Raw genomic sequence first — 72,089 nt, 5'->3', positions numbered from 1 at the left:
TTTCCATAGTTTTGAGTTTTCCATCAAGGTATTAGTCACTCATGGTCGATATTCAGTTTGAATTACGTACACATAGGCACTATGTAACTAGCCGTGCTTTTTGGCTTCCAAAGCTTAACTTTCACTCCTACTTACAGTATGTGGAGTATTTAACAAACAACTACTACTGTCAACCAGCCCTAGGAAGAAACAATTGTACAAAAAATAGCAAAAACATACCCAAAATTTCTTTATCCGCACCTAGAAACTACTACTAGTGCCGATTAGGCTCGTTTAAACCCGTTTATGACAGAGTTGGCCCACACGTCCGCGCTGACAAGGTACCTTAAACCAACACCTTTTGTTTGACCGTTGACACGAGGGACCCACATATGATCTTCTATCCTCTTAGTACTCCTCCAATCATTATTTTCCTGAACATTACTTCAAACAGTTCTTATGCGTGTTCGTCGGTGGCTTCGGTGATGAGCGAGTTGGCCGCCGCTCCGCCGGACGGGCCGGACGCCGCGCTGGCCTCCGCACGGGTTGGCTGGCCAGCCCGAGCATGGCTCATGCGCAGGCAAGCGGCCGCACTGGCCTTCGCTCGAGCCAGATGGCTGGCCTTAGCGCGGTGCGTGCGAGCAAGCCGCTGCACCGCCGTGCCAAACTAGCTAGCAAACCTTGCAGACAAGTAGCTGGATGCATCTAGCAGGGTGTGTGCTAGCTTCGCTAGCTAGTGGTCGTGAGCGCCGAACGGAGCTGGCATCCGGGCTGCCGCAAGATGGGCTCCGCGCCGCCGGTGCTTTTGACCTCGCCTTCTGCTGGCGACGGTAGCTGCGTCCCATGGCCGAGGATGACTAGGTGGATGGCCGGAGGTAGGAGGTCACTCGGGGATTTTTGTCCAGACTGACATGTTGGTCCCACAAGTCATAACGCCCAACTTTCCGGTCAAATAGAAGGCGTTGACATAAGGGGTGAGATGGGTTGAAACGTGCCTATAACAGCACTTGGTAGTTTATTGCGATGGATTAAGTAAATTTCGGTATGTTTTTGCTAATTTTTGTAGAGTAGTGGTTTCTTGGTAGGGCTGGTTGGAAAGTGGTAGTTTCTTGGTAGTGGTTCCTTGTAAGGAACAATGTACTAGTGACAAAAGGCGATTCTAGGATGCGTTGTAGTCCAACAAGTACTACTAGTGGTCGCGAGAGTGTATAGCTCTTTTTGTGAGTTCGATCCCGGCCGAACGCACGACGGCCTTTTTTTAAAATAGTAACCTTGTTGCGAGCCAAATTGTACACTGGTTGTTTGACTCTTGGAGTCGAACGGACGTGTCACACGACAATCTGGGTGCACTGGATAGCCCAGCCACGTGAACAAGTTTTCCCTCTCATCATCCCGTGGCTCGCGTACTAGAGTAGTACTATATATCAATTCCCACCGTGCAGAGTTTCTCGCACTCCCTGCATGCTCGCCCTAACCGCACCTCGCTTACAGCTACCATATTTAAACTAGCACCTCCTAATTAAGCCGGAGGAGCCGGAAAAGCCTGGCGCGGTATTGGGAACTGTGCATATGGCTCTATACGTAAAGTGCTACTACTCTGTAGCTTGTGGCGTTGCACACATGGACTTCGCTCCATTATCGGCTCTAAACTCTATAAAAGAAATTCCTCTTGACGTGATTTTTTTTGTTTTGAAATGGAGGCAAAAGCTTTGCCTCATCTCATTCATAAATAAGGAATTAACAAAGTTCAACGAGATCCATTACACCTCCACAAATGGAAGCGAAAAGCCTAGTCTTGATGTATCAAAGAACTCAAATGTTCTGCCCCTGCAGTAATCGTCACTGATAAACAGGATGCTTGTGTGTGCATGAGAGCAGTGGCTGAGTAGGCCAGCTACGCGTTTGAATAGAGCAAGGAGAGTACGCACTACGCAGATGTACTTTCCCTGCTTTGATAGTACAACGATGGTACTAGAGAACAGTAGCACCCTCCACTTGCAACTATAGCTCATTAGCCTTGAGATTCAAGAGTTCAAAACTGGTGCACTATAGAAGTACATTACATCGCACTACTCTTTGAGAAAGTAGTACTGCTACTGCCATAGTACTACGTAGTACTAAATAATAGCCGCACCATCGCGGGGCTCTAGGCACTACCACTATGCGTGCCGACATAACTTCCTTAACGAAGGGACGAGGCCCTGCGATTATGCTCTTATCTCCTCCTCGCCAGTTCCCCTTCCCCCGAAGAGACCAAGGCAGTTCATCGCTGCTCCCATGGATTCGCCAAGCGGTTCTCCTCCTCGTTGGGGCTAGGAGATGTTGGACGACGATCCACTGGGAGAAATCGCACGCTGCTCCGACGTCCTCACCGCCGCAAGACTCGGTGCTTCCTGCACCAACTATTTTAAGACGGTGCTTCAACAGGCTTGGGAAAAGGCCATGCTTGTTGGTATTCCGTGTGTTCTCGAGCAGAAGGTTATTCTATGGGACAATCCATCGAACAGTCCACTGCTACCTGGCCGTGGTTGCACGTTGACTCCTCTAGAGTTCCCGACGTTGAGAGGTAGTCGGATTTTGTCCGGTGAGCAGGTCAGTCATGGAGTTTGATCATGTAGTGTATATTCTAAATATAGTACTTAGTTATTCCATCCCGTAATTTCTCCGCTGCCCACCATATTATATATAGGTCTGGGTTGGTGCCAATGAAGATTGGCTTGCATACCTCCGGTCGGATACCACCATCATTTTGCACAACATCCACATCAGTGCACCATCCCCGTAGACCCCTTCTCCACCATTGGGATCGGACTTCCGGACTGGCTTGGCTTGAATACGTATGATGATGCCTACATGAGATTGAAGAAGATAGCAATTGCGGACACGCTGAAAAAGCGATGTGGCTACGATGATTACTATCCCATCGCGGTGTTCGACATAAGGATTGTGATCGATACAAAAGGCACTAACGGTAGAGGCTGGCACATGTTGGTCGCGGTAGATTTTTACCCCTATACGTTCGAAGACGCCGTTTGCAATATAGGCCGCATCTTCGCGGTGACAAGCCATGGGACTTGTTTCATCAGGTTGCCATCCTACGGTATGGGAGATTACAAACGGAATGCACAAACCATCATTTGCATCCCTAACGGTACTCCATTATTTTGCAGGGAACAGTCATCCCACGATAAAAATAAGATCGCCGATCCTGGATCTCCATTTGCATCCGTGATTCAGTTTAACCTGGAACCTTGTAGCTGACTTTGGCATATTGGGATCAACTATCTTAGCAGTCGTTACCCATGGTACCACTGATGTGCAACATGGTCACACGATCTACCACGATCGGACCGTCACCATCTACCCAGGTATTCCATTTTCTCATTGCTTTGTGTTAGAGTAGTAGTACTTGTTAGTTATTTTCTTTTCTTGACTAGGACATGTTTACTATACTAGTACTACAATTTAGTAATAGATTTTTTAACCCCCTCGCCTTCTGTTTCATTGTAGTACTACTTACTAGTACTAGTACTTTTTACCTTGGAGGACGCGTATAGCTAGCTAGGCCCTTGAAGACTTGAACTCACTAGCTCCCACCATTTTTGTTTTTCCATGTCTTACTATCTCAACCATGTAGCCAGGAGTGGCTATATATAATAAGCCGGTTATTTTACCTCCTCTATACTGGAGTAGCACTATTTGTTGCACAATATTACTGACCACCATATTTGAGCACAGCATTATTATGCATGGATCTTGACCATGTACGTCACCATGTGTCCAGATCTAAGATGCCGCGTGTACCAGATGAACAATGCCAAGTTCGACCGCCGTGATTCTATGTGGGTGCCGAGGAACACTCTTGGAGACTCCTCGCTTTTCATTGGGGACAGCTACCCCATTGTGAAGCGGATGCCACCTTCCGTGCACGACACTGAAGGCTTGTCGTTCATGAAGCATGGTTGTGTCTTCAGTGCGCACCGTCGGATGAACGACATACTGGGACACGCTATTCCTGATTTATGCCGCTTCAGCTTGGATGAGTCTCCATCGTGTGGAACCGGACTAGAAAGCTGCGACAATGATTCCCGTTACCCATCGCTATGGATCGTGCCATCTATGAATAACACCTGGGATTGGAACCTAGAGGATGACATGGAGCCCATCTATAATGTGTAAGTGGAGTATGGTAAATTGTGAAAGGTAGCGCTGTAAATATATGTAGACTAGTCGTGCACAAATTTATCCCATGAAGTGGAGATGAACTTGTGTGGCATACTGGCATTTGTCCTTCAGAATTTATTACTACTAAATGTGTTATGTGTACGTACAACTTGTGTGGCTGTTGCACGGGCTCCAACACGCTCTGTGAGAAAAAAGGTGGCACAACTTTGGCTATAGGTGACGTGGCGGTATCATACAGTAGCGATCGTTCACTATAGTTGTAGTACTAGGACGACAAATCCTATAAACCTTGCGCTTGGCTCTTTGCCTCTTCGGGAGGTTCAACAGTTCGTACTTCTCTGAACCTTGCACTTGGCTCTTCGCCTCTTCGAAAAGTCCAACAATGATGATACTATAGTACAATATGCTTCTGGCAATATGACACCGAATGAACTGCTACACGTCCACCGCGAGGGCGAGGGCGAGGAAGAGGGAGAGGAATAGGGCGCTATAGTCAAAACCCTCTCCTCGTCCTACGAGCCACCGCACGTGTGGGCGAGGGAGAGGGCGTAGGCGTACGTAGTAAGCAAGCTTCTCCTCGTCCTATGAGCCACCACGCGTGGGCGCGGGAGAGGGTGTAGTAAGCAAGCTTCTCCTTGTTCGGCGAGTTGACGGGACACATCAATGTAGTACTAGTCCATATTGTGTCCTTTCTGGTTAATATGGCTTAATTTGAAATGAGAAAAATACACTCGCGGTCAACGTATTTAACAATACGCTTATTACGATCACTATATAATGTTGCGGTGATTATACAGTGACTAGCTCACTGTAGAGCACCATATTGCACCTTGCTGACCAGCCACATAGTTGACGTGGCACTTTGTTGACTGGTTAAATTAACACCTGGTTTCTGGGTCCCACCTGTCCATTGGCAGAGCAAATAAATTAGATAAACAAAACTTTACGCAGGCTCGACAGTACTCCAACCCTTGCGCGCGAACCACCCTGGCTGTGCATGCGAGTGCATGCACGTGTACTCCCTCGGTCTGTGAAAAAACGTACATCTAACGTTAGAAAATTTTCCAACAAAGAGTGTACGTCTACACTTCCTATGCATTTAGCCTTTAATCTAATAGGCATTGATTGACTAATGCACCAACTTGTGCTCTAGCTATAGGCTGCATGTCTATCCTTAATTACGGCATGCAATAACATTCATTTAGTCTTCTTCTCTCAACACATAAGTCAACTCGCCGAATGAGGAGAAGCTTGAGCGTGAGCGTGTGTGTGGAGTCGTGTGCTGTGTGCCGCATATATCCGTGAGTGTTGCGTGTGTGCATGTGTACATGTGAGTGTTGCATGCATGCATGAAGCTTCATTAAAACATTGCATGCAAGAATTAAGAGAAAACTCACTAATGCGTGTAGGTCTTTTGTTCCTCACGCATGCATTCTAATTACCTTGGTTGATGATTTTCTTGAGGAAAACGAGCCCATTATCGAGTACTACTTTTGGAAAAAAATCTTCGGGCACTCATCATTTACTACTACCTTGGTTGATGATTTTTTTATTGACCTGTATATAAACCTCCGTCCTAGTTTATTGGTCCGCTTCGTACTAAGTGTAAAATTTTGACCATAAATTTAACTAACAGTGTCAATGCATGTCATAAAAAACTATACCATGAAAAACTATGTTCAAATACGGATCCAGTGATCTGATTTTTGGTGACATGCATTAAAATTTTATTAGTTAAATAGGTGGTCCAAGTTTGTCACAAAATACTAGTAGTACTCCTACATTATTGGCACCGGGTGCCTTGGCCAATGTTTCTTGTTGTCGACTGGATGAGAGTAGAGGCATAGGGATACTGTCGATAGGAAGTCTTGGCGATCCATTATTCCCCATCTTGGTGAGAGAGAACTATTCAACTAGTCTTCACAATGAAGTGACAATACACGCTGCAATAGATGGGACACTTAATTAATAAGCTGAGCCAGTATGTTGGTGTTACTAAATCAGCCTTACCCTATACCGCCATCATGTTTTCTAGTGGAGCACGCTTCCGCAAATACGTCGACGCACCTCCCTCTTCCATTAACTGACATATGGGCCCTCTTGAGGTAGACCCAGATGTCATCGGCTTAACTATTTAAATTCTGAAGGACGGTATATCCTGGTAGTAGTACTAGTAGAATTGAGATTTAATGCACTTTCATGCCCATCTTTCCCTCTTCTTCCTCCTCTCTTCTTCTTCCTCCTCTCTTCCCCATCGTCAGCCGCACACCATTTCCCCCCGCTCACTGCTTGCCCGCCCGCGCCATCTTCCTGGGTAGCTCGCGTGTACCATATCCCCCCACTCACTGCTCGGCCACACACGCCATCTTCTTCACTCGCACGCCCGAATCCACTTCCCCGCTCGCTCACAGGCGCCGAAAACCCCAATCACTCAGCGCCCTAAAACAACATATGGCAGAACCGACTGACACGCAGAGCCGCGATTGGAATTCCCTCCCCAATGTTCTCTTGGAGCAGATCTGTAATCGTATGGACATGCTCAGCACCGTGCATCTGGCCGCACATGCTCGGTATCTATGTACCGTCTACTCGTCTGCAACTGGCCGACCCTTTTCAAGACACCCTGCTTGCTGATGCCCGATCGTCGCAGGTGGCCCATACACCAACTTGATGATCCTAGGGGGGTTGCCATGGTATCCCTCGACATGCTACCACTACCCGTCCACCCGTCCTTCATGCGCGACCACTACTGGGCGGGCATGAAGGCCAACTGGATCATCCTCATCCACCAATCCGGTAGTCCGTGGTGTCTCGTGGATACCTACACCTAGCGAGAGATCACCCTTCCATCATTGGATACTGCCGGCATCGAGCATCGAGGCCCGCCGGACACTCCTGCCTTCTACGCCAGAGATGCGTCGAGCTTTTGGTGCGACCTCCGTTTGCTGAAGGTTGTAATCTGCGAAGTGCCCACACCATCAAAAGACTACATGGATTACAAGCTTATTGCCTTGTTCGACATGGGACTAGTCTATCTGGAGTCCGGTCTCCATACTTGGTTATGTCTCAGCATCAATCCTGTTGACCCTCCATTTTTGTCTAATGCTATAGTGCATGATGGCATCGTTTATGCGGTTGATGCACAGATTGGCTGCATATACTGGTGGAATCTATCGTCGTGTAACTGTTCTATCTCATCTCATCTTTACCTTATGAATACGACTGCCTGTTGATTGTTAGAAATTTAGAATACATAGTACGTCTATCACTACATCATTGCTATATGTTCCTCTCATTTCCTAGATTTTTATGACCACGCATGTTATTGTTAGAGTTGATATGAGAACAATTGTCATCTAATGATTGTTACAATAGGTATTATGAGTATAACCTCATGATTGCTATATGTTACTCTCATTTCCAGGTTTTTTATAACCACGCATGTTATTGTTAGAGTTCATATGCGAACAGTAGTAAATGCTATGGTAGAATATGAGTAGGGCCTGGTATAGCTGTTTTCCTCTCATTTTTACATGATGTTTGAACCATGACATATTGCTAGAATATGAAAGCCATTGGCTTATTTTTTTAACTTGGGGTATGATTATGACCACGGCATTGCAATTCTCTGGCAATGATTTGTGTCACTGCTATAGTAATCTTCAAAAAATACTCTGAACATGATTTTATATTTTTGTCCTTTTGGTCTCCAATTTGATTTGTTGCAGCAGACGCAAATGCCCTAGCCTTCCTGATTCCAGGACCTGGAAATATATGAGTCAATGGGTGGTGGTTTGTCGCTCGTTCAACTGGCGGTGGTCGATTGATGCTCATTCTCACGTACCAAATTGACCAAACCATTTCATCAAACCACATGCAGTACAATGCCTGGGGCGTTCGTGACTGTGATGGCTATGGCTGCTTCGTGTTCAAGAAAGATCCCAGCTCCGTTGGGCCAAGCGTATTCAACTAGTGGCGGGTTTACAGCCTCGGCAACCACTCCATGTTCCTCGGGCTCAATTATCTGATCATCCAACCAATCATCGATCATATCACTGGCAATGATTACCGTGCTATGCAACTTCCATTTTCCAGGTGGAACTGTGTTTACACATCGTACCTGTGTTTCATGAATCACCATATCCATAGATTCGTCGAGATAGCTTGTTGCCAGATGATCTTCAGTGTGTGAAAGGCATCAAGCTTCCAAGCGATGAATGGCTTTTGCAAACCCGACATGCGGTGATGTGGTTCATGCCAACAGCAAATATGCACAACTTGATTCGTAGTGATATCTAGACAGAGCCATGTATCCAGCTGCTGTACCATGACCCTCTTTTGTTTGATATTATGTACTGTAGTTAGTTTGAAGGATAGATACCTTTTTGGGATCAAGTTCATCCTAACTCACCTGCGTAGCATGTACTGATAACTCACCTGCGTATATCAATTAGGCTTCAAGTGTGTACTTGTTGGTGAAAGTGTTTTTTATGGGGAAGACAGTAGGAGAGGCTCCTACTGTCTATATTTATTTATATAGAGGTGTTACATGGTTACAATATTGTACATCCCCTACCTCACAGGCAACTTGCGGGTGGGGTCAGAGAATGCTTACAAAAGTCAAGGGAGGGGGTTAAACAAGATCGTTACAGAGTGTGGTAATAGTGGTCTTATGGACCTCACGCACCCTATATTGCAGTAGGTTGAAATCTTCCTTGAACCTTGCTTCCAAGTCGCTTGGGTGGGTCTCACACCTCTGAAGTGCTTGTTGTTTCTTTCTTTCCATAAACTCCAGGATGCAGTGAGGAAGATTTCAATGAAGAGGGGCCTGTGCGAGGCATCTCGGGCTCTTTGGACCATGTCAAGGTGCGAGGGGGATGTAGGCCAGGTGATGTCAAGTCTCCTCCAGCAGGTCAGGCTGAACTCGCAGGTGAATATCATGCTGTCCACAATTTTCCTCAATGTTTGGCCACAAAGGAGGCAGTTAAAATAATTCCCAATGTTGTAGTTCCTGCATTTTAGCATGTTACGTGTGTTTAGCCTGTCATGCAGGAGTAGCCAACCGAATACCTTGATCTTCATAGTGCACCTTGAGCTCCAGAGGGGGCGAAACGAAGGGTGGGCCTGGACATTTCTGAAGCAGAATTTGTAGTAGTCAGCTACCTTGAGTTCAGTTTTCCCCCATTCATAGTGACATATGTCGTTATTTGTTGAGGAGGGTCTCAGCTTGGAGATGGATTGAATGTCTCGGACTTCATCGAGCGCCTCACGCGAGAGTGGGAGATGGAAGGTTGCATGCAGAGATGTGCTTTCCAAGAAATCCTTAACAAAGGCATCTCCCTACAAGGCATATGAGAACGCGCGAGGACGAGAGTTCTCCAGGGTGTCGCCTAGCCACAAATCTTTCCATGCAAGGGTCGTCGTGCCATCGACCACTTGGACGCGACTCATCCCTCTATACTTAGGGGTTAGTTTGAGCACATCTCGCCACCAGAAGGACCCCACCGCGTCCGATGCATGCGGGATCTTGTCAGTGTAGTAGGTTTCCCAGAGGAATTATACCCAGGGGACATCTTTTTTGTTGTAAAACTTGTGCAGGAACTTCAAGAGCAATGCTTCATTTTGGACTGCGAGGTTGAGCACTCCAAGGCCGCCATGCTTTTTCGGTCTGCATACCATATCCCTAGCTGCCAATGAGCTACATTTATCTCCTTTTTCTGTTTTCTTCATCCAGAGGCATCTGCACCTGATCTTGTCCAGCATTTCCAAGATTTTTGGGTGTATTTTGAGAGTACACAAGGCGTATATGAGCAGAGAAGTGACTATTGCGTTCAACCAGGAGAGTTTACATCCGTAAGACATCATGGATAGAGTAGACGTGAGGCGACGTTCTGCGCTGCAAACCAGTGGCATGAGGTCTTGAACCGTGGGTTTTGAAGTGCCCATGGGGAGGCCTAGGTACGTGGATGGCATAGTGCCAATGGTGCAGCCAAAGATATTTGCCACATCAGTCGCCGAGGCTGAGTCAAGGTTGATTGGGATCAATGTGGAGTTGTGAAAGTTGATGTTAAAGCCGATGGAGGATGCATAGTCAGATAGGATCTGTTTGACGAGGGTAGCTTGCCTCGAACATGCGGGCAAGGCTAGGATCATGTCGTCTGCGTATTGGATGACTGGATAATCAGTTTGTCCTGGGCATGGGAACGGCAGGTCAATCTTCCCTTGTCTAAAGGCACCATTGATTGCAGCTTGTAATAGATCAGCCGCCAAAACAAATAGCAAGGGGGAGAGGGGATCACCCTGCCTGACCCCACTCTTGCATAGAAATTGTCGGCCAGGGACACCATTGAGGAGGACCGAGGAGCGTCCAGAGGAGAATATGCATTCAATCCATTTGATCAATTTATCATTGAAGCCCATGTGTTTCATTATGTTGATCATAGGTCTGTGCCCTATAGTGTCAAAGGCTTTGGCAAAATCAATTTTCAGTAAGACAATCTTTTTCTTTGAAGCGTGGCACTGATGAATATACTGGAAGGCCCAAGCCATGCAGTCCTGGATGGTTCTACGCTTAAGGAAACCGTACTGGTTACGGTGGATGAGCTGTAGGATGACCTTCTGTAGCCGATTGGCCAAGAGCTTGGTAATTAGCTTGAGACAACAGTTGAGGAGGGTGATTGGATGATAATCATTGACAGTCTCAGGCGAGTTGATCATAGGGATGAGCGTGACTAGGCCATCATTAATGCTTGTAAGGTCTAGATCACCAGCGTGGAATTGGTCACATAGGGAATAGAAGTCCTGCTTAATCAAGGGCCAGCATGCCTTGAGGAAGGCCCCACTTAAACCATCTGGGCCAGGAGCCCAATTAGTGGGCATCTCATTCATCACAGCATCTATCTCTTCATGCGTGAAAGGTTCTGTCAATTGATCCAAGTTATCAGCTCGTTTAATGATGGCAGACAGATCAAATTTCATCTCTACGGGAGAGATTGTCCCCAGGTAATTCTTATAGGTTTGGAATAGTAGGGCTTCTTTGCTTGGGTGATCTTCGATTGGGGTTCCATCACTGTCTTGGAGGCAGGCGATGTTGTTGTTGCGGTATCGTTCAGTAGCAACAGCTTGGAAAAAATTTGTATTCTCATCGCCAAATTTAACCAATCGTATAGTGCAATGCTTTTTCCAATATTTCTTCTGATAGTGGAGTAGTCTCAGTAAGTGCTTTCTGAGTATACATCTAAAGTTAGTTTCAGGAGTGGACATGGTTCTCTTGTTTTCCAGCCCATCCACGTCATCTAGTACCTTGTTGCAATTGTCAATGGCGATCGAGAGGCGGGATATTGTTTTGCTCCAAGTTTTGAGGGCACGACGAAGAGCTTTGAATTTGTGACAAAGGATCATTGCAGCATTTTGCGATCTCACTGGTTTATTCCATGTCTCTCTGACAATGTCCATGAAGCCAGGGTGTTGGATCCAGTAGGATACAAATATGAAGAGTATGCTACGTGGAATCTTGGTTCCATCGTGACAACGCAAGGGATGTGGTCAGAGACTGGTTTCCCTAAGGGTTTAACTAGGGTTTTGGGGTAGACATTTGTCCAATGAAGCGACGTAAATAACCAATCCAGTTGTTCTTGGAGCGGATTGAGTTGCATGTTACTCCACGTGTAGGTGCGACCTTTAACAGGTAGTTCAATAAGATTTTGTTGACGAATGATATCGTTAAAAGTGAACATATCATGTGTACTACCGCCTGGCTTATTACAATTATCCGGAGCTCGAATGTAGTTAAAATCGCCCAATAGCAGCCAATCTTGTGTATTCGGGATATCTAGTTCATAGAGCCAGTTGGTGTATGATACATCCATTTTGCATCATGTTTTCTTACTGTTATTTATAATATTTTTATGAATAATAATGCTTTTTGGAGTAATTCTAATGCCTTTTCTCTCATTATTTGCAAGGTATACACCAAGGGGGAGAATTCCAGTAGCTGGAAATCTGGACCTGGAAAAGCTACGTCAGGCCACCTATTCTGCACAACTCCAAACAGGCTGAAACGTCATGAAGATTTTTTATGGAATATTTAAGAATTATGGGATAATTATATTTATGCCCCTAGTTGTGTCCCACTCGTCTGTTTTACCCCTAATTTCCAAAAGTCACCAGTTCTGTCCAAGTCACTTTGTTCCTCTTATGCTTCTGCCCATTGACCGTTTGACCGTCAGTTTGAAAACTTCACAACTAATTCATACTAAATCAGAAAAATGCAAATAAGATACCAAACTGTACAGAAAAACATCACCTATATGTCTGTGTCATTTGCATTCATGGAAAAAGTGTTGGAAAGTGCACATCTGAGTTTTAGCTCTTTTGATACCACCATGAATAGTAAAATCTAAAAAACTCAAAAAAATTCATAAAAAATATGGTGCCAAAGAACGAAAAATGTTCTAAGTGCTTGCCAAGTTTCATTAGGGAACGACATTCGTGGAAGTCATGGTAAAAAATAATCTATTTTGGAGTGCCGATTGTTTTTTTGCTGGGGCACCCACGAATGTCATTTCCTGCTGAAACTTGGCAAGCACTTAAAACATTTGTCATTCTTTGCAACCAATTTTTTTTTGATTTTTTAGATATTACTATTCATGGTGGTAGCATAAGAGCTAAAACTCGGATGGGCACTTTCAGACACTTCTTCCATGAATGCAAATGACACTGACATATAGGTGATCTTTTTTCAAACATTTTGGTAACTTATTTGCATTTTTCCTATTTAGTATGAATTAGTTATGAAGTTTTCAAACTAACGATCAAACGGTCAAAGGGCAAAAGCATAAGAGGAGCGAAGTGACTTGGACAGAAGCGGTGTCTTTTGGAAAATAGGGGTAAAACAGCCGAGTGGGACACAACTAGGGGCATAAATCTAATTATTCCATGAATTATTGGAGCAAAAACCTACCAGAGGGGGCCCACCAAGTGGGCACAACCCACCTGGGCGTGCCAGGGAGCCCAGGCGCGCCCTGGTGGGTTGTACTCACCCCGACCCACCTCCGGTGCCCATCTTCTGGTATATAAGTCATTTTGACCTAGAAAAAAATAAGGAGAGGACTTTCGGAATAGAGCGCCGCCGTCCCGAGGCAGAACTTGGGCAGGAGCACTTTTGCCCTCCGGCGGAGCGATTCAGACGGGGGAACTTCCGTCCCGGAGGGGGAAATCATCGTCATAATCATCACCAACAACTCTCCCATCATGGGGAGGGCAATCTCCATCAACATCTTCAAGAACACCATCTCATATCAAACCCTAGTTCATCTCTTGTGTTCAATCTTGTTAGCGGAACTATAGATTGGTGCTTGTGGGTGACTAGTAGTGTTGATTACATCTTCTAGTTGATTACTATACGGTTTATTTGGTGGAAGATTATATGTTCAGATCCATTATGCTATTTAATTCCCCTCTGATCATGAGCATGTTTATCATTTTGTGAGTAATTACTTTTGTTCTTGAGGTCACGGGAGAAATCATGTTGCAAGTAATCATGTGAACTTGATATGTGTTTGATATTTTGATAGTATGTATGTTGTGATTCCCTTAGTGGTGTCATGTGAACGTCGACTACATGACACTTCACCATATTTGGGCCTAAGGGAATGCATTGTGGAGGAGAATTTAGATGATGGGTTGCGAGAGTGACAGAAGCTTAAACCCCAGTTTATGCGCTATTCCGTAAGGGACCGATTGGATCGAAAAGTTTAATGCTATGGTTAGAATTTATTCTTAATACTTTTTTCGTAGGTGTGGATGCTTGCGGGAGGGTTAATCATAAGTAGGAGGTTTGTTCAAGTAAGAACAGCACCTAAGCACCAGTCCAGCCACATGTCAAATTATCAAAGTAGCGAACACAAATCTCACCAACATGATGAAAGTGACTAGATGAAATTCCTGTGTACCCTCAAGAACACTTCGCTTATCATAAGAGACTGTTTTGGCCTGTACTTTGCCTCAAAAGGATTGGGCTACCTTGCAGCACTTTTGCTACTACTATCGTTACTTGCTCGTTACAAATTATCTTGCTATCAAACTACTCCACTACTTACAATTTCAGCACTTGCAGACATTACCTTACTGAAAACTACTTGTCATTTCCTTCTGCTGCTCATTGGGTTCGACACTCTTACTTATCGAAAAGAGCTACAATTTATCCCCTATACTTGTGGATCATCAAGGCTATTTTTTAGCACCGTTGCCAGGGAGTGAAGCGCCTTTGGTAAGTGGAATTTGGTAAGGAAACATTTTTATAGTGTGCTAAAATTTATTGTCACTTGTTACTATGGAAAACAATTCTTTGAGGGGTTTGTTTGGGGTATCTTCTCCTCGTTCAGAACCATAATTATCTATCCCTCAACCTACTACACCTACTGAAAATATTGAATATGAAATTCCTTCGGGTATGATAGAACAACTACTAGCTAATCCTTATGCAGGAGATGGAACCGAACATCCTGATATGCACTTGATATATGTAGAACAAATTTGTGGATTGTTTAAGCTTGCGGGTTTACCCAGGGATGAAGTTATGAAAAAGGTTTTCCCTTTATCTTTTAAGGTAAAACCATTGGCATGGTATAGGCTATGCGATGATATTGGATCATGGAATTGGAATTGTTTGAAATTGGAGTTTCATCAAAAAAATTATCCTATGCATCTAGTTCATCATGATCGGAATTATATATATAATTTTTGGCCTCGTGAAGTAGAAAGTATCGCTATAGCTTGGGGAAGGCTTAAGTCAATGTTATATTCATGCCCCAATCATGAGATCTCAAGATAAATTATTATCCAGAATTTTTATGCTCGGCTTTCTCGTAATGATCAAACCATGCTTGATACTTCTTGTGCTGGTTCTTTTATGAAGAAGACTATTGAATTCCGGTGGGATCTTTTGTAAAGAATTAAACGTAACTCTGAAGATTGGGAACTCGAGGAAGGTAAAGAGGCAGGTATTAAACTTAAGTATGATTGTGTTAAATCTTTTATGGATACCGATGCTTTTCAAAAGTTTAGCACTAAATATGTACTTGACTCTGACATAGTAGCCTCCTTTTGTGAATCATTTGCTACTCATGTTGAACTCCCTAAAGAGAAGTGGTTTAAATATCACCCACCTATTAAAAAAGAAATTAAGGAACCGGTACCAGTTAAATAAGAAACTATACTTTATAATGTTGATCTAGTTGTCCCTTTTGCTTATATTGAGAAACCACCTTTTCCTGCTAGGATAAAGGAACATGCTAAAGTTTCAACTGTGGTTAACAAAAGCTATATTAGAACACCTAAACTTGATGAACAAATCAAAGTAGAACCTAGCATAGCTATGGTTAAAGATCTCTTAGAAGAAGACATGGATGGGCATGTTATTTATTTCTGTGAAGAAAAGCTGCTAGAATTGCTAAACCTGATAAAAGAGATAAACATAGAACCGTTGTGGGCATGCCTTTCATCTCAGTTAAAATAGGAGATCACTATTATCATGGCTTATGTGACATGGGTGCTAGTGTGAGTGCTACTCCTTACACCTTATATCAAGAAATTATGAAAGACATAGCACCTGCAGAGTTAGAAGAAATAGATGTTACAATTAAACTTGCTAATAGAGACACCATATCACCATTTGGGATCATTAGAGATGTTGAAGTCTTGTGTGGGAAAATAAAATACCCTACTGATTTTCTTGTTCTTGGCTCCCCACAAGATGACTAAGATAGATTGTGAGAAACACAGTTAATGCTAAGATAGATTGTAAGAAACAAATTGTTGGTGTTAGCTTTCGTGATGAGTCTCATGAATTTAATTTTTCCAAGTTTAGTAGAAATCTTCATGAAAAAGAATTGCCTAGTAAGGATGAATTAATTGGCCTTGCTTCTATTGCTGTGCCACCTACTGATCCTTTAGAACAATATTTGCTAGACCATGAAAATGATTTACATATGCATGAAAGAAATGAAATAGATAAGATTTTCTATGAACAACGTCCTCTACTTAAACACAATCTGCCTATTGAAACTCTTGGAGGTCCTCCTCCACCTAAAGGTGATCCTATGTTTGAATTAAAACAGTTGCCAGACACTTTGAAATATGCTTATCTTGATGAAAAGAAAATATATCCTGTTATTATTAGTGCTAACCTTTTAGAACATGAAGAAGAAAGATTGTTGAAAGTTCTGAGGAAGCACCGAGCTGCTATCAGATATACTCTTGATGATTTAAAGGGCATTAGTCCCAGTCTATGTTAGCACAAAATTAATATGGAACCTGATGCTAAACCCGATGTTGATCACCAACGTCGGTTAAATCCGAAGATGAAAGAGGTGGTAAGAATGGAAATATTAAAACTTCTGGGAGCAGGTATAATCTATTCTATAGCTGATAGTAGATGGCTAAGTCCTGTTCATTGTGTCCCCAAGAAAGGAGGTATAACTGTTGTTCCTAATGATAAGAATGCACTAATTCCACAAAGAATTGTTACAGGCTACAGGATGGTAATTGATTTTAGAAAATTAAATAAAGCAACTAGAAAAGATCATTACCCTTTGCCTTTTATTGATCAAATGCTTGAAAGATTATCTAAGCACACACACTTTTGCTTCCTTGATGGATATTCTGGCTTTTCACAAATACCTGTTTCTCAACCAGATCAAGAAAAGACCACTTTTACTTGTACTTTTGGAACCTATGCTTATAGATGTATGCCTTTTGGTTTATGTAATGCACCTGCTACCTTTCAAAGATGTATGACTGCTATATTCTCTGACTTTTGTGAAAAGATTGTTGAGGTTTTCATGGACGACTTTTCTGTTTATGGGAAGTCTTTTGACGATTGTCTAAGCAATCCTGAGCGAGTTTTGCAGAGATGTGAACAAACAAATCTTGTCTTGAATTTGGAGAAGTGCCACTTTATGGTAAATGAAGGCATTGTCTTGAGTCATAAAATTTCTGAAAGAGGTATTGAAGTGGACAAAGCTAAGGTTGATGCAATTGAGAAAATGTCATGTCCTAAAGATATAAAAGGTATTCGTATTTTCCTAGGTCATGTTGGTTTCTATAAGAGGTTTATCAAGGACTTCTCTAAAATTTATAGGCTTCTCACTAATCTTTTGCAGAAGGATATTCCTTTTGTTTTTGATGATGATTGTTTAGAAGCCTTTGAAACACTCAAGAAAGCCTTAATTTCTGCACCTATTGTTCAACCACCTGATTGGAACTTGCCTTCTGAAATTATGTGTGATGCTAGTGATTATGCTGTTGGTGCTGTTCTAGGACAAAGAGTTGATAAAAAATTGAATGTTATTCATTATGCTAGTAAAACTCTAGACAGTGCTCAAAGAAATTATGCTCTACTGAAAAAGAATTCTTAGCAGTGGTGTTTGCTTGTGATAAATTTAGACCTTATATTGTTGATTCCAAAGTAACTGTTCAGACAGACCATGCTGCAATTAAATATCTTATGGAAAAGAAAGATGCTAAACCTAGACTTATTCGTTGGGTTCTTTTGCTACAAGAATTTGATTTACATATCATTGATAGAAAAGGAGCTGAGAACCCCGTAGCTGATAACTTGTCTAGGCTTGAAAATGTGCTTGATGACCAACTTCATATTGATGATAGTTTTCCTGATGAGCAGCTAGCTACAATAAATGTTTATCATAGAAATCCTTGGTATGCTGACTATGCTAATTACATTGTTGCTAAATATTTACCTGCTAGTTTTACTTACCAACTGTCGGTGTACAAAAGTAGGGGCCTTTCTGTAACCCTTTACTCATGCACGGGCAGTCGTAGCCACACCTGCGGCCATGGTTTGCAGGGCAGAGAAAGGAAAGGAACAAGACCGCCAAGGCAGTATTCAACCCAGAAGCATGAAGAGCAAAGGTGCGAGATGGATTTCCCCCGGCAACACCCTTGCCGGGGGGGCACACAGCCCCGGCAAGAGCCTTGCCGGGGTGACTTGCCCAACACCAGCAAGGCCGCCACCTTGGGCCTGAGAGTTTTGACACCATCGACAACATCAAGACCAAGGCTCAGGGGGCGCCTGCGTGGTGGCATGTAGATCTTTGTCAAGACCAAAGCCCTGCGAATCTAGATGAGAACCAGAAGACGAAGACCCCAGGAAAGATCCTGGCCGGGGACAGACGAAGACCCCCGGCAAGATCCTTGCCGGGGACGGCCAAAGACCCCCGGCAAGACCCTTGCGGGGACGCCCGCAAGACCCCCGGAAAGACCCTTGCCGGGGACGCCCGCAACGCCCCGGCAAGACCCTTGCCAGGGGAATCTGCGGGGCCATGACCATGCTCGCACCTACCGAAGTTTCGCTGCCCCGCGGCCGCCCCGACACGGCAACCAGCCCGCCAACTAGGCGAGCGCCTATGTGGCAACATGCAGCTTCTAGGCCAACCCGTCAAGCACCTGCGTGGTGACATGCAGATCTTCGTGAAGACGTTGTCACCGCACCAGCACAACAGCTAGCCAGCCAAAGTGGCGCTGCATGCCTCGTCAGCTTGGACGCGCGTTGGAGCAAGACGAGGCAGCGACGGACGAGACGAGCCTTGTTGCCGTCCCCGATAAAGTAAAGAGGGCACGTAGGTAGTGCATTAAATGCATTTGTCCTACGGTGCCAAGCGATAGACTTGTACACTATAGGTACTTTCCACCTCCTGTGTGCCACTGTGGCGACCCCTTTGACATATAAAAGGAGGCCCGAGGTGTACTGTGGAAGGATTCAGACTTTTTGGACTGGGCATGCATGGTAGCTAGTTCGAGAGCTCAAGAACACCAAATATACAGACAAGCTAGACTAGGGTATTATGCAGCATTTGCGGCCCAAACCTGGGTAAAAATGCCCTTGCATTGATTGATAGACATGCTGTTTGTGCAGCTCCACGCCCCGCCAACCGTAGAAGGGGTTCCTAGGGAATCCCATAGGTGTCATTTGCCCCGACATCTTTGGTGCGCCGGGTAGGGGGCGCTGAGGCTATGGAAATCCGGTCTAGAAGTTAGTGCATCGACTTCTTCATCGCCATGGCTCGGAAGAAGATGGCGGTCCCAGCGGTCGGCTCGTCTGGAGCCGGTCTGTCCGCGCCAGTGCGGGTAAGCGACCGGGCGGGCGCTAGCGGCGGAGGAGGTTAAAGTCATCCCCATCACTCTGGTGCCATTAGCGAGGTGAGCGGAGTCGCCCATAGCCGCAATAACCATCCGCGTGGCGACGAAAAGCTAAGTGACGCAAAACCTTGAGAAATTTTCCTTTTAATGGGGTTATTTTCCTCGAAAGATCTTGCTCCTTATATGGAAAACCACCATGCAAAGGAACCCTTCCACTATTGGCAACACCCTCATTCTATTTCGAGTCTGCTCAACAGTTCGAGGGGCTGCGCCGAGAATGGCAAGGTGGCTTGCCTGGCAGTAAGCGCCCCCGGCAGCTGCTAAGGATTCGTTCCTCAAAGCGCCACAACACGGGTTTACGCATTGGCAAACCTATCCAACTAAGCGTAGGGTGCATACATACAAAGAAAGATCAAACAGGAAGATAGCATGCACTATTTCAGAATACTGCAAAGTTATATTACATCAGTGGTTGCCGCGGTTCTAACTTAAGATAAAATTGTCTTGGGCATGAACTTGCAGCGGCAATGAGAAACGGGTGGCTAGTCCCGGCGCTGGCCTTCCAACCTCTTGACTCCGTCGACGCAGCTGATGATGGGCTCGATATGCTGTTCGAGCGCCATGAGGTCCGCATCCTCCGGCAAGCTCTCAAGCGCGTTGGCGAAGTCGACGCTGGGGTTCCAGAATGCCACCTTGGTGAGCACCTTGGTCAGGGCACCCCGGCAAAGATTCCGAGCCTCATTGGCCAAATAAGTCGCTCGACTGGAGTGGAGCTGCTCCAGGGCTTCGAGGATGCCCTTGAAGAACAAGGTCAGCCTAGCATTGGGGCTTATGTTCACCTCTTGGAAGTACCTGAAGCTCGGCATGCCCATGACGGCTTGCTAGGGTTCATCGATGAGGCGGCCGATCCAGAGATTTACGCTGTCCACATAGTCCCTATGGGCAGCAGCTTCATCCTTCCGCAGCTGCCTCTCACTCTTAAGGGCCTTGTTCAGGGTCTCCTCACGGGCCCTCACCTTCAAAAGCGTCCCTTCCAAGGAGTCCAGTTTCCGCTTCAGATCGTTGATGGAGCCGTTGGTCTCGGAGAGCAGCTTCGTCTTGTCGGAGACGGTGACCTGCAAATCCGCCAGAGTGTGGTTAGCTGTGTCCTTGTCCTCCGTCAGCGTTGAGATCCCCTTCTTCAGCTGCACCCGCTCCAGCTCCAGCATCTCCGGCTTGCTGGCTTGGTCCAGGGCTAGAGCATCAAGTGCATCCTTGTGCTTCTGCTCCAGCTCCTGGGTCCGCTGCGCGGCGAGCCTCTCAATCTCCTCGTCCTTGCCATGAAGTGTTGCGACAAGCGCGTGTTCGCGAGCAACAAGGTCTTCCTCTTGGGTGTCCAGCAGAGCTTGCTGCTGCCTCCAGTCAGCTTCATCCTTGGCGGCCTGCTCCTTCGCTGCCTCTTGGGCCTTCTTGATGTCAGCTTGCTTCTGGAGGAGCTCTCGCTTGCGCTCGTCCAGCTGATCCTGGGCGGCTTTCACTTCCTACCGGGCCTCGCCGAACCAGACCTGCATCTGAGCGACGCCCTCCTGAAAGTCCGCTTCAGCCTTGTCCACGGCTGCTGTCCTAGAGATCACCTTGTCCTGGCGGGCACGATGGAGCGCCTGAAGCTTCTGGAAATTGGCGCTGATGGCCCGGAGGAGCTGCTCCTCCTGGGAACCACCGCTGCTAGCGCTCGGTTCGTCGACTACCTGGAGACCGGCGGCGGCGAGGGCCTCATCGTCGAAAACATCCCCTTCGGCTGGCGCTCTGGTGCTTGCCGTCCCCGGGAGGCTGACAAACAGATCATTGCGCACCTTCAAATATTTTCCCGGGGCGGGGGCGGTAGGGGAGGAGGGTTGGTCATCGGCCACCTCCTCCCCAGCAGGCCCCTTGGCGGCCTCCTCGGCAGCAGACTTGCGGGCCTCCCTAGCAACAGCCTTGCCGGCCTCCCCGACAGCAGCCTCGCCGGTCTCCCTGGCAGGCCCCTTGGTGGCTTCCTCAGCCGCGATCATGGTGGCCTCGGCTTCCACATCCTTGGCGACCTCCTTGATGACAGCATCGACGTCTACCTGGTCCGTCAAGAGAGGTTCTAGAAACCAGAAGGAAGAATGAAGCAAGGCCAAAACCAAAGTTCAGAACAAAGAAAAGAGAGAACATCACGAGGCAAAGATAGCAGGGGACGGGAGGCAGGCAGCTTACTCGTGCCGTGCTGAGGAGAAGAGGTTCCCTCCCTGCCAACGTTCGTTGCCGGGAAGGAGCCACTAGTGCCCATGCCCGTCCCCTCCTCCTCCATGCGCGTGGGCTCAGCGGTGGGTGCCCTTGCCGGAGACGCCCCTATGGGTGGCGTGGTCGACGGGGGCGGCGTGTCAGGGGCGGCTGAGGGAGTCCTGGACTAAGGGGTCCTCGAGCGTACGGCCTGTTAGACGTGGGCCGGACTGATGGGCAGTGAAGATGCAAGACCGAAGACTCTCACTCGTGTCCAGATGGGACTCTCCTTGGCGTGGAAGGCAAGCTTGGCATCTGTATATGAAGATTCCTTTCTCTGTAACCAACTTTGTACAACCCTACCCCTCTGGTGTCTATATAAACCAGAGGGCTTAGTCCATAGGGACGAACACAATCATACAGGCTAGACTTTTAGGGTTTTAGCCATTAGGATCTCGTGGTAGATCGACTCTTGTAATACTCATATTCATCAAGATCAATCAAGTAGGAAGTAGGGTAATACCTCCATAGAGAGGGCCCGAACCTGGGTAAACATCGTGTCCCCTGTCTCCTGTTACCATCGACCTTAGACGCACAGTTCGGGACCCCCTACTCGAGATCCGCTGGTTTTGACACCGACATTGGTGCTTTCATTGAGAGTTCCACTATGACGTCGAAAACAGGATTGATGGCTATCCTTGTCATCAAGGATAATATCACCTCCGCAGGAGCCTTGGCCCCAGGCCAAACCCTCCGGCTTGGCGGCTTTACCATGACCGCCTGCTCGGCCGTTAAGCCGACGATGACCTCTTGAGTCATGGAAAATCCCCTCCGCGTTGACTCCGAAAACTCCAAACGTACGGATCCGACGGAGTTGTCGTCTTTAAACGAACTCCTAGATCAAATCGCCGCCTTGGGGGTCGCTATAGACTACGATCGGATTGGGCTTAAACCGGACCAGAGAGAAATCAAATCTCCACCGATCACCCATCAGATAGCGGTAGTAGTGGAGCAAAACAATAACTCTTCTTCCATATTGAGGATGAAATACGTTCGGATTTTCGAGCTCGAGGAGCTGGATACCTGTCCACGGGACGACGTGCCCTGCCCTCCGAACTCAGAATCGGACGGTGGGCCTAAAACATCAGCGGATATCCCGGAGCCCGAACCATTAAGTTCGGAAGATTTTCAAACTCGGGATCCCAAATTGGGTCAGGGATCAGATTTAAATCCACCCATCCACCCAGCTATACGCGATCTTATGTACATACGACAGCAGTCTCAGGAAACGGTCCATCACTTTTGGGCCAGATTCCTCCTTGTCAAAGAAAAGATTAAAGATTGTCGTGACGAAGACGCGGTCTCAGTATTCTGCAACAATTGCACGGACGAAGGAATCCTCAACGCCATCAACCGCCGTCGCGTATTACACTTCGCTGACTTGGCAACCATAGTACAGAAGTACTGCACAATGGAAAGCGCCTGGAATACTCAGGCAGCTCGCTGAGAACCACCGGTTCTAGCTCAGCCACTCGTCCAGGCAAGGCGCCCGACCCAATAGTAAAAAAATCTAAGCCCATTACGGGGCACGGAACCGTTATAGAGGGATTGCTCGATAGGCCATGCAAAATACATACAACACCGGATACCACACCAACCCATAGCCTTAGAGCATGTTGGATACTCCGGCAAGTGGCCAAGAGCGGTGAGGACCTCCTCACCAAATATACCCCAGAACAACACCCCCCGGAAGACGACGACCTCAGAGTATTGATGGTCTTCGAAACTTTCGCTTCAAAAAATCAGCGCAAAAGGGCACTCTGCAACCTCACCGAAGTCTGCCAAGTCGCAGCAATAAACCCATGGAACGACACGAACATAACTTTCAATGCCGGTGACGAACCAAAATTCAGGACAGTTCGGGCACCAGCCGCCTTGGTCCTCAGTCCAATTGTGGACGGATTTCGGCTCACCGAAGTGCTCATGGATGGCAGCAGCGGATTAAACCTCATCTTCCAAGCTATACCTCATTATGGATACATGAAGCTCAAGATGCCCAGGCCCAACGGTATTATCACTCTTGCCAGTGATCCGGACATAGCACTCCGCGTCGAGAATAAAACCGCATCCCTGGCATTCGAAGCATTGTCTGAAATACTTGCGGCCGAAGAGTTAACCGCATTGCGCTCTATTGTGGATAGGGATGACGTAATCTTGGACAAAGACCCAAATCCACCTCCTTTAAACCAGCAGAGGAAATAGTCAAATTTCAAGTCCACCCGACGGACCCCAAGAAGACAGCATCCATCGGGGCACAACTCGACCCAACGGTCGACGCCGCACTACGAGAGTTCCTTCGTGAGATTTTGCCGAACACAGCCTCAATATATTAAAGGGATATAAACCGGTCAAGCAAACACTGCGGCATTTTTGCGAACCCAAACGACAAGCCATGGGGGAGGAGCTAGCCAAGTTACTCAAGGTCGGATTCATCAGAGAAATAAAACACCCGGACTGGCTAGCAAACCTGGTGATGGTACCAAAGAAGGATAAATCCTGGCGCATATGCCTCGATTTCAAGGACCTCAAGAAGGCATGCCCTAAGGATCCCTTCCCCGTCCCTCGAATCGATCAGATTATTGATGCAACCGCATGACAGGACTCAATGTGTTTCCTCGACGCATACTCTGGATACCATCAAATCAAGATGAAGGAGTCCGACCAAGCCGCAACGGCATTCATTACCCCATACGGGCCTTTCTGCTTGAACACTATGCCTTTCGGGCTCAAAAATGCTGGCGCCACCTACTAACGCATGATTCAAACATGCCTGGAGAAACAGATCGACAAGACAGTTGAAGCATGTGTGGATGACATCGTCAACAAAACCAGGCACGTCGAGTCACTGATAGACGATTTACGTCTGACATTTGACAACCTCCATACATACGACATCAAGCTCAATCTGGAAAACTGTGTTTTCGGCATCCCCGCCAGAAAACTGTTGGGCTTCATCGTTTCCAATAGAGGAATTGAGGCAAATCCAGCCAAAATCCGAGCTTTGTCACAATTGGCTACGCCAATAGACCTTAAACATGTCCAAGAACTCGCGGGATGCGTGGCATCTTTAAGCCGCTTTATCTCCAGATTGGGAGAAAAAGCATTGCCGCTCTACCGCCTTCTCCGACGCATCGAACACTTTGAATGGACGCATGTGGCAACGGCCGGGCTGGAGGAAATAAAGGCCCTTTTAGCGAGCAACTCAATCTTGGCCGCGCCGAACGTCGGAGAACCCATGCTATTATACATATCGGCAACACACCAAGTGGTGAGCGCCGTGCTCGTGGTTGAGCGAGAGCAGGACGGACACAAATTCCCGCTCCAGAAACTAGTATACTACATATCCACTGTCCTTACACCATGAAAATCCCGATACCCTCATTACCAAAAGATAGCATACGCGGTCTTCATGGCGTCCCGGAAGCTGCGACACTACTTTCAAGAGTGCTCAATTACGGTGGCTTCCGAGGTACCACTCAAGGACATAATAAACAACCGCGATACCACAGGCCAGATTGCTAAGTGGGCCATTGAGGTCCTTCCATTCGACATAACATACAAACCGCGCCGAGCCATTAAGTCCCAAGTACTGGCTGACTTCGTCGCCGAATGGACGGAGGCCGAACTCCCTAAAGAGTACGACATGTATTCCAACTGGGTTATGTACTTCTATGGTTCCAAAATGTTGGCAGGGTTTGGGGCGGGCGTTGTCTTAACGTCCCCCAATGGAGACGTCGTTCAGTACGTACTCCAGATATTATACACAGACTCTAACAATATAGCCGAATATGAGGCCTTATTACATGGACTTCGGATGGCCGTCTCCATGGGCATACAACGCCTGGAAATGAGCGGGAACTCAAACCTCGCAATATCTCAAATAAATGGAAATTTCGACGCCAAAGATCCGAAGATGGCTGCTTATCGCAATGTCGTTCTCAAAATATGAGCTCGGTTCGAGGGGCTCGAGTTTCATCATGTGGCTCGAGAAAGTAATCAAGTGGCGGATGTCCTTGGTCGCATCGGCACCAAGCGCGACCCTGACCCACCTAACATCTTTCTGGAAAGGCTTTTTAAGCCATCCGTGGTGTGGCAAGGGGAGAGCGGCAACACCAGTCCGGATCCGACCATAAACCCAGACTCCGAACACACTGATATCATCGGGGGCTCAGCCACCGGAATAACACCGTCGACCCATCTTATAATGGCAGTCATTTCCCCATGGACCGAACCCTTCTTGGCCTACCTTAATAGGCAAGAACTCCCTGAGGATCAGAATGAGGCCCGCCGCATTGTCCGGTGCTCAAAAGCCTACAATGTTCACGACGGAGAACTCTACAAGAAAAGAGCCACCGGAGTACTCCAAAGATGTATCTCCGAAGAGGAGGGATGGCAGCTCTTGGCTGAAATTCATGCCGGCCTCGGCGGTCACCATGCTGCGGCTCGGGCCCTCGTAAGTAAGGCCTTCCGTACAGGTTTCTATTGGCCGACGGCCCAAGCAGATGCACAGGACCTTGTCCAACACTGCGTCAGATGCCAGCTTTTCACCAACCAGAGCCATATGCCACCCACCGCTCTACAAACAATCCCCATCACTTGGCCTTTTGCGGTCTGGGGGCTTGATATGGTTGGACCCCTTAAAGGAGGAAGCCATAAGAAAAAATATCTGCTGGTCATGGTGGATAAATTCACTAAGTGGATAGAGGCCAAACCAGTTAAAACGGCCGAAGCTGAACCAGTGATAGACTTTATATGCGGCATTGTACATAGTTATGGTGTCCCACACAGCATCATCACCGATAACGACTCCAATTTCACAGCCAATGAGGTGAAAAACGGGTGCGCTAATCTGGGCACTAAGCTCGATTACGCCTCTGTCTATCACCCGCAAACAAACGGTCAAGTCGAACGAGCCAATGGTCTTATTATGAGCGGCATCAAGCCTAGACTAGTGCGGTCTTTGTAAGAATCAGACAAGCACTGGGTTAAGGAGCTCGACTCCGTACTCTGGGGGGCTGCGGACCACGCCCAATCGCACTACCGGATATACACCTTTCTTCATGGTGTACGGCGCAGAGGCTGTGTTACCCTGCGACATTATTCATGACTCATCTCGAGTGCGCATGTACGAAGAGAGAGAGGCCGAGCTTGATCGGCAAGATAGCTTAGATGCCCTGGAGGAGGAGCACGACGTTGCAAAAGCCCGTTCCGCATTTTATCAACAGCAGGCTTGCAGATATCAAAGCAGAGAAGTACGGGCCAAGACTTATAATGTTGGCGAACTCGTTCTACGCTTGCCGGAGAAGAAAATGGACAAACTCAAGCCCAAGTGGGAGGGTCCCTTCATCATTGACGAAGTTCTCACTGGAAGAGCGTACCGCCTGCATGATGCATCAGACAATCGACTAGAGCTGAACCCCTGGAACGCGGCCAGACTCCAAAGATTCTATGCCTAGCGCTGAACTCTTTGTTCGTTTCCTTCTCCCTATTGTTTCCATTACTTTTTTTATCTCTTTTCGCTTTTTACTTTTTAGCCTTAAAGCTTTTCGTGCGCCTAAACCGTGCACCTGTGACATACACATCTTCAAATATGTACGTCCATTATACCTGGGGGCTTCTTTGACAGAAGCTTATTATTGTTATTTTTCGAGCATCAAGCTCATCACATATGCACGTTTTAACCATATGTAAATTTTCTTGGCCATTATATGCATCGATATGACTTAAGTTTTGGCCAAGCTGGGTTGCGTGGCTCCCGTGCTTATGCCCTACGTTCCTGTTAGTTTGGCTAGGGCATAAAGGGAGCACCTCTACGATTATTACTGCCGGGTCATCCGGATGTGTTCCTCAGACTGGGTGAAGCCGAAAGCTAGCGTTCTTAAGGGAATATTCGGTCGGTGAACTAAAGATGTTTTTACATTCATTAAAATATGAATCCCCAGATGTTAAATATACTGCGATTGTTTCAATCACAGTTCGGACATGCACATTAAGGCATGTACACCTAGGGAAAGGAACCCTTAACGGAACTATTCTCTCTGGAAGATGTTTCTTACAATCACAATGTAAGGTAACATAACTAGCCATATACAACTTGTCTGTTCAAGCAACTATGACCCCTACGCCTGGTTTCCACGCATACCCCGGTCTATTTTGCCGCTCAGGTATTCGGAAACGCGCCGCACCTTCGGGTCCAGAGGTCGAAGCGAAAAGGTCTGCCATGGCAATCGTTTTACAATCCGGCTGGGGACAAATATGTCAAGGAAAGTACATGGTCATTTGGACTCAAAAATTTCCTCCTCTATACCGTCTAACAGGCTGTCTAACTTACAATCTTGTTGGGAATATTTTGCGGCTACTTCTACTTGGTCATATACCAAATTCACGGGAATTTCTTTCCATCTGACCCTAGAGGTCCGACCCGGGCCATATGATTCGGATCAAGCTTGGTATACCGTGTTTTGACCATGGCCCAGGCTTCTCGTGCACCTTCCTGGCAGGCTGATATCTTCCATAATCAAAAGCGCCGCCGCGCTCCCTTGAATAGCTGTATAAGCTCCTCCATCCTTCCTAGAGGGGAGGCGGATGGCCATCAAGCCTTGGCAACACTTCGCATTGCCTGCCGAGCTTGCTCATGCATTTGTGACAGCTCTTGTAGCAGATCGCCTGAGATTCCGGACATCTCCTCTTTGGGACGGCCAGTCAGCATACCTACAGATATAATTCTATCAGTCCCTTTCAACTCCGAACTACACAGAGGTAAGTTCGACCACTTACCAAAAATGCCGCCGCACAGCCTCTTATTTTCCTTCACGGAATCAGCCAGCTCGGCCCGTACATCTTTCAGTTCTTCGCCCAGTTGGGTCTAGGAATCATGCAGCTTGTTTTTCTCATCCCTAGGTCGTGTCAGCACACGCTCGCCCGCGGCCAGTAGTCTTTTGGCTTCTTGTTCTTCCGCTTGGGCGGCTTTCAGTTGCTCCTTCAGTTGATCTGATGATCCTACCATAAGATGAGCAACAGGGTTAGCATTGCTGGTATATAATTATATTTTTGTCGATGAGGGGAACATTACCAGGTGATGCCTTCTTGGTTTTCTCCACTTCGGCGGTAGCAGCAGTTAGTTGGGTGCGACACTTTTCTAGTTCCTGAGACAACAGGTTGTTCTTCTCCATAAGCACCTGGTTACAGAATGATCCTTAAATTAGTTGTATCAACTGATTCAAGTCTCAGGGGCTACTGGTATATAATTATCAGTTTTTTATAATAAACTTACCCGCATATCTTTCAAATGCTGGTTTGCGACTCTCGTAAATCCGTCTCGAGCAGCTCAGATGTATGCATCCGCCGAGCTAAAGGCATCGAAGGCCTCCTTTGTAAAACTTGGGTCGCGAAGAACGGCCCTCCGGCGCCGATGACCCATGGCGCTCTCCACTTCCGAGTTGGTGACGGATACATCATCCGAATCCTCGGCCAAAGGACAATCCGGTGTCACTCCCATATTAGCCCCCATCTTTACGGCAGGGTCTGGAACCTGGCTATTGGGAGTATGACCGGCCGGTCCCCCGGACATAGTCCGGCGAACGCTTTTCCTGATAAGGAACAAACAGAAAATTTCATAGTTGGATGTGACTGCCGAGAGGCATATTTACAAAACCATACCTCTTCGATGAGGGTTCGGCCGTGTCTTTGTTTGCTTTCCTCTTTGAAGGCTTGCCCGATGTGGGTGCCGCTCTCTTTGGAGTTGCCTCTGGTACAGCATGACGCGCCGAGTGCCTCCCTTTGGAGCACGAGATAGTGCGGTGGGTGAGGCAGAACGAGGAAGCTCTTTCGGGGATGTCTCTTGGTTACTTACGTGGGAGGCCAGGAGAAGACCGGGGTAGTCGGCTGTGATGGCCACTTCCATGCCGTCATAGCTCGCCTGGTAGAACACCCCATCCTCGAGCACCACGAATATGTTCGGATCCTCTTCGAATCCGGGGTCAACGTCCCGGTTGTGGTCCTCTGGCTGTGGGACGGGGCAGTGTAGCCCCTCGGTGATCTTTCGCCATTCCTGTTACGAGTCGACGGATTAACATTCATTGAAATTAACTCAGGGAGTAGAACAAGTGGAGCGGCGGGGTTGGAACTCACCCAGCTAGGAGGATTGTACATGGAGAATCCATCTCTGCGCTTGATATGAATAAATTCCTCTTCCTCCCCTTTGAACAACTCGGCCAATATTTTTGCCAAAGCGGCGGGGGTGTTCGGACCCTTCTGACTGCAGCAGGAGGCGTCATCTTCCCCGTTATAGTGCCACATGGGAAGCCCTCTGTATTGGAGTGGTTGGACCCCTCGCACTATGGAAGCCGCCATTACCTCGACTATTGATAATCCAGACTGGGCAAGCGTCTTTATCTTGCTCATCAGTTGATGGACTTCCGCGCTATCTTCCTCCTCGAGGCTCCGAGGGCGCCAGCTATGGTGTTTCTGCAACGGAACACTTGCGAATTCGGGAAGACCCATTCGGACTGGGTCAGGAAGGGCTACGTCCTCAATATAGAACCATTCGGAAGGCCACTCTTCGGATGCCTTCTTTGGTGTGCCGGACAGGTATCCGGTCCCGACGATACGCCATACCTCGGCTCCGCCCACTTCAAATATTGATCCCTCTTGGTTACGAGGGACGAGGCAGAATAGCTTCCTCCACAATTCAAAATGGGCCTCACAACCCAGGAATAGCTCACAAAGAGCAATATAACCCGCGATGTGCAGAATGGAGGCAGGAGTGAAATTGTGAAGTTGAAGACCACAATACTCCAGAAGTCCTCAGAGGAATGGATGAATTGGAAATCTGACGCCTCTTAGCAGGTAGGGAACGAAGCACACTCGTTCCCCCTGGATGGATTGGGGAAATTCTCAGCCTGAGCCCCGCCGTTGAAGGAAGTTGATCCTGCTCGAATAGGGACTAGATCCGCGGGGGGAAGAAATCCCTGTGTTTGCAGCTTCACTAGCTGACCGTGGGAGACAACACAAATCTCCCAATTACCTTTTTCAGGGCCGTGGGGATGGAAGGAAGAGCTGGGAGCACTTGCCATGTTGGAGTGGTTTTTTCTAGCAAGCCCTAAGGATTTTTTGCGTGATGTGGAACGGATCTGAGATCCAATCCCTTTAAATAGACGCTTTTCTTACATGGCCGGGGTGTTATATGCAAAACATACCCTGACCTCTCGTATTCGCTCGACACATGGAAGCTGAAGCAATGGACGCACAGAAGCTGATGGGTATGACATTAAATGAAAGGCCGAATACAGCTCTTTGAAGTCATCGGAGGAGGAAACCGCCTTGCAATGCCGAAGACAATCTGCACGCCGGACACATCGTCATAGAAAGCCTGGTTTGGGGGCTACTGAGGGAGTCCTAGACTAAGGGGTCCTCGGGCGTCCGGCCTGTTAGACGTGGGCCGGACTGATGGGCTGTGAAGATGCAAGACCGAAGACTCTCTCTCGTGTCCGGATGGGACTCTCCTTGGCGTGGAAGGCAAGCTTGGCGTCTGGATATGAAGATTCCTTTCTCTGTAACCGACTTTGTACAAGCCTACCCCTCCGGTGTCTATGTAAACCGGAGGGCTTAGTCCGTAGGGACGAACACAATCATACAGGCTAGACTTTTAGGGTTTTAGCCATTATGATCTCGTGGTAGATCAACTCTTGTAATACTCATATTCATCAAGATCAGTCAAGCAGGAAGTAGGGTATTACCTCCATAGAGAGGGCCCGAACCTGGGTAAACATCGTGTCCCCTGTCTCCTTTTACCATCAACGTTAGATGCACAGTTCGGGAACCCCTACCCGAGATCCGCCGGTTTTGACACCGACAGCGGCCCTCGGCGGCTCCTCCTGTTGCCGCTCTCCTCCTTCAAACCCGGCAAGGTCAGCACCAAGGATGCCCGCCCCAATGCCCGCCAATGGGGAGTGAATAATGGACTCACGCTGGGGGTTGGAGCGGGGGCTGGTCTGAGGGCTGTCGTCTAGGCTGATCACCACCAACGCCGACGTGTGCGAAGCGCTCGCTGGGGGCTCGTCGCCCGTCGAGGCCTTGGCTCTCTTCGCCACCCTTTGGGCCAGCGTCTCCATGCCACTGCAAGGATAAGATCAAGTTAGGGAAAGACAGCACGGGCGATGGGGAGCTAGGAGATAATGGGGGGGGCAGGGTGCTTAATCGTCCTCCTCCTCCTCTGGCCTCCTCTTCCTCTTCGGGCTAAAGGACCAATGGTTGAAGTCGGCCTCCGGGGTGACATCCGCAAGGGGAGGAGAAGGGGATGGGGTCCTGTGCCGCTTGGAAGAAGAGGAGGCGGCCGCCGCCGCCTTCTTCGCTGCCGCAACCCTCGTCTGGCGCACGGGCTCCTCCTGGGCCTGTTGCCGCTGCGTGGTCCTGCCGGGCCGGACCGGCTAGCCGGAGCCAGCCCGCCGCAGGACGCGTTTCCTCCCTGGGGCAAAGGAGTCATCTGCATTGGTCTCCTCTTCGGCCGACTCCTCCACCACTTCTTCGACAAGAGAAACCCAGCGCAGGCGCCACTGGCTTCCCCGGCAGGCCCCGTCCACTCGGCGAACTCCTTCTCTTCGGCGGCCGTGTCGGCCTCGTCCTCCATAGTGCCGAGGCTGCCGGCCTCCTCGGCAAGTGCCACCTCCACCGCCCTAGTGGCGATGTACGCCAGTTCTTCCTTCGTGGTGTCGCGGATGAGCAGGGGCTCATCGCGAACGCACCTCTCCGACAAGTTGTCGAAGAATGCCTGCACCAGCTCCAGTTTTCGCTCGGCCCAGGTCGGATCGAGGCCATGCGCGTTGAAAACCGGCATCATGGCGATGATGGCGGTCTGGCAAGAACTGTTGCTCAACGGGACCAACCCCGCTGGTAACCCAAATGGAGACTTGCCGGCCTTGACAGCCTTGCCGGTATTCTCGGCCTTGCCGGTCCTCTCGACCCTGCCAACCTCGTCGAACTTGAGCTGAAAAAGCCTCTGGCAGAGATGAGCATGTTGTAGCACCGTGAAGTTGTGGTTCAGGTCAGGGCGGAGCCTCATGATATCGGCCTCGTTCCTGAAATCCCAGGCCGGCCTCCCCTTATTGTGGAGCAGGGCGATCCGGCAGCGGATGAAGTCATCCCCAATCATCTCGACAGTGAGCCCGGCCAAGCTGAGGCGATGGATCCTAGTGGTGGCGACCGTAAGCTTCTTGTCATCGACGTCGAGCTCGCCCCAGTCCTTGCTGCCGACCGGCGGCCTCCAACGAACCCGGCAGAACTCCTGCGGATCTGCCTCCTCGATCCAGCACCACCGACCCCTCCACTCGTCCCACCTCTCCTTCTGGGAACCCTCTGGGTACGTGCCCCTGCTCTGGGTCCTCGAGATCCAAGTAATGCAGCCAGAGATGGCACCCCCTGGCTGGATGCGAGGGGTGAAGTAATGCCGGAAGAGCGCCGTACTGGGGTGCACTCCGGCGAAGCCCTCACAAAGGTGGGCGAAGAAGGCCATGCATGCCACAGCATTCGGCGTGAAATCCAGAAGGTGGAAGCCATAGATGTGCATGATGTCATTGAATAAATCTGAGAAAGTGGGGCAGAGCCCGGAGGGGAAATAGTCGACAAAGAAAGGATACTGGTTTGGACCGGCCTCGGCGAAGGAGGCAGGGATGATGCGCGTGGCGGGATGCCCCGACGTCTCCCTCCCCCATAGGGGCCTAAACTTCTCCTTGAGGGTGAGCGCGTCGACCGTTGAGGTGAAGAGGGCATACTGCGTCCGTAGCTCCACCAACTCGCTCTCCGGCGCCTCCTTCCCACCGGCGTCCTTGGCCGCTCCCTTGACCGCCACCTTCCCTCTGTCGTCCTTGGCCGCTCCCTTGCCCTTGCTTGTCTTGGGTGCCATGGCGGCTAAGAGGGGGAAAGGGATTAAGAGCAATGAGGGCGCGGTGGCGGCGAGCAGAGGCGAGAGCTCTGATTTTTGCTTGAAAAAGAAGAGGGGAACGGCGGTCCAAGATTGGAAAAGACGTGGAGGGTAAATGAGCAGCGGCCCTGCAGTTTCCTCTTTTTTATGGGGAAGACGCGGGCCGCCTCTTTACTATTCACCATGAGGTGATATAGGCATGCTGCAACCGTCCCATGCATGACCCCCACGTCACGCACTCAATGCGGATCATGGGGAAGCGCAACTGGCGAAGAAGTTACCATGGTTAAAACTCTGCCACGCGTGCCCGCGCACCATTCTGGGCCTCGCCCAACAATGCCCCGCGCTTATGCGTGGTCCAGGCCCGTGGGCTCCTATTGGTGTACAAAAGTAGGGGCCTTTCTGTAACCCTTTACTTGTGCACGGGGAGTCATAGCCACACCTGTGGCCATGCTTGGCAGGGCAGAGAAAGGAAAGGACCAAGACCATCAAGGCAGTATTCAAGACAGAAGCATGAAGAGCAAAGGGGCGAGATGGATTTCCCCTAGCAACACCCTTGCCGGGGGCCCACACAGCCCCGGCAAGAGCCTTGCCGGGGCGACTTGCCCAACACAAGCAAGGCCGCCACCCTTGGGCCTGAGAGTTCTGACACCATCGACAACATCAAGACCAAGGCTCAGGGGGTGCCTGCGTGGTGGCGCAGCTCTTTGTCAAGACCAAAGGCCTGTGAATCTAGATGAGAACTAGAAGATGAAGACCCCCGGCAAGATCCTTGTCGGGGACAAACGAAGACCCCCGGCAAGATCCTTGCCGGGGACGGCCGAAGACCCCTGGCAAGACCCTTGCCGGGGACGCCCGCAAGAACCCCGGCAAGACCCTTTTCAGGGACGCACGCAAGACCCTTGTCGGGGGCATCTGCGGGGCCACGACCAGGCCCGAACGGGCTCGAAGTTTCGCTGCCCCGCAGCCGCCCCGACGTGGCAACCAGCCCGCCAACTAGGTGAGCGCCCGCGTGGCAGCATGCAGCTTCTAGGCCAACCCGTCAAGCACCTGCGTGGTGACATGCAAATCTTCGTGAAGACCCTATCACCGCACCAGCACAGCAGACAGCCTGCCTGCGTGGAGCTGCTTGCCTTGTCAGCTTGGACGCGTGTCGGAGCAAGATGAGGGGGCGGCGGACGAGACGAGCCTTGTTACCGTCCTCGTTAAAGCAAAGAGGGCACGTAGGCAGCGCATTAAATGTGTTTGTCCTACGGTGCCAGGTGATAGACTTGTACACTGTAGGTACTTTCCACCTCCTGTGTGCCACTGTGGCGACCCCTTTGACATATAAAAGGAGGCCCGAGGCGTACTATGGAAGGGTTCGGACTTTTTGGACTGGGCATGCACCGCAACTAGTTCAAGAGCTCAAGAACACCAAATATACAGACGAGCAGGACTGGGGTATTACGCATCATTTGCGGCCCGAACATGGGTAAAAATTCCCTCGCGTTGATTGATAGACCTGCTATTTGTGCAGCTCCACGCCCCACCAACTGTAGAAGGGGTTCCCAGGGAATCCCATAGGTCTCATTTCCCCCAACACCAACAAAAGAAAAAATTCTTCTATGATTTAAGACATTACTTTTGGGATGACACTACAAAAAAAGACACATCCATGACATTTTGGGCCGAACGAATTTTTTCTGTCATGCTTATGACACTTGTACGATGATAGTTGTGACAAAACCCGGTGTCATCATAGATGTGGTGGGCTCCTACTTATATGACAAAAAATCATAACAGCAAATGGGCTTTTCATCCTAGGCGGGCCGAGACGCAGCTGCATGTCATTCTTTGGGCCGTCCATGATGGAAAAAAGCATGGTAGAAGCAAGGGCGAGGAAAATATCGGGGGAGTTCCCAGTTACGGTGGGTGGTCTGGGGCCGAGCGATGCGTGTTTCTCTCATACACGTACGCGCGTGTGCGAGGCCTTGCGCTCTAGCTGAACCCGAGCGAGGCATTGGGCTCTAACTAAACCCGAGCGATTGCACTGCAGGCTACGCGTTACTGAACCCGAGCGATCGATCGATCCCTTGTTGTTAACTGAACCCGAGTGATTCCTTCACTGCTGCTGCTAACTGAAGCCGATCGATGCTGCCTCTGGATTAACAGTGAGCGTTGTTGGGTGGTTTGGATGAACAGTTCCCGATGGGGGGTTGGATGAACAGGACCCCGTGGTAGTAGAGGCGTTTCCACTGGATGAACAGGACCCCGATCGATCGAGCCGGTTGAGGGTGGATGAACAAGACCCCGTAGAGGGCTGGATGAATAGGACGACCCCGTGGAGGGCTGGACGAACAGATGCCCGTGGAGGGGTGGTTGAATAGGACTCCGTGGAGAGGGCTGGTGGAACAGTAGCCGGTGGAGGAGCGCACGGTGGAGGCTGGATGAAGAGGAGCCCGTGGATGAACAGTCGCAGGTGGAGGCTGGAGGAGGTCGACGGTGGATGAACAGTAGCCCGTGGAGGCAGTCGACGGTGGAGATGAACAGTATCCCGTGGACTCCCGTTTTGCGGTAGGCAACTCCCCTCCGGATGAACAGGACCCCCGTTTAGACCGTAGCGCTCCAACACAAGTCCGTTTACTCCGTTTTGCGGTACGCCACACCCCTCCCGATCAAAAGGACCCCGTTTCGACAGTAGGAGGTGCAAGAGAAGCCCATTTCCTCCGTTTTGCAGTACGCCAGACCCCTCCCGATGAACAAGATCCCGTTTCGACCGTGGCCGGTCGAACACAAGGCCATTTCCTCCGTTCTCCGGTACGACAGGCCTCATTTCCGTCAGTTGTTTCATCCAAGCCGGTTGGCTCCCGATGAACACGACGCATTCCGTTCCGACCCAGCCGGTTGCCTCCTTATGAACACGACGACGACACACTTTCTCCGTTCCAACCCAGCAATGTACACAAGCCCTGGCCGTATGTATGCGCGAGTAGGCGTTCGAGACCCCGCCCATATGTATGTACATGGCCGTATTTTATTTCTTGCACCCTGGCTGTACGTACGTGTACATGCTACGTGCGCGCCTCTACTATGACACGTGCGCGCCTATACTACGACACGTGCCCTTCCTAACACGACCACGGTTCATCGCTGCAGCCTGTAGACTGACCGATCGTATGTACGTACACGGTCGCGACCAGAATGACAACGTTACGTATGCTTCGACCGGGTGGGTCCCGACTGTCAGGCGCTTCCTTGCGTGCGAAGATGTAGCTGGTGGGTCCCAACAGTCAGGGGGAAACGTTTTTTCCGCGAAATATGGTGGCCCGTCCGATGGGTCCCTGCTGTCAGGTGGAGGAATCATTATTTTCCGCGTAATCAGGAGGCACTTCCTTGCTGCGGCCGTGGACCCAGTTGTCAGCCTCTCCACGTACAGTACTCTTCTGATGGAAGTCAGTCATTGACCACATTGACCACTCCGTGCCGAGAGCACCAAGGCGGTGGACGATGGCGAGGCCTAGGAAGGGGATGATGCGGAGCCGGGGAAGACGCGGCAGTGGATGCCCACGCGGACAGGAGTACGAGGGTTCACTTGTTCGGTTGTGGTGTGAGGGTGCCGTCGCCGCAGGGCCTGGCCAGCAGTGGGAGTAGTAGGGGGCAGTGAGGCCTCCGCGACAGCAAAGCCGGCCACGGGAGGTAGGAGCAGGCGACACGACCGGCATTGCTTTGGGCGGCGGGAGCAAGAAGACCAGAGGTTGAAGAAGCACTACGGCCGTTGGATGGACATCATACGATCACTGGAGCTAGAATCGTTCATATTGACTAAGTTGACAAAGCCCTCCGTCCGCGTCAACTTAGTAGGCCCACAAGTCAGCCTCCCATATGGTGGGTCCCAGCTAGCAGGGGGTATTCTTTTTTTGTCCGTAATAAGGAAGCAATTCGTTGCGTGCGAAGATATGAAGATATAGCTGGTGGGTCCGAGTTGTCAGCGGCGGGAATGTTTTTTTCGTGAAATACAAAGGCCCTTGTGTTCGGCCTTGGACCCAGCTGTTAGGTGGAGGAATCATTATTTTGCGCATAATAAGGAGGCATTTCCTTGTGTGTAGCCGTGGACCCAGCTGTCAGCCTCTCCACATACGGTCCACTTCTGATGGATGTCGTTCGTGGACCACGCTGGACCGAGCGCATCCAAGGTGGTGGACGACGGTGAGGCCCCGAACAGCAACGAGCCGGAGATGGGAAGACGCGGGAGTGGAGTCGCAGGCGGAGAGGTGTACGAGGGATAACTGGTTCTGGTGCAGTGTGGTTTGGCAGTCGGTGGAGAAGAATAGGAGGTGTGGAGGGGTGGAGGGATGGCCTGGCCGGCGGTGGGGTTGCGCTTCAGAATGAAGCGTGCTAAGCAGTGTGGCTAGCAGCAGGAGGCAGGAGCAGGTGGTCCCGGCGGCGCTGGAGGAAGAAGACGAGAGATTGAAGATGTATGCCGGTTGCTGGATGTAAATCCAATGGCTAATGATGTCAGAATCATTTCTTGACTAATTTGACAACGACTTGCATTGGCTTCGACGTATTGGCCCACATTTTAGCCTCCAAAAATGTGGCACATATTCAACCCCTTTTTTCAGAATTTACAGTCAATTTGATATTTTTTTAGAATTACAGTCCATTTGCTGGGCTGGGTGAGCAAATATTGTAGCGTCCATGCGGCCCATTTATTTTTTTCCTAAAAAATTACAGGCCATTTGTACTTTCTCCAAATACACAATTTTGCCGGGCTGATTCTAATTATGATGTTGGGTTGGGCGCAGCAATGTTATCAAAAATAAACAGGGGCTGAGCGTTTTGTTATAAATATATTTAAATAGTAAGTGATTTATTATTACATTGGTCCTTAAATCTTACCAAGCTTTTGTACACAATCACCAAGATTTTCATTGCCAAAAAAATCCAGGATTTATTGTTAAGAAATTATTTTTTAAGTTAATAAGATGTTGGATATTGTTTTCTTACATATGTAAGTATCTGTTAAATATATGATGACAATAACAATAATATATAATAACATATAAAATAATTTAAATATATGTAATATAGTTAGAAGGGAGTTGGACCAGGCGTTCCTATTCTTATATAGAAAAATAGAACAGACCTCTGCGTTTTCTTCAAAAAAATACATAAATTGGGTTGCCGATGTTTCAGGAAAAATAAAACCTCGGATGGAATGTCCATAGGCCGGTCGATACATGACGGCCCTCAAGAAAATACAAATCGGCATGTCGTGGGCTGCACATGTTAAAAAAGAAAGCCTACACGGGGCAGCCCACAACCCAGCTGATACTTGCCCCCCAGTGATAATAAATGATACCTGCCAGCTCCCTGGCTTCGTTGTGAATTTATCTCCTTTAGTAACTACGTTGAAGCACCTAAAAAATGTAACTATGTTGACAAACCCGTGGGCCCCAATGTCAGTATAGCATTATGAGGAAGTATTTTTTTCAATGCGCCACTTGCTTGCATATGGCCATAGACCTGGTGGGTCCCGACTGTCCGCCTCTCCAGGTACAGTCCTCTCCAGATTCCTCTCATTTGTTCAGCATGTTTACAACGGCAGACAGCGGTGCCGCGACGAGCTCACAAAGGCGCGGGAGGAGATCGGACCACCTGAGGCAGTGCCTTATTTGTAATGAAAGTATTGAACTAGCCCAATGGCCAGGTGACACTACCGACAGCTGTGCCGCCCGGGTTCGATTCCACCTGATGCAGGGAAAATAACTCCAAATTTTTTGCCTCTACCATTATTGACATGTGGGTCCCCATTATCATCTACGCACACCACGTCCAACACTTAACAAAACTTCGTCCCTCGTTTTCTCTATTTTTCGCACACTCGACATTGTGTGGGCATTTTGAAAATAGCATATCTTTTTGACTATGCCTCATATGAAGATGTGCTATGCATGAATGTTGATCAGCATGATGTAAACTGGCTGGTAGTTCCATTTTCGACCATGAATAAAACTTCCAATATGATGTTATCCCTATTTGAAAAGGCTGTGTTAACAATAAATGCTCTGCCTCTAAAAGTTGTGGTTTCTTATCTGAAACTGAACCTGCAGTTTCTTATCTGAAACTGAAACTTGCAGTTTCTTCTCTGAGAATCACATTGTCTCCACTTTTATAATCCTATGAAACTACATTTTTTAAGTGCTAATAACAGATCTCTAGAACTCATAAAATACTTCATATGCTCAATACTACAAATCTGAAATTCAAAAGACATTCATATCTGAAAGTACTCTCAAAATACACAACACAAAACACAATTCACAACCTGCAAATACTGACAACCCTAAGCTCCTCCTGAAAATTCACAACCTGCCCGACTATTGCGCTGGCGGGGGGGGCAGTCCCCTCCTATTCCTCGGCTGCAGACAGCCGCCCCGTGAGACGATGTGAACGGCGAGGGAGAGGATGGCTGGGAAGCGGTGTCGGGCCAACTGCTTTTCTCCTCTTGCAGTTGGGTTCGGTCGACGAAGACTCCACCGGCTCGCTCTGGCATGACACCCTCACAAACGGCACCCTGTAGATGCTTGATCCTTCAATCTCTGGTGGTTGCTCCATCTGGGATCGATACTCCCACCACTGCTCCCTCACGATCGGATTCGGTGAATCTGTTTGCACTGGTTTTTGATTGGAACAGGAGAGGATCGACACTGGTTTTGGATTGGAACAGGAGAGGAGCGGCGGTAGTTTTGAAATGGAAGAGGAGAGGAGCGGCGCTGGATTTGGATTGGAACAGGAGAGGAGCGGCGGTGGTTTAAGAGGAGAGGAGCGGCGCTGGTCTTGGAAGTATTTTTTTGTTTTGCGTATTTTGGGTCAAAGTTTGACCATGTACTGTATTTGACAAGAAAAGTGTGAATGCATGTCATCAAAAATTGTATCGTTTGGTTCATATCTGAATGTACTTTCAAATTATATTATTTTTGCACCGTATAGCATATATTTTATTTGTGAAAATCATGGTCACTTATGACCGAGAATAAAAGGGAGACTAGTTAATGTGGGGTTGCTATCTTAATTGAAGGGTAAATTTATTTTGATTTTGATCCAGTCACAGCGCACCGGCCCTCTCGTCCAATTCTAAATCACTGCCGCATGCTCCTCTCCCTCTTCTCCATTGCAAAACCACCTCCTCTCCTCTCCATCATCTCCATTCCAAAACCACCGTCTCGCCTCTCCCTCTTCTCCATTGGAAAACCACCTCCTCTCCTCTCCATCATCTCCATTCCAAAACCACCGTCTCGCCTCTCCCTCTTCTCTATTGCACAACCACCGTCTCTCCTCCCATCTTCCAAAGCTAGCACCAGACCACTCAGAAGGAAATCTATGGAGAGGATGCAGCAGCGAATCAGGTAGATCGCCGGCGGCGACCAGGCAAAGTTAGCCAGGTTGAAGGAGATCCTTACTTGGTTTGACAATGAGTGGGAGATTTCGAGGACGGTGAGGGCCATGTGGCAATGTATGCGAAAGAGCGAGACGACGGTGATGTACTCCTTGGCGGCAGTCACGCCGCAGTCCTTCAAGTTCATCGAGTATCTCCACTGGGTGATGGAGCAGACAGATTCGCCCGAGGCAAAAGTCAGGTGGAGGTGGTGGGCGTACAGGTCGAAGGTCGAGCACCAAGAGGATAACGAATCGATTGAGTATGGTGTGCCATTCGTGAGGTTGCAGAGCTGGCCGCAGCCACAGGAGTATTCGTTGTCCCAACGCAAGAGGAGGCCGGATGGCGTGACGTCGCTTCCCCGCCGTTCTCCACGGTTCCCTTGACGCTCGCCTCGTTTCAACGGCGACGGTAGGGTTTTAGGTAAGTTTCGCACTCACCTAATCTTCCATCTGCTCATGCTTACAATCAGTGTGATAGCTAATGAAAATCATGCTTACAATCAGTCTCCGAGTACTACGCCAATCACCCTAAAATAGCTCTGGACCTTTTGGTCAAAGTTGTGATACTGTAAAAATAAAGAAAAATAGATTGGTGCTTCTTTCAGAAAAGAGTACTCCCTAGAAAACTTCCAATATAAACTACTAATATTTGGTTAGAAGATTTGCTGCCGAGAAAGATCCATCCACAAAGAGCGCCACACACCCCACTGGTGGTGGTGGATGCCAATGCATGCTTGGAGCATGGTTGGTGTCGGTAATTTTTACTTGGCACACCTCGCACTCTGCATATATGCCGGTTCCATCCGTACATTTGTGCAGTTCCACCAAAATGCAGCTGAATAACACTGTTTGCACAGATAATGAAAAAGCGTGATTACATTATAGTGGCAACTGTTGATGAAACATACACTAATAAATAGAAGAACATATTGCGATAGTATCATATTATGCCATGTTGCGAGGGCGAGATAGGCCCTGCGACGCCTCATACGGTACGCCCCATACTGGAAATCGACCCAAGTCTCCCCGATACACCTTCTGCCAGTGATGAACATTAGTGTACAGTGGTAGTACAAGGAGGGGCCTTGAGACATTCCAATCTCTATTTTTGTGCAGATCCTCCAAAATTAAGCACACCAGTTTGCAGAAACGCTTAAACATTAACAATGGGACTAGTTGATGAAACATATACTAACAAAGAGAAGCACTTTCTTTATCTACATTGGAAATGAAATGATAGAGAGGACACTCGCTCTATTTTAACTGTATTATTACTTCATTTTATCAGTGGCACTAGGGTGGAGCAGGTGGCAAACGAGGTGTACCGTGCGTCGCAAGGATGGAGGCCAGGGGTGCTTAGACTGGGATGCTGAAGCTGGCTCTATCTTCCCCCCTGATGTTTCTGTGGTAGCATTTGGGTTGTGATCCAAACTTGGTCGACCTGGTGCTGCGTCCCCCTACCTGCCTAGCTTATGTGGCGAACTTGTCTCCTGCTAGTACTCAGTCCGTTCTAGTAGTAGTTGCATAACTGCTTGTTTACGCTGAGATGTTGTCAGATAATGGTTGTCTATGGTAGGGTTTCTTTAATGAAATCGGAGGAAACCCCATCTTTCGATATATAAAAAAATCAGTGGCACTAGCTGTGCCAAAACATTGCCTCAAATTAATAGTGCCACTAGATTAAGGAGCAAAATAATAACATTACTGCTTTATCATGGCAGTGCCAAAACAGTAGCACAAGAGCAGACTCAACATGTAGGATCTTTCGCAAACGGTCAGACCAAAAAGGAACATACCTCGTGATGGGAACCATATCTGTAGTCAACACCATCGTAGAAGGGATGACACCAGTCACCAACATGGATGATTCAATTCATGGGACCTTTTGGTGCAGTTCACCTAAAATGAAGCAATGTCCCATGAGCTAGCAGCTTCATCATTTTTTTGTTAAGAAAATGGCTCCAGCCTCGGTTCCATTTCCATCAGAAAATGAAACCCACAGAGCTTCTTCTTCATTAGTTGCAAAAAAATCGAGCAACATCAAGGTTGGTTGTGAAGCTCCTGGAATGTTCAACTATAATTTGGATATCATTTGTGCAGTTCAACTAAGATCAAGCATGAAATGTATATCTCTGTTTGCACAAAAAAGGTGGAAAGGAGGGTGACTAACAAGTGATGAAACATACATCAAATGAAAAGAAGCATGTTCTTATCTGAATGGCAATCCTACAAGGACAGTAGCAATTTCTAAAGCAGCAACATTGCTAGATATTAGTGTGGGCATTAGGATTAACTATGACAACCATTAAATACGACATTACTTTAATGGTGCCATTGCTTCATTTTACCAGCAACATTACATTAACAGCTGCTACAGAGTTGGTATTTGGGCACGGGAGAGTAGGCGGACTAGGACAGTTGCATTTCTAACAAAAAGAAGAAACTTATCTTAATGGGAAATTTAGCAGGACATGAAAAAAGTGCCATTGATTCATATTACTGGAGGGATTACATTGAAAACAACATTGGTTTAACGTGTCCTTACTTTTAACAGTGCGACTGCTACATTTTACCAGTGGCATTACATAAGAGTGGCTTGAGGCAACAAACATAAGAACATGATATCTGGGTTGGTCCCATTTTTGTTCGGTATAGCCACCATATACTGTGTGAGGCTAGCAAATCTAGTGCTAGACTTACTTTGTTGACTTGTCCCCCAGTCCCCACTTTCTTTCCTTTTTCAACCAATAGATCGGGTTTATATTGAGTTTGTACTATGTTTCCCTTTATTTCCTTATTACACCAAGAGACCAGCTGGATAGCCAGCCTCTGCTGCTTTTCGCCCCCATTATTTCCTCTTTCGACCAAGTCCTAGATTCAGGTAACAGATCTTCCCCCACCCCCACCCCCTTTCTTCCTTCTTTGAACCAAGTAGTACTAGATGGCTTTCGAACAACCGGTCGATCCTATCTACGAGGGGGCCTGCGAAATAGTAAAAGATACAAATGCAGCGACGTCAGGAGCTCGGGAAGTAGAGCAAGGCTGGTTTCGAAGGAAGTTATACCTGAGGGTCACCGGGATGTCGCTAGGTGGGCGGCAGGAGGCCGGATCTGCCCACACTACGGCAGCGAGGAAGAATGGGTCGGAGGCCCTCCCTAGCCAGCGGTGCTTGGGAGAGAACAGCAAGGCACGGTGATCGGGATGCGCCGACAGTGGGTAAGAGCCGTCATCGAGGACGACCGCGTGAACGTTGCACCTTCTCACCTTCCCCGGCGGAGAGGATCCGGCTGGATCTGTGACCATCGGTGAGCAGAGAGAGAGAGAGTGTGGCCACCACTGTCGTGTTTAGATCTGGAGAGGACGAGACAGTGCGAAGAGAGCAACACTAGGAAGCAAGCGCGGAGGCTCCTGCCTATATAGTGGAGTACTAGTTTTCTTTTGTCTACCGGAGCCGGCTTGACCTTGTCAATGACTGTCATGAAGTCTTCATGCACGTGCCCCGGAGGCACCGTTGTCGTCATTTTGATCTAAAGCACCGGATTATAATATATAACACGAAAAAATGCCACATGACAAGAAACCATAACCTCACTGCCCAAAGGAGACAACATGAATCCCAACAGACAAACTAGATGAGGATAAAAGCTCAAATTAAAGATAAACTCGTAGAAAAGGGGTCCATCGATAGATGTCCTAATTAACATAGCCGGCTTGACCTAGATGGCAGCCGAGTAGTCTTCGTGCATGTGCCCCCAATGACTAGCACCTTGGAGGAACTCAGTTGTCGCTCTTTAACCCTCGCAGTGATCCGAAGCACATGACACCTACTATTGTGAGATGACAAGAACCTTTTTTTAGATTTCTCATAAGAACTACAGCCCTGTACAACATAGCTTGCACGATATGTAGACGATAGCCAATCCAGGCATATCTGCTGGAGTCTGGTTACATGCAAGGACGAATTGATCTTCCGTGTCATGCAGGGATCATCCAGGCACCAACGTCTGTACAACACTTCTCTAGTACTATCGCTCGTCTCTCTCTTCTATTAACTCACTCGACTTGCGGGGTCGGGGAGTGTGTCTATGGTCGGTTCTCGATTGCGGTCCCACATATGTGTACAAATGCAATATAACGCGCGTTCCATTCGGAGAGCGGCGTGCCAGACCGACCGACCGTCTGTGGTGCGACGCGAATGCGACAGGCGTGCTGTATACTCCGTACATGTGTACCGCCGTTTTCTTGAGGCTTTGCTCCATAGCGCAATCCATGGATACAAAATTAGTATACTGTACTATTTAAAAGTCGAGGGCGGGGCTTTTCCCGCGCAGTAGGCAGGGCAGTTCTGCCTAGTTGGTTCAACAGAGACGCGAGAAGATGAGGGATTAGGCTGCTGCAAACATAGGGCTGTGTGATTTAACAGCGGCAATACGACCGGCGTGAGTCTCCCGATTCCTGACCACCTCCAGGGTATACAGGTGCCTCTCCCAATGCTCCACCATGTAGAGGCTGGCTCTTGCATGAGAGCCCACTCCTCCACTTTTGCCTAGCCTCTTTCCTCCACATATGCAAAAATTCCATGTAAGCGGGCTTATAGCCCACTATTGTACTTGCTCGTACAGGTGCTAAGCCTTCCACATAGGCGTAAAGTCTGATGTGTCAAGTTAATTAGTAAGAAGAGAGACTAGTTTGGTGACCCCAGGAAGAAACGGTGCTAAGCGTGTGTACCTAGGTGAAAAGACAATTTTGAGTCTATAGCTAATTAAATGAAGCAAACTTAGCAACAAAAAACTAAGCACCTATGCATTGGGGGCTTGAGTTGCTAAGCCATTTAATGCCCTTAGCACCTCATCTAAGCACCATTTCATTGGAAGTGGTCACTCCTTTGGCAAATGCAATAAATACTACAAAGAAAGAGATAGAGAGAAGTAAAAAAAATACTCTTATAGCCAACCTTATATCTAACCTTGTTGTATGAGTGACTAAGTGATGACTATGTATGACATGCCAACATCAGATAGCCTAACGCACCGTGTTAAATCTCCAAGGGCGCGACCGCGCGAGCGAGGCGACGGTCGTGGACTCGTGGTAGGCGCGACCATGATACAGGCTACTGGCATCCCTTTGATCTGAGATCGAGCGGTTGCATGCTAAGTTGCTGAAAATTTGCAGAATAACCCTCCAGGATAGGATATTCACCCATAGGTCTAGAATCATGCCATGCAACCATTCGATCTCAGATCCAAGGGCTCTCGGAAGCCCGTATCATGGGAGAATGGAAAGCTTTGTATCACCTGTAACGCTTGACATGACATTGAAAGCCATTTAATTGGGCGTCAAGTACACATGACATCTAATTGGGCCCCCATAGTACTATGCATGAATCCATTTATCCACCAGGCCAGCCACTATCCTGCCGTTTGCATGCCCCACTCAGCATTTTTACAATCAAAAAACCGCTGGCAGTTCGCTCCTACTCGTTCCCGGACGTCCTTTAACATTACGACAGTTCGCTCCTAGTCGTCCCGTCCTTTCAAATTACGGCTGCTCCACTAATCCTAACCCTCCTCCCAAATCCATGGCGTCCCAAATCTCCAGGATCAGCGGTGAGTACAAGGTTAGAACCATCACCGGCGAAGAGTTCGACGTCATCTACACCCGTTCTTCCGCGATGGTGAAAGGATGCCTTGCTCGCTTCAGACGCATGTTCGAAAACTCAAAGGATGAGTGGGTCGCTGGGCTAGATGTTGAGCACACCACAGTCCGAGAAAGCAAGAGGATTCTAAAGGAGGCAGAGAAGAAGAAGCCCACCATGATCCAGGTTTGCGTGCATGACTTATGCTTGGTCTACCACATATTCCATGCAGACGTTGTGTGCGAGGAATTAAGAACTTCCTCAAGGGCGGTCGAGTCAAATTCATTACTGTAGACTTTAGGAACGACAGGGATGTCCTGGGTCGGATAGGCCTCATTGTAGGCAACCCCTTCGACCTCCAGAAGAATGGGCTGGTGCCCTCCCATGATCAGCCTTCAATGCTGAGCCTGACAGGAGCCATGGTTCATCCTTCGTACGGTACACTGAAGAATCCTCCGTTCAAGTTTCATCATGCATGGCAGTGGAATGTACTAGATATAGACCACATCCACTACGCTGCAATGGATGGCTACCTTTGTTTCAATATCTATAAGGGTTGGATGAAGAGCAAGAGCCAAGCGTGCGGTTCAAGCAAAGAAGTATCGGCCAAGAGGAACCGGGACAAGGACGAAGTCGAGCACGTGGACGAGGAGTCCGAGTAAGGTGGTAGTTTTCTTGCTCATGGTGGTTCTAATGGAGTGTCTACCGGATTAGTTGCTTAGTCTAATTTCAGGTGTGCTTAGTTTTATTTGAGGGGTGTGTTGTGCTGAGCCCCCAGCAGAACTATGTTATGTTCCTTCTCGTTACTTTAACACTTCAGTACGTACATACTAGTATTTTTTACAGTTCATCTTTTAGTTGGTATAGTACTACCACTTGTTTCTTCACATTATATACGTACAATATATATGGCCAACATCATATAGCCAGCAGTTTAGTTGTCAAAGAATTTCAGGGTGCTTAGTTTTATTTGAGGGGTGTGTTGTGCTGGACACCATTATTGTGACTCAAACCTCTTTGGCCATGCTATAATGACATAAATACCGATGGAGCAACATGCTAGCTCTCCCTCTATCTCACTACAGTAAAATAAAATGTGGGGCCTACTTGATCCCAACAGCGTTCTTATTTTCCTGTAAAATTATTCGCTTGGTTACTCCTAACAAGCGGGGCCACACTTATCATTGTGAGAATCGGCTTATTTTTGTCATATAACAAGGTCAACGGGTTTGACGTGAAAATAACAATGTCTAATGGCATTTTTGAGCAAACATCTAACTTAACGATGGCATTTTTGAGATATCTAATTGCATTTTGAGCAGGCATCTCACGGATAGATGGCATTTTTGAGCAAAACTGAGTAGTGATACACAACTAGTGGCATAAATAATAAGAACCCAAGAATTAAATAGGTATGCTAATTTCTTTAATAGAATTTAGCACCCCATTTAAGCACGTACTAGCTTTTTTAATCGTACTATATGCATAATTTGGCGACGAGCGCTCTCTATATGTACCACCTTTTTTATTTAATTTCATCTTGTTAGTTTTTCTCCATGGCGCAATCCATCGATACTACTATTGTACAAAAGTATACATTTTTTAAAAGGCTAGAGGGCGGGGCAGTCTAGCTTGGTCGGTTTCAAGAGAGGCGAGGGCCTTTTTGATTTGACGGCTCATTACTACTGGAAGGCGGGGCCTTGTGATTTGACTGCTCGTATAAACGTGCCGACGACCTGAGGAGGAGCAAAGAACCGAGCGGTATACTGAAGTTTTCCACTGGAGTAGTACGATGGAGGAGCACGAAACACGGCAGCCCAGTGCCATATGGCGATAAAGATGATCTAATTTGCTAGTCATCTCATTGTTAGCACTGTTCTATTCATGCCTCGCAGAGAACGTGACACGTGCGGTGAAACGCCCGAAGCAAAAGAAGAAACACAAGAGCAAAATAAGAAGGAAGATTATCACCCCAAAAAAAGAAGGAAGACACACACACAAGTCTGGGGCGCCGCTCTCTACTACATGAAGGGTTGCTGTCCGCGGAGTCGTAACTGCTTCTTCATCGCCTCCACGACCTCCATCCCCTTGCGCGTCTCCTCCGCCTTCTTCTTCATTATGTCCATGACGCGGGATTTCTCGACGCGAGCCTTCATCATATGTTCCACGGCCGCATTACGTACCTTGACAGCAGCCGGGTGCTCGATGCGGAGCTTCGCCAACTCCTTCTTCTGTTCCATGACGAGGGCTGTAACATCTTCATCGAGGAACTACTATTCTCATGCAGCTTCTTCCAGCCGGCGTTCTCCTCCTTCAGCAGGTCGAGCTCGTGGCAGAGCTTCGCCTTGTCCTCCTGAAGTTGCAGGATTTCACCGGTCGCCTTTTTCTCCGAGGCAATGCTCTTCTTCAGCAGCATCACAAATCCGGCGGTCAACTCCCCCTGCTCATTGAGCTCAGCGGGCATGTCGTCGAGGCTCTCCTTCAGCAGCTCCACGAAGCCATGGATGAACTCCTTCTGCTTATTGAGGTGCTTATTGAGCTGATCGGGCATGCTGGCATGTTCGCCTCCGCGGCAAGGGTGCTCCTGGGAGCCATCGCCTGCCCGTGAGAGATCTTTCGAGGTCTCTGCGTGGCGGCGAGCCCTCTCTTTTTTTTCCGCTGGCTTGGTTGCCGCTCCCTTGTTACGAGTAGTTCTCGACCTAGAGCTCTACCGGCCATGGCAAGGACGGACGAAGAAGAAGGACTTATGAGGAGGAAGGTAGAGTAATTTTTGGTTAGGTAGTTTCCCTTTTTATAACCTAAGTAGTAGCACTAGTACTACTAAAATCTGCATAATGGGGACACGTTCAGGTTTGGTACGTACTAGTAGGTGTTAGCAGGCTTGCACTTAATTGTAGCACTAGTACTTTGGAATGTGATGGGAACAAGGTAAAGATTAATTGATGGTTTTGGTTTCGAGGCACGAAACGGCTTCCGATGAGTTTAGTGGAACATAAATTTGAAGTACTCCCTCCATCTCAGTTTACAAGGCTTGCAGGTGTATCTAGGTCGTCAATGTAACTTATATAAAATAAATTGTTTAACATAGAAGTACTCTGAATATTTGAAGTTTGTAATGATTTTTTGTAATGTATGCCTCTGATTAAGTTTGTCAAATTAACGACCTAGGTACACGTGGAAGACTTGTAAACTAAGAGAGAGGGAGTACTACACTGTTGAAATGCGGCCGTACAAGTCAGTGTTGTAACTGGTCGTACATGTCACACCAAGCCAATGTGTGTCCCTTCGGTGAGACAAGGGTCCGACCGACCGTCTGTAGGTGCGACCGACCGTCTGTAGGTGCGACCAACCGTAAAGTATTACGCGATGGAGACTTCTGGTTGTGGCTTCGGTTGATTGTCACGACCAAGCATTCTAAAACTAGTGATAAATCAAATACCATCTTTTTCCAAATGACCAAGTATTTTCACAGGAATACAATTCATATAGATGGAGTGACTATCAAGGTTGCAAACCGACATGGTGTTGCAAGTTCACAGCAGCAGCAACCGACTAGGTCACTGCCATTAGCCGTAGCTCGAAATCAACGCGGCGCTGCCAGATGCTGACATCCCTCAGCATCTCTCCCCTGAGATCGATTTGTGCCTCCGCCTTGTGCTGCGCTAGGCGCAGCTCCTTGGAACTTCTCTCCAATCGATGCGACGCTTCCTCGATCCGATTTGCCCTTGTTGCCCGCCACCTGAAACACAGCCCTGGCATGTCCTCCGGCGCCACCGATCTGTGATTCCAGAGCAATGGATCCCCTCTAAAACACATGTGGGTTTTGCTCAAAGGCGGCAGTGCTGCGGGCCGCAATGGGAGGGCAGCCCGTGGGATCCTGGGATCTAAGGGATTATCCATGGCGGGATCCTCCATGGCAGGATCCGGTGGGGGAAGCGGGGAGGCGAGCCTAGACGCTGGGAGAGCCCTATGAGGCTAATAGTGTCAGGACCCCGATCCTAAGTCACACCGATCTAGCATGTAACACATCATATCAGTTCGCGGCCTCACGCACGGTATTCCCACGGGTGCCACCTTACCTGGCCCGGGACCGTTTGCGCCTTTTGGCTCACGTATATGATAGTGTCGCTAGCATCCATATGACAAAGAACCCAGGCCGACATGACTAGTTGTGAACCCAAAATGGCACTAACTTACGGGGACAGGCATACATGAAACAACATCGAGCATGTCGGTCAGCGGCGTGTGAATCCGGGCTGTAGCAACTAGGCTAACAGGACTCCGATAACCCGGGCTATAGCAGGCTAGCAGGACTCCGGAAGTCACCGCGTGACATTTCCCCGAAGGGACAGACACAGGAACGAAGTGTATCAAATGTCGGCCAGTCTAGGTGTTCCGGAGCAGTAGTGCTGGGCTAGCAGGACTCCGGTAAACCGGGCTGTAGCGGACTACCAAGGCTCAGTGGAAGCACCTGACTACATTTCCCCATAAGAGAGGCTACCAAAGATAAACAACTAGATTGTCGGATCCCACACATACCAAGCATTTGAATCATACACACAATATGCTCGATATGTGCAAATACAACATGGCATCTCATTCATTAGGCTCCGAGGAGCCAAGTATTACAAACATGGGTCTCATGACCCAACATTCAGAGCATACAAGCAACAAGCACATGTGGAAGCTTAACTTGTCTGAGTACAGACAACTACAAATGAAAAAGGTTGAGAAGCCTGACTATCTACAAGATCCTGTTGAGGGCACAAGATCATAGCTGAGGTAACAAGCTAAACGTCGAAGTCCACGCGGAACTAATAGCGAGACCGAAGTCTCTCTGCAAAACATAAAATAGGCAAACGTGAGTACAAATGTACCCAGCAAGACTTATATCAGAACTATCTACATATGCATCGGTATCAATAAAGGGGGTGGTGCAGCTTAACTGCAGCAAGCCAGCTTTGACTCAGTGGCTAACCAGAACTACGACTACAAGTAACTCTTTTGAGGTGGCGCACACGAGTCCACATATTCACCATTCAATACACCACTATGGACCCGCTCCCGTCTACCTACGAGAACGCCATCCATAGCACTCACGCCTATCTTGCGCATTTTAGAGTATCCACTTTCACTTGTCTATGAACTGTACAGGCAACCCAGAAGTCCTTTACCGCAGACGCGGCTATTCGAATAGATGATGTTAACCCTGCAGGGGTGTACTTCTTCACACACGCTCTCGCCACTTACCACCATGTACACGTCGTGTATCTCGGCAACCTTCAAGCGGAAGCCTGGCGAGGGAGTCGGCCACGCCTGAGTAACCACACAAGTCTCTGGTCCAGGTTTATCGCCTATTCGGGTTCCATCCGCGAGGAGATCTGACAGGGTTTTCGCTCACAGCCCCAAACGATGTATGGAGGGTTCTCGACACACCAAATAGGCGCCCGGTACACCGGGCCATGGTGTATCTAGCACATCATAGCCCACCCCTAGGGTCAGCGCTACGCACGGCCACCAACACATATCCTACAAACACCAAAAACTAGTTGCAACTCTTGGACAGAGATCAACGCGATTAATAAGTCGAGAGAGTCAGTTAAGGATCCCAATGTGTGGTAGTAGATGTTCATGGATCACAAACACAGAACTCAGGTCCTGAGGACGGTTTCAATGAGACAACCCACCATGTACTCCTGACTCAACTCTAAGCAGTAGCAGGCATGACAAACAAGCATGAATGAGTAGGCACATCAGGGCTAAAACAACTCCTACTCATGCTAGTGGGTTTCATCTATTTACTGTGGCAATGACAGGTCATGCAGAGGAAAAGGGGTTCAGCTACCACAACATGTAACAGTTGAATCGATGTTGTCCTAATGCAGAAAAAGAGAGAAGGAGCGAGAGAGTGGGATTGTATCGGAATGAACAAGGGGGTTTTGCTTGCCTGGCACTTCTGAAGATAGTATAGTTCTTCATCGGTGTCATCGAACTCATCGTCGGAACGTCGTCTACTGAGAGCGGACAATTACCGGCAAACAAGGAAGAACACAATCAATGCAATGCAACAATATGATGCAAGATCATGACATGGCAATATGTTGTGGTTTGAGCTAATGCAACTAGAAACCAGATTAAATGAAGTTGGTTGAACCAAGGTTTCAAATTCAAACTCCATATGTGCTTATTTAAATGCCAATTATGCAAATTGCCATATACAACAACCTTAGGTTGTTCAAACATGCATGCAAATGGTACAGATTGATAGATTGAATTTTTCTGATCATTTTTCATATATAATCTGTTTGATTTGGAGTTACGGATTAATTTCTATGAATTTTTGAAGTTAGCATTATTTTCTGAAATTTCCTGAGGAAGAATAAATCCAGAAAATAATTAACTACGTCAGCACTGCGTCACTGTGATGCCAGTGGTCAACGGGTCAGCCCAGGTCAAACTGATCAGTGGGTCCCGCGTGTCAGTGACTAACTAAACAAACCTAACTAGTTAACACTAACCTAGGTTAGTTAGTAGGGGAGCTCAAACCCCTGGTCAACCGGGGCCAACACACCGGCGTTAAGCCGCCGGCAGCAGCAGACGCGACGGAGGGCTTGGGCCCGCTGCTCCGGTGACCGTTTGGACGGCGGAGAGCGGCTACGGGAAGCTGGGGCTCACCCGCGCCAGTTGCAGCTAGCAGCAGCAGCTAGGGCTGCTGGAGCTCGCCGGAAACGAGCTCGAGGCGGCGGCCGGCGTTCGGGTGTGCACGGCGATGCAGTTGCAGTGGTTGTAGCGGCGCAAGCGTGGCACCTAGGTGCTCTACGTAGCACGGCGATCAGTTTGGGCACGACGACCGGTCCATTAGTTGGCCGGGAGCACGTCGGCGACGAGAGCAGGCGGCGGCGCGTGCAGGTGAGAGCAGTGTGGTCGCTATGGTGCGCGGCAGAGCGAACGGAGAGGGGGAGGATGGGCAGAAGCTCACGGTGATCGTCGGGGGGGGGGTGGCGAGCTCGTGGAGGCAACAGAGCGGGCGCACGGTCGCCGGCGACCTCGGTGGACTGAGGTTGAAGGAGACGGCGATGGCGGCATTCCAGAGCTTACGGCGTGTCTTGGCTCGTTGCAGAAGACGGGGACATCGAGGTAGAGCTCTAGGGCACGTCAGAGGGGCGAGGAGGAGGCGGTGGCCGCGGCAACGACGAAAGGCGGCGACGGTTGCACTCGGTCGCGAGAGGGAGAGAGAGTAGAGGAAGGGAGAAGCACGGGAGAGAGTGAGGGAGGTATAGGAGGGTGTGTGGCGTCTCCAGGGACGCCCAGGCGGTCGAGGAGGCACACAGGCAGGGTGGAGGTGGCCGGCGTGTCAGTTTGCGCGCCGGGCACGCGCCCTTGCCTACTGGCGCGAGGAGGAAGGCGGCAGAGGGGCTGCGGTGGTGGGCTGGGCCAGTTGGCTAGGCTGCCAGCTGGGCCGGCAAGGTGGGCTGCACAGTAGGTAGGTCCGAGTAACTCTCTCCCTCTCTTTTCTTTATGTTTTCTATTTTTCTGCAATTGTTTTGTATTTGGTTTTCAAACCAAACCAATTTTTATGCTTCTGAAAGTTATTAAGTGGACTTAGGAAACTAGTCCAGAGCCAGATGCAAACTTTCAAAATTATTGGGCTTATATCTAATTTATAGTAAATATAAACCCAATTCAAATAGCTAGTGAATTAATTCAAAGGCCCAAAATAATTATTTCTGTGATTCCAAAAATATTGGTTTGAATTTTACCTCTTGCCAATATTTTCACAGAATAAAAGGAACATTTTCTTGGACCCATTTGAGAAGATTTTAATGTTGATCATCTTTAGAAGGTTTCTGAGGCTTTGAAAATTCCCTCAATTCAACTGCCTTGAAATTTAAACACGATGCATTCTCACTAATGCAACTACTACACTCAGATATTCTAGGGCTGTGACAACTCAGCCCCACTAAACAAGAATCTCATCCCGAGATTCAAGAAGTGAAGTAAGAAGACAGAGGGTCACAAAACTATCACAGTCTTCTCGATTCAACTGCCCATCTCGAAGATACCGATACATTGCATCACATTGATCTTGACGTCTTTGTTTTTGAGATCTTCATTCAACATGATGACGACGGAAGGAAACTCTACAGGATTGATCTTCTCGAAGATTGACCTATTCAAGATCAACTCGTGGAATGAGATGTTGAACATCTCAAGTTGAGACACAAGGCACCCATCGAGAGGGATGGAAAGATGACGGAGGTTCAATTTGGTAGGCAATAGTTCCACGCTGAAGTAGGATGGTGCATGGTTTCAAAGTAGCGAGGAGATAATTGCCATGATTCCACAACGGGGCACCTTGGGAGAGGTGACTCGTAGAATTATTACCTTATGTGGCAAAAAGAATTACTTTTGATCCATAGATCATTGAAACTCTTCATACCAGCCTAAGGCAAATCACAATTGATTGTTTGAAAGAATTCAAGAGGATGATATACTCAGTTTGGAAAGGATACTACAGTTATAGAACAACTCGGCAAATTGAAGGCACATTCCAGTTGATACCAAGGATTTAACCTAGTGACTGAGCATTCTTTCAAGAACTTGAGCATTCCCATATTCATCAAGGTTTTACCAACATCTATGCCAAGATCCTGGTGACACCTCGTACTACCATGATGAATAACGATGGAGGATGCAGGTGCAGAGGAGGACAACACTTTCTCAGATTTTACCTTGACGACGCCAAGGAAACAAAATCTGGATGATCAACCGAGAGACATTTAGCACTCCGCTTCTAATGTTCTCCTTGATGTACCAGCTTAACTCAATATCATTCGGTATCTGGAACATCAAATAAAGGTCTGACTTCGGGGGCACAAACATCCATAAGGATCAACTTTTAGTATAGATCATACGAAACCCTCATGGAGAAGATGGTCAAATCGCTTAATCAAGAAGCTACAATAATAGATCTTCCGGCTAGGTGTGTCGGCCAACATCAACCTTGTCGGGACCTACATCATAGATCTTGGAAAAGTTCCAACCATCATATCTGCCTGAGATTCAGATCTGGTTGGTAACGGAATATTTTAGACAGCATGTCTGGAAAAGAAAGTTTGCAACACAAATCGACGAGATGACGTTGCGAGATTATCAGGAATGAACTACGATAGCAAGCTCCAAAACACGAGCTGGTTCTGCTATATACACGTGAGCATGTTGTCCAAGACAAGGATGACCACATAGTAGTCTTATAATAAAACACTATCGAGTTCAGGTTAGGTTCCATCATCAAGAATTTTGAAGTCTTTACGTGCGCTAGACTTCTTTTCCTTGAACAAGTCAATCAGTGGCTTGTTGTGCTAGGGAATACATATGGACTGGAGGTAATTAATCTACCAAACCATAGAATACATTCGCACATGCATAACTAACTTGGGATGGTACCAGAGGAAATAAAAACAATCTTTCTCGAACTCACGTCGACAACTTGCACCAAATGCACATGAATTCGAGGAAGTCACTTCTTCCATCCAAGCATAAGCTTCATGAACGGAACACGAAGGCATTGCTTACAAAGTTTCCAACACTAGGTTGATATTCAACATGAATCATGGAGGAGACAAAATGCTGCTGATGGGCTCAACAGCAACTCATCGGAATTTTCCATATCACTGGAATTCCACCATTATGGGAACAATGTGATAGTATTGGACAGACAAAAAGATGTAATGGTGTATGCTCGAAGAACAACCACAAGTAAGACAACATTACGAATATCGTTGGTTCTAACCTGATTTGACGATAGCCCACACTCAAATCAAGGTTTGGACAAGACGATAGATTCAACAACCGATCACGAGGAACAATCGATGAAGATATCATCTCTCTCCAACACGCACACACACACAAAGATATCCCTACAGAATGAACCAAATTCGCAAAGCTTTTTATCTTCCAACTCTCCAAGTTGTTGTTTAGCTTAACCAACTAGCTCAGGGGTATCCAACACAGATTCTTGGAGAAGGGGTGGTTTATAAGAAACCAACTTGATCACGAACTCAACATAAACAGTCAAGGGACAACCTGGTGATACTTCCGAGAAGATATTCGGAAAATCACGAACCACCGATATGCTATTAAGCTCGAGAACAATCTTCCTTTTCAGGGCAAGATGAGACAATCAAATAAGCAAGCAATTGACATAGTCCGAACTCATTGATCGAAGAGTGCACCAGAAATATGGACTAGGTAGCACAATCAACCTTAGGGTGATGATTCAATAATCAACACGCTAAGAATGAGGTTATTGTCCATTTAACTACCAAGCACTGGAGTTGCTAGGAGTATAGATTTCACACATCACGATTCACTTGTCGGCGTTCCGGTTACAATAACACGGAACCAAGGGAAGAACAATGATGGCGAGAAGTATCACTGTATCAAGAGTTCATAGGATGGTGTGCAATTCCCATGATAATCTTAATATAATGATGGTAATACTCCAAGGTAGAACAGAACAAAAGCTGGATTAATATTTGATCTGCGGAACACAACTGCTTTGACCTAATCCTGGATATGGATGAGGTACTGGAGTTTGTTTCTCCTAGTCATTCTAGAATAGAATGGCTTGACGGACCACAAGAGTAATAGGTAGCGATGAACGAATGCACACATACTCTTGACTATCAATTGATAGACGAGGGTCAGAATACAACTAAGGAGGGACAACTCAAAGGAACATATAACTTTCTGAGTTGTGGATGCATAGACTAGTATGTCGAACCAAGTTCAACAGGTTTCTTCCGGATAACCCATGCAGAGAAGGTAGAACTAATAGAGTCATAGCATAGAATCGAGAACTCGTCAAGAGCACTCTGGTTGTGATCTTTCGGTTCCGCGAGGAACTTCTGCTATAAGCAGTTCATGATATTTGGAAGAAGGATATACCATGAACATCGAGGACTATCGCAAAGGTTACTAATATCCTAAAGGAACTAGCAACATTATCAACATGGGGTAAGTAGGGCGAATCTCGAGTTCAGAAACCCAGGAATAGAATGCCTACTAACTAAGTGGCATCACGGGATGCTTTCAAGAATGACGGCCAGAATCATCACACTAGGAATATAAAGCATTAGTAGATTACTTAGTGGTTCTCTAGGATGCCTATGGTCATGATACTAGCTCCAACACATATGTCAAGGCAATGGAGTACCTCAACAGACTGTTAGTGTGCTTAATCAGGCCCAAAAGAACATCGGGAACAGAAAGAAGGAAGTTGCAAATGCATCAGACTATTTAGAAACCTGGGATGACTCGGAGAGCATAACGGCTGTAAATGCCCAAAAATATTTGAGACATCCTGCAAAATAGTGGCATGACCACTCAACATCACAATATCAAGGTTCCGAGGCCAGCTATGAACATACGGAAGTAATAGAACTGAACTGAGACTTGAAACTATCAATTCTATAAGTCTATGGATTAGTAACACGCCATCCTGATAGATAGATGAGAAGGCCTAGTTCTTAATCCCCGTAGAAAAGAAGAGGTTGACTCAGATCAGAAGGGCATAAGGTAAAGGAGTAAAAAGAGCCTTACGTTCCCTTCCACAATCAATTCCCCTATATAACTAAAGAATTTCTAGACTCAACTTCGACCAGTTTGGCTTGGTAATCCTACAGGCAGTCAGGCTCTGATACCAAAGCTGTCAGGACCCCGATCCTAAGTCACACCGATCTAGCATGTAACACATCATATCACTTTGCGGCCTCACGCACCGTATTCCCACGGGTGCCACCTTACCTGGCCCTTCACCGTTTGCGCCTTTTGGCTCACGTATACGATAGTGTCGCTAGCATCCATATGACAAAGAACCCGGGCCGACATGACTAGTCGTGAACCCAAAGTGGCACTAACTTACGGGGACGGGCATACATGAAACAACATCGAGCATGTCGGTCAGCAGCGTGTGAATCCGGGCTGTAGCACCTGGGTTAACAGGACTCCGGGAACCCGGGCTGTAGCAGGCTAGCAAGACACCGAAAGTCACCGCGTGACATTTCCCCGAAGGGACAGACACAGGAACAAAGTGTATGACATGCCGACCAGTCTAGGTGTTCCGGAGTAGTAGTGCTGGGCTAGCAGGACTCCGGTAAACCGGGCTGTAGCGCACTACCAAGGCTCAGTGGAAGCACCAGACTACATTTCGCCATAAGAGAGGCTACCAAAAATAAACAACTAGATTGTCGGATCCCACACATACCAAGCATTTCAATCATACACACAATATGCTCGATATGTGCAAATACAACATGGCATCACAACAAGACTCTACGACTCCGAGTATTTATTCATTAGGCTCCGAGGAGCCAAGTATTACAAACATGGGTCTCATGACCCAACATACAGAGCATACAAGCAACAAGCACATGCGGAAGCTTAACTTGTCTGAGTACAAACAACTACAAATGAAAAAGGCTGAGAAGCCTGACTATCTACAAGATCCTGCTGAAGGCACAAGATTGTAGCTGAGGTAACAAGCTAAACGTCGAAGTCCACGCAGAACTAATAGCAAGACTGAAGTCTCTCTACAAAACATAAAATAGGCAAGCATGAGTACAAATGTACCCAGCAAGACTTACATCAGAACTATCTACATATGCATCGGTATCAATAAAGGGGGTGGTGGAGTTTAACTGCAGCAAGCCAGCTTTGACTCAGTGGCTAACCAGAACTACGACTGCAAGTAACTCTTTTGAGGTGGCGCACACGAGTCCACATATTCACCATTCAATACACCACTATGGACCCGCTCCCGTCTACCTGCGAGAATGCCATCCATAGCACTCACGCTTATCCTGCGCATTTTAGAGTATCCACTTTCACTTGTCTATGAACTGTACAGGCAACCCAGAAGTCCTTTACCGCGAACGTAGCTATTCGAATAGATGATGTTAACCTGCAGGGGTGTACTTCTTCACAAACGCTCTCGCCACTTACCACCATGTACACGTGGTGTATATCGGCAACCTTCAAGCGGAAGCCTGGCGAGGGAGTCGGCCACGACCTGACTAACCACACAAGTCTCTAGTCCAGATTTATCACCTATTCGGGTTCCATCCGCGAGGAAATCCGGCCAGGGTTCCGCATGAATGAGTAGGCACATCAGGGCTCAAACAACTCCTACTCATGCTAGTGGGTTTCATCTATTTACTGTGGCAATGACAGGTCATGCAGAGGAAAAGGAGTTTAGCTACCGCAGCATGTAACAGTTGAATCGATGTTGTCCTAATGCAGTAAAAGAGAGCAAGAGCAAGAGAGTGGGATTGTATCGGAATGAACAAGGGGGTTTTGCTTGCCTGGCACTTCTGAAGATAGTATAGTTCTTCATCGGTGTCATCGAACTCATCGTCGGAACATCGTCTACTGAGAGGGGACAATTACCGGCAAACAAGGAACAACACAATCAATGCAATGGAACAATATGATGCAAGATCATGACATGGAAATATGTTGTGGATTGAGCTAATGCAACTAGAAACCAGATTAAATGAAGTTGGTTGAACCAAGGTTTCAAATTCAAACTCCATGTGTGCTTATTTAAATGCCAATTATGCAAATTGCCATATACAGCAACCTTAGGTTGCTCAAACATGCATGCAAATGGTACAGATGGATAGATTCGATTTTTCTGATGATTTTCATATATAATTTGTTTGATTTGGAGTTACGGATTAATTTCTATGAATTTTTGAAGTTAGCACTATTTTCTGAAATTTCCTGAGTAAGAATAAATCCAGAAAATAATTAACTGCATCAGCACTGCGTCACTGTGACGTAAGTGGTAAACGGGTCAGCCCAGGTCAAACTGACCAGTGGGTCCCGCGTGTCAGTGACTAACTAAACTAACCTAACTAGTTAACACTAACCTAGGTTAGTTAGTAGGGGAGGTCAAACCCCTGGTCAACCGGGGCGAACACACCGGCGGTAAGACGCCGGCGACAGCAGACGCGGCGGAGGGCTCGGGCCCGCTGCTCAGGCGACCGTTTGGACAGCGGAGAGCGGCTACGGGGAGCTGGGGCTCACCCGCGCCCGTTGCAGCTAGCAGCAGCAGCTAGGGCGGCCGGAGCTCGCCGGAAACCAGCTCGAGGCGGCGGCCGGCATTCGGGTGTGCGCGGCGATGCGGTTGCAGTGGCCGTAGCGGCGCGAGCGTGGCACCTACGTGCTCTACGTAGCACGGCGAACAGTTTGGGCATGACGGCCGGTCCACTAGTTGGCCGGGACCACGTCGGCGATGAGAGCAGGCGGCGGCGCGTGTGGGTGAGCGTGGTGTGGTCGCTACGGTGCACGGGAGAGCAAACGGCGAGGGGGACGATGGGCAGAAGCTCACGGTGATCGTCGTGGGGGGTACGGCGAGCTCGGGGAGGCAACAGAGTGGGCGCATGGTCGCCGGTGATCTCGGCGGACTGAGGTTGAAGGAGACGGCGATCTCGGCATTCCAGAGCTTATGGCGTCGCTTGGCTCGGTGCAGAAGATGGGGACATTGAGGCAGAGCTCTAGGGCATGTCAGAGGGGCGAGGAGGAGGCGGTGGCCGCGGCAACGATGAACGGCGGCGACGGTTGCACTCGGGCGCGAGAGGGAGAGAGAGCAGAGGAAGGGAGAAGCACGGGAGAGAGTGAGGGAGTTCCAGGTGGGTGCGTGGCGTCTCCACAAAGAATTGTTACAGGCTATAGGATGGTAATTGATTTTAGAAAATTAAATAAAGCAACTAGAAAAGATCATTACCCTTTGCCTTTTATTGATCAAATGCTTGAAAGATTATCTAAGCACACACACTTTTGCTTCCTTGATGGATATTCTCGCTTTTCACAAATACCTGTTTCTCAACCAGATCAAGAAAAGACCACTTTTACTTGTCCTTTTGGAACCTATGCTTATAGACGTATGCCTTTTGGTTTATGTAATGCACCCGCTACCTTTCAAAGATGTACGACTGCTATATTCTCTGACTTTTGTGAAAAGATTGTTGAGGTTTTCATGGACAACTTTTCTGTTTATGGGAAGTCTTTTGATGATTGTCTAAGCAATCTTGAGCGAGTTTTGGAGAGATGTGAACAAACAAATCTTGTCTTGAATTGGGAGAAGTGCCACTTTATGGTAAATGAAGGCATTGTCTTGGGTCATAAAATTTCTGAAAGAGGTATTGAAGTGGACAAAGCTAAGGTTGATGCAATTGATAAAATGCCATGTCCTAAAGATATAAAAGGTATTCGTAGTTTCCTAGGTCATGCTGGTTTCTATAAGAGGTTTATCAAGGACTTCTCTAAAATTTATAGGCCTCTCACTAATCTTTTGTAGAAGGATATTCCTTTTGTTTTCGATGATGATAGTTTAGAAGCCTTTGAAATACTCAAGAAAGCCTTAATTTCTGCACCTATTGTTCAACCACCTGATTGGAACTTGCCTTCTGAAATTATGTGTGATGCTAGTGATTATGCTGTTGGTGCTGTTCTAGGACAAAGAGTTGATAAAAAATTGAATGTTATTCATTATGCTATTAAAACTCTAGACAGTGCTCAAAGAAATTATGCTACCACTGAAAAAGAATTCTTAGCAGTGGTGTTTGCTTGTGATAAATTTAGACCTTATATTGTTGATTCCAAAGTAACTGTTCAGACAGACCATGCTGCAATTAAATATCTTATGGAAAAGAAAGATGCTAAACCTAGACTTATTCGTTGGGTTCTTTTGCTACAAGAATTTGATTTACATATCATTGATAGAAAAGGAGCTGAGAACCCCGTAGCTGATAACTTGTCTAGGCTTGAAAATGTCCTTGATGACCCACTTCCTATTGATGATAGTTTTCCTGATGAGCAGCTAGCTGCAATAAATGTTTATCATAGTACTCCTTAGTATGCTGACTATGCTAATTAAATTGTTGCTAAATATTTACCTCCTAGTTTTACTTACCAACTGTCGGTGTACAAAAGTAGGGGCCTTTCTGTAACCCTTTAGTCGTGCACGGGCAGTCGTAGCCACACCTGCGGCCATGCTTGGCAGGGCAGAGAAAGGAAAGGAACAAGACCGCCAAGGCAGTATTCGAGCCAGAAGCATGAAGAGTAAAGGGGCGAGATGGATTTCCCCCAGCAACACCCTTGCCGGGGGGCACACAGCCCCGGCAAGAGGCTTGCCGGGCTGACATGACCAACACCAGCAAGGCCGCCACCTTGGGCCTGAGAGTTCTGACACCATCGACAACATCAAGACCAAGGTTCAGGGGGCGCCTGCGTGGTGGCATGTAGATCTTTGTCAAGACCAAAGGCCTGCGAATCTAGATGAGAACCAGAAGACGAAGACCCCAGGCAAGATCCTGGCCGGGGACAGACGAAGACCCCCAACAAGAACCTTGCCGGGGACGGCCAAAGACCCCCGGCAAGACCCTTGCCGGGACGCCCGCAAGACCCCCGGCAAGACCCTTGCCGGGGACGCCCGCAAGGCCCCAACAAGACCCTTGCCAGGGGCATCTGCGGGGCCACGACCATGCCCGCACCTACTTAAGTTTCGCTGCCCCGCGGCCTCCCCGACACGGCAACCAACCCGCCAACTAGGCGAGCGCCTATGTGGCAGCATGCAGCTTTTAGGCCAATCCATCAAGCACCTGCGTGGTGACATGCAGATCTTCGTGAAGACGATGTCACCGCACCAGCACAGCAGCCAGCCAGCCAGCGTGGCGCTGCATGCCTCGTCAGCTTGGACACGCATCGGAGCAGGACGAGGAAGCGACGGACGAGATGAGCCTTGTTGCCGTCCCCGATAAAGCAAAGAGGGCACGTAGGCAGCGCATTAAATGCGTTTGTCCTACGGTGCCAGGCGATAGACTTGTACACTATAGGTCCTTTCCACCTCCTGTGTGCCACTGTGGCGACCCCTTTGACATATAAAAGGAGGCCTGAGGCGTACTGTGGAAGGATTCGGACTTTCTGGACTGGGCATGCACGGCAGCTAGTTCGAGAGCTCAAGAACACCAAATATACGGACAAGCTGGACTAGGGTATTATGCATCGTTTGCGGCCCGGCCTGGGTAAAAATCCCCTCGCGTTGATTGATAGACATGCTGTTTGTGCAGCTCCACGCCCCGCCAACCGTAGAAGGGGTGCCCAGGGAATCCCATAGGTGTCATTTGCCCCGACATCTTTGGTGCGCCAGGTAGGGGGCGGTGAGGCTATGAAAATCCGGTCTAGAAGTTAGTGCATCGACTTCTTCATCGCCATGGCTCGGAAGAAGATGGCGGCCCCAGCGGTCGGCTCGTCTAGAGCCGGTCTGTCCACGCCAGTGCGGGCAAGCGACCGGGCGGGCGCTAGCGGCGGAGGAGGTTGAAGTCATCTCCATCACTCTGGTGCCATCAGCCAGGTGAGCGGAGTCGTCCGCAGCCGCAATAACCATCCGCGTGGCGACGAAAAGCTAAGTCACGCAAAACCTTGAGCAATTTTCCTTTTAATGGGGTTATTTTCCTCGAAAGATCTTGCTCCTTGTATGGAGAACCTGCACGCAAAGGAACCCTTCCACTATTGGCAACACCCTCATTCTGTTCCGAGTCTGCTCAACAGTTCGAGGGGCTGCCCCGAGAATGGCAAGGTGGCTTGCCTGGCAGTAAGCGCCCCCCGGCAGGCTGCTAAGGATCCGTTCCTCAAAGCGCCACAACACGGGTTTACCCACCGGCAAACCTATCCAACTAAGCGTAGGGTGCATACATACAAAGAAAGATCAAACAGGAAGATAGCATGCACTATTTCAGAATACTGCGAAGTTATATTACATCAGTGGTTGTCGCGATTCTAACTTAAGATAAAATTGTCTTGGGCATGAACTTGCAGCGGCAATGAGAAATGGGTGGCTAGTCCCGGCGCTGGCCTTCCAACCTCTTGACTCCGTCGACGCAGCTGATGATGGGCTCGATATGCTCTTCGAGCGCCATGAGGTCCGCATCCTCCGGCAAGCTCTCAAGCGCGTTGGCGAAGTCGACGCTGGGGTTCCAGAACGCCACCTTGGTGAGCACCTTGGTCAGGGCGCCCCGGCAAAGCTTCCGAGCCTCATTGGCCAAATAAGCCGCTCGACTGTAGTGGAGCTACGCCAGGGCTTTGAGGACGCCCTCGAAGAAGAAGGTCAGCCTAGCATTGGGGCTTATGTTCGCCTCCTGGAAGTACCTGAAGTTCGGCATGCCCATGACGGCTTGCTAGGGTTCGTCGATGAGGCGGCCAATCCAAAGATTTACGCTGTCCACATAGCCCCTGTGGGCAGCACCTTCATCCTTCCGCAGCTGCCTCTCACTCTCAAGGGCCTTGTTCAGGGTCTCCTCACGGGCCCTCACCTTCAAAAGTGTCCCTTCCAAGGAGTCCAGTTACCGCTTCAGATCGTTGATGGAGCTGTTGGCCTCGGAGAGCAGCTTCGTCTTGTCGGAGACGGTGACCTGCAAATCCGCCAGAGTGCGGTTAGCTGTGTCCCTGTCCTCCGTCAACATTGAGATCCCCTTCTTCAGCTGCTCCCGCTCCAGCTCCAGCATCTCCAGCTTGCCGGCTTGGTCCAGGGCCAAAGCATCAAGTGCATCCTTGTGCTTCTGCTCCAGCTCCTGGGTCCGATGCGTAGCGAGCCTCTCAATCTCCTCGTCCTTGCCATGAAGCATGGCGAAAAGCGCGTGTTCGCGAGCAACAAGATCTTCCTCTTGGGTGTCCAGCAGAGCTTGCTGCTGCCTCTGGTCAGCTTCGGCCTTGGCGGCCTGCTCCTTTGCCGCATCTTGGGCCTTCTTCATGTCAGTTTGCTTCAGGAGGAGCTCTCGCTTGCGCTCGTCCAGCTGATCCTAGGCGGCTTTCATTTCCTGCCAGGCCTCGCTGAACCAGACCTGCATCTGAGCGACGCCCTCCTGAAAGTCCGCTTCGGCCTTGTCCACGGCTGCTGTCCTAGAGATCACCTTGTCCTGGCGGGCACGATGGAGCTCCTGAAGCTTCTGGAAATTGGCGCTCATGGCCCGGAGGAGCTGCTCCTCCTGGGAACCACCGCTGCTAGCACTCGGTTCGTCGACAACCTGGAGCCCGGCGGCGGCGAGGGCCTCATCGTCGAAAACCTCCCCTTCGGCTGGCGCTCTGGTGCTTGCCGTCCCCGGGAGGCTGACAAACAGATCATTGCCCACCTTCAAATATTTGCCCGGGGCGGGGGCGGTAGGGGAGGAGGGTTGGTCATCGGCCACCTTCTCCCCGGCAGGCCCCTTGGCGGCCTCCTCGGCAGCAGACTTGCCGGCCTCCCCGGCAGCAGCCTTGCCGGCCTCCCCGGCAGCAGCCTCGTCGGTCTCCCTGGCAGGCCCCTTGGTGGCTTCCTCAGCCGCGATCTTGGTGGCCTCGGCTTCCACATCCTTGGCGACCTCCTTGATGACAGCATCGACATCCACCTGGTCCGTCAAGAGAGGCTCTAGAAACCAGAAGGAAGAATGAAGCAAGGATAAAACCAAAGTTCAGAACAAAGAAAAGAGAGAACATCACGAGGCAAAGATAGCAGGGGTCGGGAGGCAGGCAGCTTACTCGTGTCGTGCTGAGGAGAAGAGGTTCCCTCCCTGCCAACGTTCGTTGCCGGGAAGGAGCCACTAGTGCCCATGTCCGCCCCTTCCTCCTCCATGCGCGTGGTCTCAGCGGTGGGTGCCCATGCCGGAGACGCCCCTATGGGTGGCGTGGTCGACGGGGGCGGTGTGTCAGGGGCGGCTGAGGGAGTCCTGGACTAAGGGGTCCTCGAGCGTACGGCCTGTTAGACGTGGGCCGGACTGATTGGCTGTGAAGATGCAAGACCGAAGACTCTCACCCGTGTCCGGATGGGACTCTCCTTTGCGTGGAAGGAAAGCTTGGCATCTGGATATGAAGATTCCTTTCTCTGTAACCGACTTTGTACAACCCTACCCCTCCGGTGTCTATATAAACCAGAGGGCTTAGTCCGTAGGGACGAACACAATCATACAGGCTAGACTTTTAGGGTTTTAGCCATTACGATCTCGTGGTAGATCAACTCTTGTAATACTCATATTCATCAAGATCAATCAAGCAGGAAGTAGGGTATTACCTCCATAGAGAGGGCCCGAACCTGGGTAAACATCGTGTCCCCTGTCTCCTATTACCATCGACCTTAGACGCACAGTTAGGGACCCCCTACTCGAGATCCGTCAATTTTGACACCGACATTGGTGCTTTCATTGAGAGTTCCACTGTGACGTCGAAAATAGGATTGATGGCTATCCTTGTTGTCAAGGATAATATCACCTCCGGAGGAGCCTTGGCCCCAGGCCACACCCTCCGGCTTGGCGGCTTTACCATGACCGCCTGCTCGGCCATTAAGCCGACGATGACCTCTTGAGTCATCGAAAATCCCCTCCGCGTTGACTCCGAAAACTCCAAACGTATGGATCCGACGGAGTTGTCGTCTTTAAACGAACTCCTAGATCGCATCGCCACCTTGGGGGTCGCTACAGACTAAGATCGGATTGGGCTTAAACCCAACCAGAGAGAAATCAAATCTCCACCGATCACCCATCAGATAGCGGTAATAGAGGAGCAAAACAATAACTCTTCTTCCATATTGAGGATGAAATACATTCGGATTTCCGAGCTCGAGGAGCTGGATACCTGTCTGCGAGACGACGTGCCCTGCCCTCCGAACTCAGAATCGGACGGCGGGCCTAAAACATCAGCGGATATCCGGAGCCCAAACCATTAAGTTCGGAAGATTTTGAAACTCCAGAACCCAAATTGGGTCAGGGATCAGATTTAAATCCACCCACCCACCCAGCTATACGCGATCTTATGTACATACGACAGCGGTCTCAGGAAACGGTCCATCACTTTTGGGCCAGATTCCTCAGTATTCTTGTCCAGCTATACGCGATCTTTTGGTCAAGATTAAAGATTGTCGTGACGAAGACGCGGTCTCAGTATTCTGCAACAATTGCACGGACGAATGAATCCTCAACGCCATCAACCGCCGTCGCGTATTACACTTCGCTGACTTGGCAACCATAGTACAGAAGTACTGCACAATGGAAAGCGCCTGGAATACTCAGGCAGCTCGCTGAGAACCACCGGTTCTAGCTCAGCCACTCGTCCAGGCAAGGCGCCCGACCCAATAGTAAAAAAATCTAAGCCCATTACGGGGCACGGAACCGTTATAGAGGGATTGCTCGATAGGCCATGCAAAATACATACAACACTGGATACCATACCAACCCATAGCCTTAGAGCATGTTGGATACTCCGGCAAGTGGACAAGAGCGGTGAGGACCTCCTCACCAAATATACCCCAGAACAACACCCCCCGGAAGACGACGACCTCAGAGTATTGATGGTCTTCGAAACTTTCGCTTCAAAAAATCAGCGCAAAAGGGCACTCTGCAACCTCACCGAAGTCTGCCAAGTCGCAGCAATAAACCCATGGAACGACACGAACATAACTTTCAATGCCGGTGACGAACCAAAATTCAGGACAGTCCGGGCACCAGCCGCCTTGGTCCTCAGTCCAATTGTGGACGGATTTCGGCTCACCGAAGTACTGCGCAATGGAAAGCGCCTGGAATACTCAGGCAGCTCGCTGGGAACCACCGGTTCTAGCTCAGCCACTCGTCCGGGCAAAAAGGACGCACCCTCGTCGGCCGCCCGACCCAATAGTAAAAAAACTAACCGTTTTAGAGGGATGGCTCGATAGGCCATGCAAAATACATACAACACCGGATACCACACCAACCCATAGCCTTAGAGCATGTTGGATACTCCGGCAAGTGGCCAAGAGCGGTGAGGATCTCCTCACCAAAAATACCCTAGAACAACACCCCTCGGAAGACGACGACCTCAGAGTATTGATGGTCTTTGAAACATTCGCTTCAAAAAATCAGCGCAAAAGGGCACTCCGCGACCTCGCCGAAGTCTGCCAAGTCGCAACAATAAACCCCTGGAACGACACGGCCATAACTTTCAATGCCGGTGACGAACCAAAATTCAGGACAGTCCGGGCACCAGCCGCCTTGGTCCTCAGTCCAATTGTGGACGGATTTCGGCTCACCAAAGTGCTCATGGATGGCAGCAGCGGATTAAACCTCATCTACGAGGGTACGCTCAATAAAATGCAAATAGACAGAAGCCACATTGAGCAAAGTAGCACGACTTTCCGGGGAATCATTCCCAGTCGGGAGGCGCGATGGGCGGGAAAATCACGCTCGACGTGGTATTCGGCACACTGGAGAATTATAGGTCCGAGGAGATAACTTTCCAAGCGGCTCCCTTCAACAACGGATATCATGCCCTATTGGGGCAAGACACATTCACACGCTTCCAAGATATACCTCATTATGGATACATGAAGCTCAAGATGCCCGGGCCCAACGGTATTATCACTCTTGCCAGTGATCCGGACATAGCACTCCACGCCGAGAATAAAACCGCATCCCTAGCCCTCGAAGCATTGTCTGAAATACTTGTGGCCGAAGAGTTAACCGCGTTGTGCTCTACTGTGGATAGGGATGACGTAATCTTGGACAAACGACCCAAATCCACCTCCTTTAAACCAGCAGAGGAAATAGTCAAATTTCAAGTCCACCCGACGGACCCCAAGAAGACAGCATCCATCGGGGCACAACTCGACCCAACGGTCGACGCTGCACTACGAGAGTTCCTTCGTGAGAACTGGGACATATTCGCCTGGCACCCTTCTGATATGCTAGGAATCCCACGCAGATTGGCCGAACACAGCCTTAATATATTAAAGGGATATAAACTGGTCAAGCTAACACTGCGGCGTTTTTCCGAACCCAAACGACAAGCCATGGGGGAGGAGCTAGCCAAGTTACTCGAGGTCGGATTCATCAGAGAAATAAAACACCCGGACTGGCTAGCAAACCTGGTGATGGTACCAAAGAAGGATAAATCCTGGCGCATATGCGTCGATTTCAAAGACGTCAACAAGGCCTGCCCTAAGGATCCCTTCCCCCTCCCTCGCATCGTTCAGATTATTGATGCAACCACATGACACGACTCACTGTGTTTCCTCGACGCATACTCCGGATACCATCAAATCAAGATGAAGGAGTCCGACCAAGCCGCAACGGCATTCATTACCCCATACGGGCCTTTCTGCTTCAACACTATGCCTTTCGGGCTCAAAAATGCTGGCACCACCTACTAACGCATGATTCAAACATGCCTGGAGAAACAGATCAACAAGACAGTTGAAGCATATGTGGATGACATCGTCATCAAAACCAGGCACGTCGAGTCACTGATAGACGATTTACATCTCACATTTGACAACCTCCGTACATACGACATCAAGCTCAATCCGGAAAAGTGTGTTTTCGGCGTCCCCGCCGGAAAACTGCTGGGCTTCATCGTTTCCAATAGAGGAATTAAGGCAAATCCAGCCAAAATCCGAGCTTTGTCACAATTGGCTACGCCAACAGACCTTAAACAGGTCCAAGAACTCGCGGGATGCGTGGCATCTTTAAGCCGCTTTATCTCTACATTGGGAGAAAAAGCATTGCCGCTCTACCGCCTTCCCCGACGCACCGACCACTTTGAATGGACAGATGTGGCAACGGCCGGGCTGGAGGAACTAAAGGCCCTTTTAGCGAGCAACCCAATCCTGGCCGCGCCGAACGTCGGCGAACCCATGCTATTATACATATCGGCAACACACCAAGTGCGCCGTGCTCGTCGTTGAGCGAGAGCAGGACGGACACAAATTCCCGCTCCAGAAACTGGTATACTACATATCCACTGTCCTTACACCACGCAAATCCCGATACCCTCATTAACAAAAGATAGCATACGCGGTCTTCATGGTGTCCCGGAAGCTGCGACACTACTTTCAAGAGTGCTCAATTACGGTGGCTTCCGAGGTACCAATCAACGACATAATAAACAACCACGATACCACAAGCCAGATTGCTAAGTGGGCCATTGAGGTCCTTCCATTCGACATAACATACAAACCGCGGAGAGCCATTAAGTCCCAAGTACTGGCTGACTTCGTCGCCAAATGGACGGAGGCCGAACTCCCTAAAGAGTACGACACGTATTCCAACTGGGTTATGTACTTCTATGGTTCCAAAATGTTGGCACGGTTAGGGGCGGACGTTGTCTTAACGTCCCCCACTGGAGACGTCGTTCAGTACGTACTCCAAATATTATACACAGACTCTAACAATGCAGCCGAATATGAGGCCTTATTACATGGACTTCGGATGGCCGTCTCCATGGGCATACAACGCCGGGAAATGAGCGGGAACTCAAACCTCGCAATATCTCAAATAAATGGACATTTCGACGCCAAAGATCCGAAGATGGCTGGTTATCGCAATGTCGTTCTCAAAATATCAGCTCGGTTCGAGGGGCTCAAGTTTCATCATGTGGCTCGAGAAAGTAATCAAGTGGCGGATGTCCTTGCTCGCATCGGCGCCAAGCGCGACCCTGACCCACCTAACATCTTCCTGGAAAAGCTTTTTAAGCCATCCATGGTGTGGCAAGGGGAGAGCGGCAACACCAGTCCGGATCCGACCATAAACCCAGACTCCGAACACACCGATATCATCGGGGGCTCAGCCACCGGAATAACACCGTCGGCCCATCTTATAATGGCAGTCATTGCCCCATGGACCGAACCCTTCTTGGCCTACCTTAATAGGCGAGAACTCCCTAAGGATCAGAATGAGGCCCGCCGCATTGTCCGGCGCTCAAAAGCCTACAATGTTCACGACGGAGAACTCTACAAGAAAAGCGCCACCGGAGTACTCCAAAGATGTATCTCCAAAGAGGAGGGATGGCAGCTCTTGGCTGAAATTCATGCCGGCCTCGGGGGTCACCATGCTGCGGCTCGGCCCTTGTAAGTAAGGCCTTCAGTACAGGTTTCTATTGGCCGACGGCCCTAGCAGATGCACAGGACCTTGTCCAACACTGCGTCGGATGCCAGCTTTTCACCAACCAGAGCCATATGCCACCCACCACTCTACAAACAATCCCCATCACTTGGCCTTTTGCGGTCTGGGGGCTTGATATGGTTGGACCCCTTAAAGGAGGAAGCCATAAGAAAAAATATCTGCTGGTCATGGTGGATAAATTCACTAAGTGGATAGAGGCCAAACCAGTTAAAACGGCCGAAGCTGGACCAGTGATAGACTTTATATCCGGCGTTGTACACAGTTATGGTGTCCCACACGGCATCATCGCCGATAACGGCTCCAATTTCACAGCCGATGAGGTGAAAAACTGGTGCGCTAATATGGGCACTAAGCTCGATTACGCCTCCGTCTATCACCCGCAAACAAACGGTCAAGTCGAACGAGCCAATGGTCTTATTATGAGCGGCATCAAGCCTAGACTAGTGCGGTCTTTGAAAGAATCAGACAATCACTGGGTTAAGGAGCTCGACTCCGTACTCTGGGGGGCTACGGACCACGCCCAATCGCACTACCAGATATACACCTT

The sequence above is a fragment of the Triticum aestivum genome, chromosome 7D (genome assembly GCF_018294505.1).
Source record: "Triticum aestivum cultivar Chinese Spring chromosome 7D, IWGSC CS RefSeq v2.1, whole genome shotgun sequence".
Taxonomy (NCBI): Eukaryota; Viridiplantae; Streptophyta; class Magnoliopsida; order Poales; family Poaceae; genus Triticum; species Triticum aestivum.
Note: the sequence above shows the minus strand (reverse complement) of the source record.